The 71639-nt window shown below is 43.3% G+C and overlaps 2 protein-coding genes across 2 annotated transcripts; one reads left to right on the top strand and one right to left on the bottom strand.

The window, feature by feature from the left end:
* Positions 1-34633: 34633 nt before the first annotated feature.
* On the top strand, positions 34634-53433 carry GTPBP4 (GTP binding protein 4). The gene is made up of 17 exons (XM_004691205.2): positions 34634-34728; positions 36676-36846; positions 38767-38870; positions 38954-39090; positions 40269-40369; positions 41557-41649; positions 42223-42414; positions 42495-42560; positions 43472-43561; positions 44179-44289; positions 46338-46415; positions 46764-46815; positions 47591-47691; positions 48632-48829; positions 50150-50215; positions 51936-52079; positions 52760-53433. Exons 1-17 carry the CDS (start codon positions 34681-34683, stop codon positions 52910-52912), a joined length of 1905 nt encoding a protein of 634 aa, XP_004691262.1. The 5' UTR covers positions 34634-34680; the 3' UTR covers positions 52913-53433.
* A 3887-nt stretch (positions 53434-57320) lies between these two features.
* Positions 57321-59658, bottom strand: LOC101624364 (isopentenyl-diphosphate delta-isomerase 2-like). Its single transcript, XM_004691086.1, has 4 exons — positions 59517-59658; positions 58912-59004; positions 58217-58347; positions 57321-57641 (listed from the first exon to the last, which is right to left on the bottom strand). The coding sequence occupies exons 1-4, from the start codon at positions 59656-59658 to the stop codon at positions 57321-57323; spliced, it is 687 nt and encodes a 228-aa protein (XP_004691143.1).
* Between the last annotated feature and the right edge of the window lie 11981 nt (positions 59659-71639).

Consider the following 71639-nt stretch of genomic DNA (forward strand, 5'->3'; position numbering starts at 1 on the left):
TGGCACAAACTTGGGATCAGGCAGCTGTCCAGTTCTGGAGAGTCCGTTTCCTCACAAAGGAGCCATCCAGATTCCAGACCCCTGGGGGCAAGGCTGCACTAAGGCGGATCTTAGGACTTCAGCCCAGCAGGCTGGGGGTCAAGGCTAGATGCCAACCCTGGGCAGGAACCACAGCATTAGGCAAGAAACAGAGGAGCAGCTCTAATGCCCTGAGCACAGGCCAGTGTGGCAGAGAGGGGAATTAACTCCTGTCTGCCTCCCTTTCCACCATCTCCTCCTCCCTCACTTCTCTTTCTCCTTTCCTCCTCCTATTCTTCCTCCCTTTGCCCTGTCTCGCTCCCTTCTCTCTCTCCACTTTCCTTCTCCCTCTCCTCTGTCACATTCATAGTTACTTCAACAGTCTCATAACTCATCTGCTTTGACCCTGGACTTTCACTGAATCCGACTTTTGTATTCAGTTACCCACGTGACAGCTTCATCTGGATGTGTGATGTACTTCTCAATCTTATATCCTACACTGAGCTCCTGATATTTTCTTTAAACCAGCTTTACATGGTCATCTCAGATATTTGCAACACACCCTTCTGTTGGGGGCAGACTGAAGGAACCCCCAAGACACTGAAACTTGCAAATTCTAAATGGGTTCTGCCTCCTGCTTTATAAACACAAGGTATATTTTTAATGCATAAGACCTTTAATAGAATAGAATTAGTGTGCACAGACAGAGAAGAAAGGATAACAGTTTCCCAATAAAACACCCAATATTACCCATCTTCTCTTGGGTAAATGTCCATTCACATAGGGCTGCCCAAAGCGGGACTGGCAAGGCCTGGAAAATTGCCACAAGTCAGCCTCCCCATGGGTCTCTAATACATGTCTCTTCCAAATCTCTCTTCATGTCTCAGCTCCATGTACCTCCTTCCATGTCCCCCAAGTCCAAAGCCGAGAAGCAAGGGGACTAGTATTTGTCACATGCCTCTGTTCCACATGTCTCTCCAGCTCTTCTAGGCCCTCTTTTCCGACCCCTTTGCTAGCTTCCTCTCACTGCTCAGCCCCACCCTTCCTCAGGTGGCCCAGGGAACATGGAATCTCCCTTTTATATAGGTTTCACCTTATACTTCCCATTGTTCAGGGAAAGACCTGAGTCACCTTGACACCTCTTCTCAGATACCCCAACTCAACCCTCTTTCTGGTCAACTTCTAACTCTGCTCAGAGTTTCCCCACCCCCTCACCACCCTCTCTGCCACTGTAGTCTCTCCCCTTCTTCCAGGCCTCTGTTCTCAGCACTGGCATCAGAGCATCCTGTGGAAACCTCAGCTCCACCGTGCCTCCTCTACTCCCGCCCACACAGGTCACCCAAGTGAATCCAGTAAAAACCCTTGCTATGCAGTTCTTATTTCTTAGTTCTCAGGAAACACCTGCCATGGCCTGGATCCCCACCTGAAAAATCACATCATTGCTCTTTCTGAAATGCAAAGGATGCTTCGGTTCTTTCCTCCCAGTCTTTTCTGTGACCTATCTCTTGTCCCTTCTCCTGAAGTTTCTACTTCTGCCCTCTGTGAGCCGTTATAGAGTCCCGCTTCTTCTTCTTCTTATTTTTTTTTTAATAGGAGAATGCATGTATTAATTGGAAGATTTTTTTTATAACAGTTTATTTTTACATCATTTTGTACTTTTTTTTTTCCATCTCAATTGTAATCGTCGCGGGTTTCCCATCACCAAGTCACCCGTGTGCCATCACCATAATCCTGTGCACTTCTCTCCCCATCCCCCTGTTTTTGATCCCATTCCCCACTCCACCCCCCAAAATGTCTCTGGTATATGGTTGTTCATTATTTTTGTTATTTTCTTGCCTGGTCCATTATACTCCTGTTAGGAGTGAAACCATCCATTATTTTTCTTTCTTTTTCTGGCTTAAGAGTCCCGCTTCTTACTAATCAACATAGCCACACCATAAAATGGATTAATTTAAAAATAGGTAACAATTGCACAAATGAAGTCTCCCCAAAAGAAGACTGTATCAGTGCGATTTCTGCACTGGCGAAAGGCAGCTCTCCTGCCCACCTGGGACTGGTTTCTTTTCACAAATCTTTTTCCTGCGCAGAGCAGCGGCAGCAGCAGCTCTCCCAAGACCGCCCACCTGTGCCTGTTCAGGTGCCTCCCTGTTTCTTTCTCTTTTTCCTAAAACACCTGTGCTTTTAAAATGCATCTTCTGTCTCGAGGGTATACTAGCTGTGGACTGCTGAAAGGGAACTCTGCCAAAAGGTTTCTCACCTGAATCCCAACACCTTGTCAAAATGACATCAACATGTTGTTTAAATAAATTCTGGTAGAGCCATACACTACAGTACATACACATTCCCTGTAACAGAAGGAGCAGATTAATGCTAAAAGTTCAACTGTTTTGTGACAATGAGTAGAAAATTACCAGAGACCAGGACTTTGGGGTTTAAGTAGCCGCCCCCAGACTTTACAAGCTGCACAGAACATTGCTTATGGGAAAAGTTATACTTTTTTCACTAGGGACGTGTATTTCTTTTCATTTGAATTCAGTAAAGGCAAATTGTAGACTAATACTTTTACTTTTATTGATTCTAATAGCCTGAAAAGGAAACATGTAAATGAGAAAAAGACATAGTTTTTGTCTTTAAACTTTCCGAAGTTAAGATCTCAGAGTCAGAATATTTTCTAAATGGTCCCTATTTAGCTGATTGAGAGAATGCAAATTATTTCAAACATCATTCCTATAAAGAGTGAAAGAATGCCTTTTAGGACAGTTATTTAAATTAATCATTTACACTCAAAGAAAATAGATTTACATAAACTTCCAGAACAAAGTCATAATTGATATAACAACAGAAATTGGAGATAATTGGTCAAGGTCCTTATCTTGAAAAGTATTAGTATGTTTAGAATGTTAACCTATGGCTAAATAGATATAAAATTGTTGATTTTTTCAGTAATTGTGTCTTAATTCCCTTTCCAGTTTGAAATGCTTCTTTCTTTTTTTTTTTTAAGAGACAGTGGGAAGCAGAACAGACGGACTGAAGAAGTACACTGCAGAGGGGAGCAGCAGGCAGGTCAGAAGAGGTCTGCTGTGCCATGTGGATCACCTCCGGGCAGGGGATGGAACTCATGCTGAAGTGGCTCTTAAGCTTCTTAGTGCTGTGCTTTAACTTGCTGCACTACCAAGGAGAAATGGTTATTTTTAAAGGGCTACATTATCAGGAGCTCTAAGTTGGCAGTGGACACAGATTTGTGTTGACCATCTGGACAAAGCACAGTGTGCACTATCATTGAGCAAGAGATAGGTTGGAGCTGGAGGAAAGGTCCAAATCGCATTGTCAGAGATTTCAAACTGGCTTTACCATTAGTCTTGACTAGTTCCAAGCTGGCGGCTCTCCACCTTGAGGCTGCCCTGCCTGGCCTCTCCAGAATTTCTACCCTTACCTGCCATCTCCTGGGGTTTTTATCTCCCTTTTCCTTGGTTTTCCTTACCAGTCTGAGCCTAGAGTAAATCTTTCTATAAAGATCACATCATTCAAGCAATGCCCTTCTTTATCCTACCTCCCGTTTTCTCTCCTACACTCAATGAATTAACCCTGGCTGGATATGTGTGTAGGAGCGGTGTTGGGATGGTAGTGTGAGCAGAAAGCATAATCATAATGAACATGGGGCATGTTTGCTCTCAGGGACACATCTCTTGCAAGTGAACAGTGGGGCCTTGGGACCCACCTGTCATGGTGGCCTGTTTACTTCTGCAAGCATGTTGAGTGCCCTGTCCTCAGCATTCCCACAGCAAACTGCTGTTACAGCCAGGAAGCCATGCCCAGGAGCCATGCCAAGGCAGGGCCCAGGGCAGCTTGGGGCTGTTTGTCCAAGATCATGACCCACTTCATGACCATAAGGGTCTTCCAGGACAGGGAAGATTCTCTCTGATAACATCAGGACTGCCAAGTCACCTGGTAGACTCAGTCTGGGTGAGCACCTATTCATCCCTAATTCATTCATCCATACTCATTAGGGGATGGACAGGGCAATGGGTTTGAAATCTGGCTCTGCCTCTGATGAGCTGTGTGGCCACAGTCTGTGTCTATGGTCACATAGCTCTCTCGGTTCCTTCTTCTCCATTTGCAAAACAACTAATAATATCTATGTATAGGACTGCTATGAGGATTAAATTATTGGTAGTTTTTGAAGCAATGTCAGACACATAGAAATTGTTTATAAATGTAGTCAGACACATTCATTCACTTGACCAGCATTAATTAAGCCTGAATTATGGGCCAAGCTAGGTGCTGATGATATCATAGTCCAGTAAGCTATCCAGGTCAATGGTTGTGACTTCCAATGCAGAGTCCCCTTTGGACAAAGACCTCAGAGGTGATGACAGGTGGGCAGGTAGGAAGATGTCTACTGTTAGTGGGTTTTAGTCTTAAGAACTCCCTCAAAGTAGGAATCTCCTGACACATGTCCAGCTGGGAATAAGCTAAGAGACTGGGAATAAGGACTGAAGCAATATTAACCTACTAACTAAATTCCCAGTGCTGAATGTCTCCCTTTTAAGCTTAAAACTAGGCAGCTTTTATATTAATCTGCTTTCAGCAAAGCCATATTAATGATCTTTAAAATTGTTTTAGTTTATTTTTGTTTACAATAACCAGCTAACTAGTTAGCTCACCCCTGGGTTCAGAGAAGCATGTAGACTCCTATTAATAAGCAATGACAGTAAAAGTAATAGTAATAAACCAACAGCAAGCAGTCCCTAGTCTCCATGCTTGTTCAATATATCAGCAACTGACTGACAAAGTGAACTGGAAAGGTGAGTGGTTTCCAGTTGTCTAGCTATAGTCCATGTGCCCTAAAGACAAGGACTTTGGTTTTCATGTGGTCCCTTTGCAAACTTTGCAGTTCCACAGAACATTGCCCTTGGGGAATTTGCCTAAAGGCCTAACACTATCTGCTTGGTTTGCCTGATTGAGCCTGCTATCGGCTTTACTCTTGGATTTTTCCTACAGAAAGGCTAAAAGAATTCCCCAAGTTTAGACAATTGTTTATTGCTATATCATAAAATCTCAGTCATGGACGTGGCCTCTAAAGACTCCCTAAGATAAGACCATTTATATCTGGGAAGAGAATTTGCATACCACCCACAGGGGCTATTTGGAACTTTGTATAGTTGACCTTCCTCATTTGAAGTGGGGCACTGCTAGGCCCCCAGCTAGCTTTCAACTTCTCTTTTGCATTAATCATAAAATGGCTGTGACAATGGCAATATGGAAAAATAAAGAAATGAAAAAAGGAAATGAAAGAGAAGACCATGGCAAGTGTGATGGATAATTGTGTGTGTCAGCTCAACTATGCCTTAATGCCCAGATTTGGTCAAACATTATTTTGGATATTTGTGTGAGGGTATTTTTGCATGAGATGAACATTTAAATCAGTGGACTTTGAATAAAGCAGATCGTCTTCTCTAGTGTGGGTGGTCCTCATCCCATCAGTTGAAGGCATGGTTAGACTAGAGACTGACCTCTGCATACGAGGGAACTCTCCAGCAGACAGACAACCTTTGAACTCCGATTTTGGATTTGCCAGTCTCTGTAATCCCAGTTTCCTAAACTCGCCTCTCAATCTCTTGCTCTCTCACTTGTATATACACATCTTATTGGTGATATAACCCTGCCAAACACAGCTTTTGTTATCTGTCAGGCACGTGATGCTGTTTGGACAAATACAAAATCTATGGCAGTATCTTTGGCACTGGTGTTGGTAGAAGCTATAAGGGTGTTGAGAAGCCTGTGAGAAAAGCCTGGATTGCCTGGAAAGGGCTGCTGCTGCGAGTGTGGATGTTAAAGGCCTCAGGCAGAAATGAGGAACAGGCTATTGAACACTGGACGAGAGAAACCTGTGGCTCAAAGTGGCACAGCACTGGCTGAGTTGTCTCCGTGTTCTGTGCCAGTAGAAGTTGTGAGTGACAAACTTGGATAAGTAGTAGAGGAAATTTGCAGCTCGGTGAGAAAAAGCTGCCTCTTTCTCAAGTGTGAGAGGGAGGGAGCAAATGCAGAGGGATCTTCAAGCAGAAAGGACCAGACGTTGAGGATTTGGTAATACTTCAGCCATCCCATTAGAGCCCGCTGATGTGGCTGGGTCAGAGCTAGCAGGCAAATGGGGAGGCGGAAAGCTATGGAATCTGTGCTCCCATCTCTCACTTGGAATCTCATTAATACTGGCAGCAAGTCAGGGCCTACGCTTCCTGAATGTGGTGGAAGTGCTGCTGGGAACCAGAGGGGGACTGAGTGGCCATGTTCACCTTTAAAAGACTTGAAGACTGAGCTCTCCATGGTGGTGCAGCGGTTTAGGGCAGAGCACTGCAAGCTTCACCGCCACTTCAGTGTGAGTTCCATCATGGGCCCTGGAGGTGACCCACATGGTGCGGCAGACCTCTCCTGTCTCCCCCACTGTTCCCCTCAGCAGTGTATTTCATCAGTCTGCCTCTTCTGCTCCCCACTCTGCCTCTGGTGAATCCTCTCACTGCCCTTGAATCTCTAGCCTGTACCCCAGTTTTGTAAGCATAAATAAATCTTTATTTAAAAAAATACTTTAAAAAATACACAATAAATATGCTACAGAATACCATACAAAAAAAAAAAAAAGACTTGAAGACAGGCAGGCCTCTTTCTCTTGCTTTTTGGCTTTTGCACGCATGCTGGTTTTAGCTTAGACAGTGTTGCTGGTGGGATGAGTTGACCAATTAATCTTCTTTTCTCTGTTCTTCCTCATCTTACTCCCTTTGTAAATAAACCTTTTTAAAATTTCCGTGTGTCTGCTTTTGGTGCTTGTTCTACAAGTTCTTCAGCTCATGGGTGATAGCTCGTAACAGCATCCTTCTTTATTTTTGGATTTTCCCACTAACAGTGACTCCAAAACCCAGGAATAGACAGGATCATAACAGCAGATGTGGCTTCCAGGACTCAGGGGATAGAGATAGATTTCTTGCACATACAGGGTGGAATGAGGGTGTTAGCCAATGGCAATGCACATTATTTAAGAAAAGGCAAGAGAAGCCTTAAAGGACTCAGACCAGGGCTGCCACTCGCACTGGGCCAGGGCACAGAGGGGGGCCAGGTGAGGAGGAGGGCAGGCTGCATGTGCAAGCCCCTCTGAGGCCTCAGGAGAAAGCAGTCCTTCAGATTGTGACAATGAGTGGAGGCTGTTTAAGTTTCCCTTGCATCCCTCCGCCTCCCACCTGCCACATCTGGGGCATTTGTGATAGCGCATAAGCTGACTGACACAGTGGATCCACCAATGAGGTGGGATCTGCATTGTCACAGGAAGTTTGGAGCAAAGTGGTATTCAGCGCATACAGGAAGAAAGGGAAGTCCCTAGACAAGAAGCAGGATTTTGCTGAACCCACAATCTTGGGTTGAACAGAGCTGGTTGAAGGGATAGGGGTTGATTCCAGGTTAGGAACTAACTCCACGTGAAGATTGCATCCTTAACAAAGATTGCATCCTTAGCATGCTGCATCCTGGTGAATTTCTTGTGGGGGTAGGGAGCAGGTCTGAGAAGTCTCTTCCTGCAAATTTCCCAGGTGAGGCTGCTGCTGCAGGGCACATGGTCTGCCACAGAGGAGGAAAGTAGCAGCCTACAGGGACTTCAGGTAAGTTTGCACCTCCAAGAGGCAGGCTAAGTAAAGATAAATAGAAGTGATTGCAGACTCCTAGAGTAATAGTAGCAATTATAATGGTGGCTGCGCCCCGGTCACTCTCCCACCTGTGAACTTGTCCAGTGCACAGAAAATCCAGAGCACTATAAACCTGTCAAACAATTACATTTACATAAAATAGTAACATGATATGGGCTGTGGGTAGTAGGTGTTTGTAAGACTGTGAATGCCCCATTTGGCACTTGCCCTGTTGAAATAGGAGTCTATCTTTAAGTGACATTGGATAGCCAATTAGTGGTTAGATGCCAGTTACCTCCTTAAGAAGAGAAATTTCATCCAGCTAGGAACACCTGTGAATGGACACACCAGCGTCTCTACATTGATTTCTTTTAGCACCAGAAGGAACAAAGTCATAGAGAATCTAACTTCCTGCCATCTTGAGGTAGGTGGGAACAAAGAGTCCTTGGGACCTGGTGTTTATAGGAGGTAAGCAGAGCCTTCTCAAAGGGTCATTGAAAGGTCACCCAAGAGGCACATGGGTTCCTGGGAACCTAGGGAGGCAGAGAAGGAAGTCTCGAGACTTGACCTCGCGTTCATCTTCAACTGCACTGAGATGGCGGCACAGAACCAGACCTGTAGGAATCCAAAACAACTAGCAGCTGTCTCCCATCTTCTGCCCAACTGCACCCAGCTCCTACCTCCCACAGACCTGACCAAATCCCAGAAAGCCCTTAAAAATCCAGCGGGTTAAAGCACAGCACTAAGAAGCTAAAGCCACTTCCGCATGAGTTCGATTCCCGCCTGCCCCAGAGGTGACCACATGGCTGGCAGACCTCTCCTGACCTGCCCACTGCTCCCCTCAGCAGTGTGCTTTGTCAATCTGCCTGTTCTGCTCCCCACTCTGTCTCTGGTGAAGCCTCTCACCATCCCTGAGCGTCTGGCCTGTACCCCAGTTCTGTATGTACAAATAAAATCTTAAAAAAAAAAAAAAAAATCCCTGGCCTGGTTGTAAATTCTCTGGCCCGGTTGTAACATCTCTGGTCCTGAACATTGGGACTGTGAACCTCACTCAGGAGCACCCCAATAAAGGCTCCTTTGCTAGCCATTCTGAGTGCCTGCACTCCTTTCACTGGAAAGCCAGGTAACTCTCACACAGTGACCCCTCTCTAGTCTCAGGTAGACACTGCTGGAGACACACTGTGCTCGACCTTCACTTAGATACTAACAGTCTTACTTGGTGGTTATGTTACAGGGAGTAGGCCTGGGTTCTGCTGCCTGTCACCACCAAAAAGCCAATAAGCAGAGACATAAATTGAATCTATAAGCGCTTTTATTTTTCATATCACTGGTGATGGTGTCACACTGAGCTCATCTGTTGAACAGAAGGTTTTAATCAATCAGTTGAATGATGTCAATGAACCAGAAAGACTCCTCAGAAACCCAGGGCAAAAGTCCTTAATCAAAGAGAGGGTAAGCTTTCTTACTCACTGTTGTCCCCTCATCCCACACATGACGGTTCCCCTGCTTCAGGAGAGCATGGACACTACATTGAGAGGCATGGATTCTACTTGCATATTTCCCCAACTTAGCTGTGTGGCAGGCAATGTATCATCTCTGGGCTTTAAGTTTCTCCAATATAAAAGTGGTAGCAGGGCCTTCTTGGTGGCCTAGGGGTTAAGTTTCAGCACCACAACCCGACAGCCCAGAGCAGCTGATCATCCTGGCCAGGTGGCTGGCCTAAGTATGGCTCAGCAGACCTCTCCTGTCTCGTCCACGGCACCCTACAGTAGTGTATTTCAGTAGTTCTGCCTGTTCTGCTCCCCACTCTGGCTCTGGTGAATCCTCTCACCCCCTGAACCTCTGGCCTATATCCCAGTTCTTCTAGGAAAAATAAATACATTCTATAAAAATGGAAGTTGATAAATGATATTTAAATCAAAGGTTTAAAGTGTGACGGAGATTTACAGTAGAAAATTTGCGGCAGAGGTGTTATAGAAGTGAGAGGTGAAGGTAGAAATGATTACCATCAGTATTAAACCAGCTGTAGAAGTGAAAAATCCTTAAGTGAGACTGGGAGCTAGGGATATGGGAGTTGCTGCCATTCCAGAGGACTGCAGTAGGGATTATCTGTAGGCGCAGACCAGAGGTGGGGAAATGGGAACTGGGGGACACTACAGAGAAGCACAGGTGCTTACAAATGAACACAATTATGCCCTAGAAGTGATAAATTTTACAATGAATACAAACTTCACAAAGGAATGACCCCTCCCCCCAGTGCCAGAAAACCCCAGCCCAGCAAAATGCAACTCTCCTCTCAAGACTGCCTGCTGTGCCTACCTGGGCTTCTCTTAATAGACCCATCCCTTTCAAGTGCTGGGCAAAGTCTTATCCTTTTCTTTTTTCCTGATAAATCTGGCTTTTTTTTTTTTTAAGATTTTTAATTATTTATTTTTGTGTAGAAGAGCTGGGGTGTGGCCAGAGAGGCAGGGGCTGAGAGGATTGGCCAGAGACAGTGGGTAACAGAACAGGTGGATTTACTGAAACACACTGAGGGAAGCAGCAGGTGAGACAGGAGAGGTCTGCTGGACAGTATGTGGGTCAGCTCCCTGGTCGGTCTCAAACTCAGGCTGTGGTGGTAGACAGCACTGGGACATAATACCTACGCTACCCATGGAGTCCCCGAAACCTGCCTTTTTGAATTTAGACTTCACCTGTTTGTGTCTGTGGGAATGTCATCTTGTCGGCAAACTTGTCTCAGGCCACTGAAAAGGGAATTCTGCCAGAACTTTTCTCAGAAGTAACCCAGGATCCTACTCTCTGAACCCAACAACCTCATTGGAACCCCATTAAGATGAACATCACCATAGATTCTTTTCAACTTGGTTTTGGTGATGATGGGGTTCTCATGAGATGGGGTCCCTGGGTTACCTCTGAGAAAAGTTTCAGCAGAGCTCCCCTTTCAGTGGCATGTGGTGAATTTACCAAGGAAAGGATGTTTTCATAGACTCATGTAGGCAGAAGCCACATTTTATAAGGACAGGTTTATTAGGAAAAAGAGAAAGAAAAAAATAGGCAACTGTATAGATCAAGGCTGACAGTCTTGGGACAAGAACTGCATTTGCTGGAGTAGTTGTTCTTATACAGCGTTCTTTTGGGGATTCATTTCTTTATTGACAGACAATCTTCATTTCTAGAGCAGTCCATCCCTAAGATATTTTGTGCCTCAGGACTTCCTTCTTTAGCTGCTTTAATGACTATAATGATTAATTCTACCCCCACCTCCAGTTTCTGACCTCATGAATCCTCCATCCTAAAATTTTTCCTCTAAGCCTCCATCAATACCTTTGTTATCTGACTGCCTTTACTTCTGACAACTTTCACAGATGTTCTTGCATGGAATATAGCTGTTTGTTGGAAAGTGTTTGCTAATTTACGCACATTCAAGACCTTCACTTCTAGAGTAGCTGTAGTTGAGCTCCTATCACCACAACATCAGTACTGATTAATCAATTAATAGATTTGAGATCACTCATTAGGAGAAGAGTGCACTCATGGACAATGCAAACTTGGAGCAGAACTATGAGAGTTTGCCCTGGAGTGATTACCACCTAATGTGTTGCTCACAGCCTAGCCATAAACTCTTTAAAGCATCTGCTTTCTGGAAAGAGCAGTATTTACAGCCATGTACAAGGGGAATTATAGAGATGACTGTCTCAGCCTAAGGGTTATTATAGATTCCATTTAAGAACAGGAAATGTGGGGCCAGAGGAGTGGAAACAACTGAAAGTAACAGAAATAAGAGCTATATTGTTTCTCTTGAATTTTACTATTTCTACTGTTTCGAGAATCCTCACTGTTCAGTGTTATAGAGGCAATATTTATTTATGCATACAAGAACTGGTGTATAGGCCAGATGTGTTGGGGTGGGAGTGAGAGGTAGACAGTGGGGAGCAGAACAAGTAGATTGACTGAAATACGCTGCTGAGGGGAGCAGTGGGTCAGACAGGAGAGGTCTGCTGTGCCATGTGGGTCACCTCCCTGACCAAGATCAAACTTGTGCTATAGTGGCTGCAGACAGCTTTATAGTGTTGCACTTTAACCCCTTGTGCCACTAGGGAGGCCCAAGAGGCAATATTTTAGAACATTGTTTCCATTTCAATACTTCAAGCATATGAATAAGTCAAGCATATGAATAAGTCTTTGAATCACCAAAAAATTCTCCCTACCTATTATCTCTATCATTTGTCCTGAAGGTGAGTTGTATGTGAATCTGCTATATGACAACCTGTGTGGGTCCCCTTTACCTGCATTTGTGCAATCATGACCAAGTTGTGCTAGTGAAATAATTGAACATTGAATAAGCTTGAAGGGCAGTTGATTTTTCATTGTGTTTTACGTATCATTGACTACTTAAAAATTCTGATCTTATACAACATAGTTCTCAAACATCAATACTTAACTAGATGAAACCTCTGCTATTCTTAGAATTATAGCCAACTTTTTTATTATCAGTGGCATCTACAAAGAGAAAGAAGAGGAAAAGATATAGAGATTGAACTCTGAAGAAAGGACTGAAATTATAGACTAAAAGCTCACACAAATATCGCTAAACTTTATTTTAGGCTAATAGACAAACCATCCTGCCATCCTGCCACCCATCCATCTCCCCATCTATTCACCTTCTAATCCATCCATCTACCCATCCAAGCATGCCCATATCTACTTATCTACCATCCACCCACCTATCCATCTGTCTGTCCATTCATCTATTCACTTACCCACTCATTCTTCCATCCAGTCTTTTATCAAGCCACCCATCCACCTATATAAATAAAAAAATCACCAAATATAGTATATTTCATATTGCTGATATTTTAAATAACATCAGTAATAACTATCATATGAATAGTGATTCTCAATCATAGGTGATTTTGCCTGCCAGGGACAGCTGACAATGTCTGAAGACATTTTTGGCTGCCACTCCTGGGCAAGAAGGGTTATACTACTGGCATCTAGTGGGTGGAGGCCATGGACATTACTAAGCATCCTGAAATGCATAGGGCAGTGCCACAACAAGGAAGATTCCAGTTCCAAATGCCAGTAGTGCTGAGGTTGAGAAACCCAAGTGTATATGTGTGTGCTTTTAAAATGCTACTTACCAGGTATTCACACCTACTATGTGACTGATAAGGTAGAAGCAGAGGATGATGGAGAGAACCCATTCATACCAACTGTATAATTAAGAATGTGAATGGAGAGAATGATAAAGGGACACATTCATACCAACTGTGACAGGAGGCTGCAGAAGATGATGGAAAGTGTCCGTATATATTTATTGTATTGTGTGATGGAGGATAAAGTAGATGCAGAAGATAGTAGAAGGGACCCATTCACACGTACTCTGTGAATGATGAGTGCAGAGGATGATGGAAGAGACTCATTTATACCTACTGTGTGATTGTGAAAGTGCCTGCAGCGATTATCCAATTGGAGAGAGTTAGGAGGGATGTTGACACTCTTTCTGTATACGTGGAAATTCTAAATGGGATTGGCATCTGTACCTTCCACCCTTTTTGTGGCAACCCCATGTCAGAGGCAGTTTCCAAACCTGGGGCAAACTGGATTCCACCTGAGGAGCTTTACAAAACTGCCTAATCCACCCCAGAATGTGAGCCAGTTATGCTAGCATGTGGCCTGGGCATCAGGAGTTAGCATGCTCCTCCTGGTTCTTACATGCACCCCAGGGTGAGAGGTTCTGTTCACTGAGTCCACCGCCAGAAACAGTTTTGGGGAGTCCTCTCAGCACTCCCAGCAGAATCTCTTTTTCTGTAGAGATCCTTCCTGCTTAGACTGTCACTTCTTTGTTTATTATGTTTTCTAGTTTAGATTTATATAGACTTATATAGATTTATATATCTTGTCCCAAGAAACATTTTTGTTTTATTTTATTTCTTCCAATCATCTATCTTATTTTTTCAAACACATGTATTAGATGTACAAAAATAACCAGTGCTGAGGGTTTTCACCCTGTGGCCCAAATCTGATCTCTCTGGGGACATATAGAACAGTGTCGAATATTAGCGATAAGTGTGTTAACAGGTGCTTAATCAATACTGTTGTGGGCAAGGGCCCTCAATTCTCAGGGACTATTTGTCCATGGCTTTGCTACTGGGTCAACAAACAGGAAAGGTTAGGTGTACTTTGGCAGAGGTGTGAATTTCCGTCTTCCACTCTGCCTCCCTCATGCCCCTTTGCCATCATGAAAAGCATCTGTGAAAGGTGTAGCAGAATTTCTTCATTTTTAATTACAAAAAAAAATTTCTTTTGGCAGCAGAATTCCTTTAACCTTTCTGGATGGATGCCCAGGTTCTGGCACCATTTTCTTTCTCTTCAATTATGTGGTGTTCCACTCTCTAAAGAGGCGTGTTCCTCCAGCTGCACTGTGTCAACAGTTCCTCTCACTGGAGCAGGTAACATTCCAGGAACTTGGGTCAGAGCACCCTCACAGGTGCAGGAGCCCGCAGGGCACAGCAGCCTGATGCTTATGGCTCATGGACTTGGCATTCCCCTCCTCTGACCAGGCCCATACTGGCTCTAGTGATGGTGAAAATTATCTTGTAGAGAGAAACCTGGTTGGGGAGGTCAGATCAAATTTAACTCAGACTTAGCCCTATTCTACATGCTCTGAAGCACCCAGGGGGCTCCGACTTTGGTTTTTCAGCTACGAATACTGAATGGAATCATGAGACTGATGCAGAGTATCTGGAAGGCTTTTTGGGGACAGTGCTCTGAGTGCAGGTTAGGGGCTGCCAGCCTGAAGAGCAGCCTGTCTTCCTTGACTCCAGATTGCCTGCCAGCATTTCCCAGATGGTATTTCTGGAACAGTCCAAGGATGTCAAGAAACTTTGTTAAGTCAGAGTTCTATGTGGCTGGTAAAGGTCATGACAAGGATGCAAAAAAAAAAGACCACGAAAAGAACCAGCAAGTATTGCGGATCAGTTTGTTAACTGACAAGCTCTAGACTGATCTCTGGCTCTATATCCTGATGAATAGTCCCCCATATTCCTTCATATTTCAAAATTGGGAAAACATGACTGCTTGAAATAAGAAAATTTATAGGATACATTCCCATGGTGACAACTTGGATGTTTTCATCCTGGATTTCCTACTCCAGCAAAAAGTTTGAGGCAATTAAAAATGGCAGGAGCAGGGAGTTCAACCAAGACCACAGCAACAACCAAACTGGGAGAATTTCTCTTAATGGTACAGTTCGGCAGGCAACCATGGGCCCCAGGAATAGCTATGGCTGTTCACTCCCACCTCCCTGGACAAGTGAACGGCATTTGAAGCTCACTGTGCACCTGTCTTTTGCAATAAGAAGTTTGACCCCTTATTTTTTTTTTAAAGATTTATTTATTTATGCATACAAGAACTAGGGTACAGGCCAGAGGTACAGAGGTGAGAGGATTCACCAAAGACAGAATGGGGAGCAGAACAGGCAGCTTGACAGAAATACATTGCTGAGGGGAGCAGCAGAAGAGACAGAAGTACTCTGCTGCTGCTGTCCTGGGATAGAATTCATGCTGCAGTGGCTGTGGTTAGCTTCATAGTTCTGAGATTTGACCCTCTGTGCCACCAAGGAGGCCCTTATTTTAATTGTCAATGGTAATACAATTAACCTGCTGGGAAGAGGAACTCAATGTCACTGGCCTCTCTGCAAGAGAGAGGAAGGAGATGGAAACCTCAGCATCTGGCAGAAGGCAGCCCCAACTGCTCCAGCTCTAAGGGTAGACAAAGCCATGCTGAGGTCCCAACAGAGTTAACATGAAAAAGTAAAATCATACCCAAAAAAGACAATCCATAAGAAAAAATATACTTTACACTTTTGATGATATTTAGCTCTCCTTTCTGCTCAGACCACATGTATGGAAATATGATAGATTTTTACTTACTGGATAACAATTGATTGTTAATGTTTGTCTCTCCAGGTCAAGAGTCATGTCTTATTTTTTCTTTGACAAGATAAATAGATACTGACAGTTGGACTCAATGGATACAACAGCTGGTTTATTCACTTTCTATTGCTGTTGTAATACAAACTTGGTTTAAACCAACCAAATTCATTACCTTACATTTCTTCAAGTTGTAAATCTTGCTAACACCTGGTGTTAGTAGAGCTCTGTGCTGTTTTCAGAGGACTAAGGGAAGAAACTGTTTCCTTACAGTTTCCAGCCCTTGGCTCCTGGCCCCTTCTCCATTTTCAGAGTGGTGTAGCAAGTGCTTCTCTCCCAGAGAGGTCCTGATGTTAACCCTCTTCAACATGTAAGGATACTCATGATTTGCTCCCAACTAAAGCAGGATCATCTCCCTACCTTAAGGTCAGGCTGAGCAATTTTCCATCTGTCTTTGACTTTAATTCCCCTTGCCATATGCTAAGGTAACACAGCCACAGGTTCCAGGGAGTAAACATGGATGTCTTTGGGAACCATTATTCTTCCAACCACACCCCTCAATGTGCTTGGCACATTATAAGCAGGCGGTGCAGCTTCCATAGCAGAATAAACACATGTCTGTAATTCAAACAAACTTTTCCCACAACATTGTATTGTTAACAAGTGCGTCCTTTCCTATCTGCATCTAAGGTATGACTTTTTCTTCATCCTCTAAATCATTAAAATAGTTACGAAATTTCCAAAAATAATGTATCATGTGCAGTAGGAATTATTTTTCGTCAGTAGTAGCCTGGCAGAACAACAAAACAAGAGCAGTTAGTCTAAGCACAGAGGTTCAGGCCAAAGAAGGCTCATGACTCTGGCTTCCAGGGTTTTTCTCTCACTGAATGTGTAAGAAGACATCTGTTCTGCTATGCAATTGCAGCGGGGGTGGGGTGGGATGGGGGTGGGGGTGATTGTCATAGTCACTTATTCTGGTAGGGGAGCAACTTCTCAATGGGATCCGGAGAGACAGCAGACTTCCCAGGCCATGGCCTCATGATGAGGCTACATGTCAAATAATGTATATTTGAAAACTTTGGTAACTGTAGTAATGATTTTTTACACTGTGCACCTACTCAGAACATACTTTAAATGCAGTCTCTGTTGGAAATGCTAAAGCCACACCCCCCACCCTCACCCCCACCCCCCACCGCACAAAGGAGCTGCAAAAGACCTGCCACCAACCCCCTACCAAAGAGTGACAGTGTGGTAAAAGTGCAGAGAGAGAGCCCTCTCTGGTGGCGCAGTGGGTTAAGATGCAGCACTATGAAGCTATCTGCAGCCACTGCAGCATGAGTTAGATCCCAGGCCAGGGAGCTGATCCACATGGCATGGCAGACCTCTCCTGACCGGTCTCCCTGCTCCCCTCAGCAGCCTATTTCAGTCAATCTGCCTGTTCTACCCCCCACTGTGTATCTGGTAAATCCTCTCACAAACCCCATCCCCCACACCTCTGGCCTCAGTTGTTGTATACATAAATAAACCTTTTTTAAAAAAAAGTGCAGAGAGAACTTTCTCTGCACACAGTAAGAACCTGTTCAGGAGAGCAGCGTGTCCCACACAGGAGACAGGCCAGCTGGTGGTCACTGGAGAAAATGTGAAATCAATGTTGAGGTATAGTCTGCTCCACATAGTGTATTTCCTATGTGTCAGGAATTGTGCAGTATGGTTCTGGTTTATTCATTACTGTAAAAAGATGAGGAAACTAGTGCTCAGAGATTAAGTAATTTTTACCCCAGGCCACACAGCTGACATGACTTGGGAAATCTAACCACAACTCTGTTCTTTAGCAGCCACTTAGGGAAGAGAAATTAGAAATCAGCAGTAGAACTCAATCTATCAGTGTCATAGTGTCATTGATTGTTGAATAGACTCATCTCATTTAATTCTCTTGTAAACTGCTCCTGATTTTTTGGAGTCAACCCACCAAGTCTTTTTTTTTTTTTGGTTAAGATTTATTTATTTATGCTTACAGAACTGGGGTACGGGGCAGAAGGTGTGGTGGGTGAGAGGATTCATCAGAGACAGAGTGGGGAACAAAACAGGCAGATCTACTGAAATACACTGCTGAGGGGAGCAGCAGGTGGGTCAGGAGAGGTCTGTGCGCCATGTGGGTCAGCTCCCTGGCTGGGAATCAAACTTGTGTTGCAGTGGCTTCTGAGAGCTTCATAGTGTGGTGCTTTAACCTGTTGCACCACCAGGAAGAGCCCACCCAGCCAAGTCTTTTTTTTTTTTTTTTTTAAAGATTTATTTATTTATTCATCTAGAACTGGGGTAAGGCCAGAGAAGCAGAAGGTGAGAGGATTCACCAGAGACAGACGGGGAGCAGAACAGGCAGATTGACGAAGTACACTGCTGAGGGGAGCAGCAGGTGGGTCAGGAGAGATCTGCCCGCCATGTGGTCACCTCCGCCATGTGTCACCTCCGGGGCAGGCGGGAATTGAACTCATGTAGAAGTGGCTTAAGCTTCTTAGTGCTGTGTTTTAACCCACTGCGCCACCAGGAAGGGCCACCCAGCAAGTCTTAACTAAGCTCTCTAATAAGACCTGTGTTAAAGAATAGCTTCATTGTGTCTACGGATGGACAACTTCAGGTGAGCACCACCAATGATGGTGTACCTAGTCTGCTGGTCACCTGACAGTGCCCAGAGCACACAGCTCCAGTGGCTGTGCTTCCTACTGCTTGGGTTGTGATGGCATTCACTGCAGATTTGGTAAGGGGTGGACTTATACTCGCTTCGAGGAGGATTGTTTTCTAATTCAGGGGATCAGCATTTTAGAAACATAGTCAGCATTTCCTACTGTGTGCAGTTGGCCGAGAGTGCTGGTCATAGGGATGAGGAGGGGACGGTCACCATTGGTGTTAGCAGAAAAAAGACTCATTGGGAATGATTTGGGGATAAGTCAGCCTGGGCCTCTCACTTGCTCAGGCTCACTGCTCATGACTCTGAAGGCTGTGCTTTGCTCATACCAGGTATGCCCCCACCCCCAGCTCTGTGATTGGTGGGAGGGGCAACAGGAGTGGTTCAGTGTTGTGACCTCATACAGATAATGGTAATGGTACATATCACCACAGCAAGGGCACAGCCAGGGGAGGTGCGCAAGACAGAAATAAACACATTGAAGATTCCAGCTAACCAAGATAATGAACGGAAACTTTTAGTACTCGCTTCTCTAGTGCTGCACTGTTGACGTCCCCCGTTAAAACTTTCCTGTTGGGCCCTCCCTGGTGGCGCAGCGGGTTAAAGTGCAGCACTGCAGAGATGGCTGCAGCAGCCTTGCTGTGAGTTCGATCCCCGCCCTGGAGGTGACCCACATGGCACAGCAGACCTCTCCTGTCTCACCTGCTGCTCCCCTCAGCAGTGTACTTGTCCACCTGCCCATTCTGCTCCCCACTCTATGAATCTTCTCACTGCTCCTGTACCTCTGGCTTTACCCCAGTTTTGTATGCATAAATAAATAAATCTTTAAGAAAAACTTTCCTGTTGGCACCTACTTTTTCTTAAAGATTTATTTATTTATGCACACAAGAACTTTGTAGGCCAGAGGTGTGTGTGGGAGGAGGTGAGAGGATTGACCAGAGGTAGAGTGGGGAGCAGAATAGGCAGATTGGCTGAAATACACTGCTAAGGGGAGCAGCAGGCAAAACAGGAGAGGTCTGTGCGCCATGTGGTCAGCTCCCTGACTGGGGATTGTACTTGCATTTTAGTGGCTGCAGATAGCACTGCACTTTAAGCCCTTGCACTGCCAGGGAGGCCCCTGGCACCTACATTTTTCTACTCTGGTCCTCTTCTCTCTTCCTTCTCAATTTCCTTAGAGGTTCCCCTCCCCTGCGCATTCTTCATCCTTCCTTGTTTCCAGGGATCTCTGTTCTTCAAACTTTCACTCAAAAACTCCAAGTTACCACCAGCTGCTCTTGGCACTCAAGTCTACCTCTCTCCTTCTGAGCTTCACACCTGAACTGATTTTTTCCTTTTCTTGTTAAAAGATTTATTTATTTATGCATACAAGAACTGGGGTATAGGCCAGAAGTTTGGTGGGGGGGGGGGTTGAGAGGACTCACCAGAGACAGAGTGGGGAGCAGAACAGGCAGATCGACCAAGTACACTGCTGAGGGGAGCAACAGGCAGGGCAGGAGAGGTCACCGAGCCATGTGGGTCACCTCCCTGGCTGGGAATCAAACTCATGCTGCAGTGGCTATAGATAGCTTCATAGTGCTGAGGTTTAACCTGTTGCGCCACCAAGGGAGGGCCCCTGAACTGATTTCTTATGGGCTTTCCCATCCTGGTCTCTCCACAGATATTTCCAAATCAAATATTCAAATTCACAATTGTAAATCCATTTTCTGACCTGAGTTCCTTTGCTCAACCTTCCTCCCTAAGGGCCTCATTTCTAATCACAGAAGATCCTGCTGAGTGTTTTTTTCCTAAGAAGTTGCTCAATTTGCCCTCTTTCCCCTCTGCAATACCAACTCTTCCTCAAAGGCTCACGGTTGCTCTGGGATTACCATTGTAACCTCTGCACTGGCTGCCACTGTCATCATCCCTTCACGCCACCCTCTGTGTCTCCTCCACTCGCCCTGCCATGTTGGCAAGTTCCTCAGGCTTCCACTGTCCTTGCAGCCTTCTAAGCAGAGTAGGGCCCTGTCTCCTGGCCTCTCGCATTGTGCTCTGGCTTAGCTGCCTCTCTGGCCTGCTCTTCAAAGTCAGCCTGTCTGCACACCTGCCTAGGATGTCTGTTCCTTTGCTCTCCCACCTCCACGGTTTCCCAAGTTGGCTCTGCCAGGAGGGGCCTTCTGGACCAGAAGCCGGTCAGCTTCTCATCCTATCTGTGGAGCCTGATATGCCTGGAGGAGGGCACAGTGAGTTCCTGGTGTACAGAAACAGTCCTGAAGCAGGAATTGCATCTCAGCCACTTTCCAATCTGAGGCCGTGATAGCGTCCTGGGTGCCCGTGATGGGTGGTGGGTACATGGATGTGGTGCGTTTTGCTCTCTCTAAGGCTATGTGAAGGTGCTATGACACTTTCTATTCTATTGCAGTGTCTGACCACCAGCCCCTATTTGTCCCCCCCAGGTGTAGAACTGTCAAGAGGCTGAGAGTATCTTCCATCACTTCTTGCAGCCCTGAATGTCCCTCCGGCACATCAGCCTCACAGCATCTGAGAAAGGCCATTACTTGCTTTATGACAAATATCAAACTAGCAGAGTTTGAAGAAACTGTACACATAGTACTGTCTAAGCAGGCTGTGAAGAGCTTGGGGTCCTAGAGGCACAAAGATGTGGAATTTCATTTGTTTTGGGAAGGGGCGAATTGTGTGGAATCCATGAACTCAGTTCAGGTATGTGGGGCCCTGGCATAAGCAGGCCCCAAGTGCTGGTGATGTGGGTGAGCATGACTCCTGCCAGCTGGGGTCTTTAGAGATGTGACATTAACTGTGTAGTCTGGCTGAGTACCCAATTAAAATATGAAACAAGATGGTGGGTGTGATATGGTGATGTACATCTGCAGACATGTGAACCTACTGCCCTGAATCATATACAGTGCTGCAAACCAATGCTATCTTAATGCATATATATGAATACATTTTAACATTTTCCATGCTCTAGCCATAGCCACCCTAGCTTTCATTAGCTAAAATTTTTCTCATCAAGAAGGATATTTGCACACTATAATTAGGAGCTTCTGGAAACTTTGCACTGATAAGCTACACATTAATTCCTTTTATTTCAAGAAGGCAGAGGTACTGTGGGCTTAAAAAAACAATGCCATCCTGTGTGATTCAGGTCCCATTATTTACATTGGATTATTTCAAGTCCCCCCAAACTTTGATCTAAAGCTTGGTATTAGGTGGGATTCAACATTTAAAGGTTGTGTATTTTCTCTGAATAGTCCTTCAGTTGCCAGAAATATGCCTAGCTTCTGGTAGCCTGTGAAGCAGTACCAGCCTTCAAATCTCCATGTGCTCTCATCACACAAGTTCCCAACATCTCAAAGAGTTAAAAAGATGGGCACCAGCTGGTGCCACACAGTTATTGCCTTTTGTTTGAAGGTTTGGCCAAGATGGTTTGGAGCTTGAACCTCAGCTCCATGGCCACAGAGGGCCCAGCTCAGGGAGCACAGCTGGCTGGGTAGCCAGGAGTGACTCAACACAACACTTCCTATCCAGAGTGCAGCTCCTTCCAAACACCGGCCCTTCCAGGAGCAGACCCAGTTTGAAGAGCTTCTCTGTATCCGCATGTCTGTGGAAGGTACCTCTTGCCCTATTAACATCCCAGAGCATGCCAATTCTAAAACCACACCTTCCTGGGGAAGGAAGTATGAGGAAAATGACTCAGTTCCCGTGCCTGTGAACTGGGATGAAGAAAACCTCTCTTGAAGGCTGTAGTGAGGATTAGAAATAATGTGTATAAAGAAAACAGAGGCACATGCTCTCTGACACAGGATGGCTACTATCCTTATCCTCTGGTGAGAAACTGGAATGGGAGCAACTCACCAGTTAGCACTCCCACAGCCCCTACTAGGCCAGCCGTGCTCTGTCTTCTGTTTACAAAAGTACAGACTGTACAGTTACCTCAATTATAAAATGTCACATGCCTCCTTTGCCTTGTTGTAAGAATCACATGACTGACTTCAGCACGTGAGCAGCTCTGATGTCAGGCCCAGGGTCACTCAGGCATCTGTGGTGATGGTGTGTGCATGCATGGGGCTCCCCCCTGGTCCCTGCAGGGTTTGGGAAAGGCATTGAGGTATCTTTTGGGAAAACAGCCAAGGAGAGGTCAGGGTAGGGATTTGAGGGCTCAGGGTTCTGGAATCTTTTTGTGTTGAGGGATGAGTTTGAGTTCCAAATTTGTACCAACACTGTTCAAACCCTCTTGTGTCTGCTGGTGACCCTGTACACCAGAGGAAACCATTTTTGTTAAAATACTCCACACTGAAAGGAAGATGTATGATTTATTCTTATGGTCTTATAGGAGTCAGGGCAAAATAGCAAATTTATTCATTGAAAATGACTTGCAATACAATTGCTTGTTTGTAGTGGTATTTAAATGAAATCTCCAGGCTTAATTGAGTTATTAGCATCCACTTTTGGCTGCCACTTGCATATGTGCCCTGGAGTAGGAATGCTTTTATTTTATTTATCAATGTCTGTACCTGTTACACAGTTAGATTTTCATAAATATTTGAATTGAAGTGATGATGTACTAAATTTCCTGAATGTATGTCTAGAATTTCACAAGCCTGTCCCTGTAATCAAAGCCCCCCTCACTCCTTTTCAAGGCTGTCAGGCACAGATGCTTTGGATTTAAGGTGATGAAAGTGTTGCTTTTTTCCAGTATTTACTTAGGCGCTGACTTACCAAACAGAGTGTAACTACTGTAATTACAGTTCTTGGTGGTGGGAGTGATGAAATTAAAGCCAAGTATGAAGCAGGTGATGGACAAGCTCTTGGGAAGTGTCATCGTCAGGGAGGGGAATTTAGGCCTGTCAGTGACCGCCTCTCTGCAGAACTCATTTCTTTTCTGCAAAAAGATTCTTGAAGAATAGATGTTTGGTAAATGAACTTGGTCTACTGTTGACATTTAAGGTCAACATTCAATAGTTGGGAATGGTCTTAAAAGCCATTCCTAGATTGACTCATCAATGACAGGGTATTTTAATAACACTGAATTTATTTTTTCACAGTTGTATTGAGATATAATTGGCATTGTATAGGTTTAAAGTGTCCACAATGGTAATTTGATACATGAATAAGTTGTAAAAATTACCCTCACCAGGTAACATCAAGTCACATAATTACCATTTCCTTTTAATGTGAAAACACTTAAGATCTAGTCTCTTACAACTTTCAAGTACACAATACGGTGTTGTTAATTTTAGTTACAATGCTGGATATTAGATCCCTGCAGCATATTTATTGATATATAATATTGTGTAAGTTTAGAGTGTACAAGTGATGATTTGATACATAAATATCTTGTGAAATGCTTACCATAATAAACTAGGTTAATACATCATTCATATAATTGCCATTTTGTTGTTATTATGGTGAAAACATTGAAGCTGAACTCTTATAACAGCTTTCAAGTATACAATACACTATTGTTACCTACAGTCCTTAGTTGGACATTAGAGCTCCAGGAATTACTCATCTTGTAACTGGAAGCTTCCCCTTTGACCAACATCTCTCCATTCCCCTTCCCCCAGCCCCTAGCAGCCACTTTCCACTGCTAAAGTTTAACTGTTTTAGATTCCACATAAAAGTGAGATCATACAATATTTGCCCTTCTGTCTGATTTATTTCACTTAGCATAATGCTCTTAAAATCTGCTTACGTTGTTGCAAATGACAGTACTTCCTTCTTTCTCAAGGCTGAATAATATTCCTGTGTGTGTGTGTGTGTGTCTCTGTGTATCACATTTTTTCTATCCCTGTATCCACTCATCCTTTCATGGACACTTGATGGAGAATATGGGGGTGGAGAACATGGGAAGGAGACATCTCTTCAAGATATTTTTTTCAGAGAAATACCAGAGATAGCAATGCTGAATCATAATATAGCTCAAGTTTTAAACTGAGGAGCCTCCATAATGCTTTCTGTCATGTCTATGCTAACTTACATTCCCACCAAGAGTGCACAGTCTCCCCTTTGCCCCACAATCTTGCCAGTACTTGGTATCTACGGTCTTTTTGATGGAGGCGGTTCTGACAGGTGTGAGGTAGTATTTCACTGTGGCTTTGATTTGCATTTCCCTGATGACCAGTGAAGTTGAACATCTTATGTACTTGCTAGCTATCTGAATGTCTTCTTTGGAGAAATGCTTATTCACATCCTTGGCCCATTTTGTAATCAGTTTGCTCTTGAGTTTTGAGCATTTGAGTTGTTGAGTTTTGAGCATTCTTTATATAATTTGGATATTAACTACTTATCAGATACATCACTTGTAAATATCTTCTCCCATTCTATAGGTTTCCTTTTTATTTTATTGATGGTTTCCTCTACCATGTGAAACCTTTTAGTTTGATGGATGTATTCTCCTTTTCAACTCAAATGCTTTATCATGTGTTAAAGTATTTTAGTGATAAATCATAGTTATTTCTTTGCTTTTACTCTGCTTCTGTCCCAAGTACATTCTTTGGACTTGGCCCTCGAGAGAATTTGCTTATCGTAAGAATTCTCAGTTTTTCTTTGGTCCTTAACAGATATTTTCTCTGGGCATCAAATTCTAGTTTAGCAATATTGACTTTTCCCTGCACTCCCTATGCCATCATTCACCATCTTGTCTCTTCATGTCATCTGGCCAAGTGCCACTCTGCTAGGTTTGAAAGCTCTTCCTTATGGTAGCTGTGAATATATTTTTTCATTAGTATTTTTAAGTTTGACTATGATAATCTTATGATTTAACCTCCTGGTATTTGGTTTTCTTGAGTGTGTGGTTTGTCATATTTTGCTGGCTCTGGAAAAATCTTAGTTCTATGTTTTCAAATATTGTCTCCTTCCCTGTTCCTTCTCACAACCTCTAGAACTCTTCCTAAACAGGTATGTGTTCTTCTCCACCCTACATACCTCAATCTGTCTCCTGTTAGTTTTCCATTTGCTCAGACCCATTCTGTGTCCAAGGAAGTGAGCCCTGCTCTGGGTCACCTTGTTTTCTTCCATTGGGTCAAAGGGGAAAGCAGCAGAGGTGAGAGGAGAGGCTCACTTGAGCCTTTATTTCCCTCCCCCACCCACTCGAGTCAAAGGTTTAGAATCACCACATTGCTCTGTGGCTGATGTCCCCACCTGAGGGCCCTTGCACCAGGACTTACTACTTGGGGGCTCTGACCTCTCTTCTCTTTCATTACTGAGGGTTTTTCCAGTTAACCTGTCTTTCACACCTTTGTTGGGTCTTTTGAAATTCTATCCATTTAAAGACTATTTTCTGTCTGAAATAGGAACTTTAATAGATCTATCTTTATATTTCCCCCACATTGGAAGGAACTTTTTTTCATTTTAAAATATATCATGTGTATAACAGGTAAGATTTGAACTTGCCTGGGTCTCTCGTTTTTTTTTTTTTTTAAGATTGATTTATTTATGCATACAGAACTGGGGTACAGGCCAGAGGTGCCAGACCAGTGAAAGGATTCACAAGAGACAGATTGGGGAGCAGAACAGGCAGACCGAAGAAGTACATGGGTGAGGGGAGCAGCAGGCAAGACAGGAGAAGTCTGCTGAGCCATGTGGGTCACCTCCCTAGTCCGGGGATTGAAGTGAAGCAGCATGGTGAAGCAGCTGCAACTAGCTTTGTAGTGATGCACTTTAACTCACTGGGCCACCAGGGAGGGCCGCCTGGATATCTTTTAACAGCAGGTAAGCCTTAATTTAGTATATGAGTTAGCTAAAGCTATCCTAGATCTGCTATTTTTTCAATCTTTATCTTTTAATTTTATTATTTTTTTTCTTTCAGATTTCAAAAAGGAGGCATTAAAGACTCATGCCATACAACCATATCTAGTAGGCTGAGTTCAAGAGTTTCTCAGAGACTGTTAGTTATCATAATTAGTAATCCCTCTTATTTTCCACTGAAATAGCAAATTCTTCCCTGGCCCCTCCTCACAAAGACATCTATGCGTCACAGGAGTTACGAACCTCCAGATGCTCCAACTCCAAATAGTGCCCATGAAAGTGCTGTGAAAGAGGGCCCTCCCTGGTGGCACAGCAGGTTAAAGCACAGTGCTAAGAAGCTAAAGCCACTTCAGCATGAGTTTGATCCCCGGCCAGGGAGCTGACCCACATGGCGTGGCAGACCTCTCCTGACCCGCACGCTGCTCCCTGCAGCAGTGTACTTTGTCAATTTGCCTAATCTGCTCCCCACTCTGCTTCTGGTGAATCCTCTCACTGCTTCTGTACCCCAGCTCTGCATGCATAAGTAAATAAATCTTAAAAAAAAAAAAAAGGAAAGAAAGTGCAGTAAAAGATGCCACAACTGGAGGTGAAGGACACCTTAGCAAGTCCCCCTTTTTTCATGACCTTAATTTTAAGTACTTTGTACATTACATTACCATACTAGCAGAGTGGGACAATCAATAAGAAGGGGAAGGAGAACAGAAAAAAAAATGGGAATATGGCCCTTTCTGGTTAAAGCACAGAACTGTGAAGCTGGCCACAGCCACTGCAGCAGGAGGTTGATTCCTGTCCCCTGCCCCCACCCAAGTTGACCTACATGGCACAGCAGACCTCTCCTGTCTCCTGTCTCACCAGCTGCTCCCCTCAGCAGTATACTTCATTAATTTGCCTGTTCTGATCCCCACTCTGTCTCTCATGAATCCTCTCATCGAACCTGTACCCTGGCCTGTACCCCAGTTCTGTATGCATGAATAAATATTTTTTTTTAAATGAGAATACTATCTGGGTGAAGCCATGTGGACTAGGAAGAAGAGACTGCCTAACAGGTCAAATCATGGTGTCTTTGCTGTGTGTTTTTACTTTCCAGATTTATTACTTAAAGTTATTAAAAATCTCTATCATGTGGTCACTCTGGTATTTTCTATTTTAAATATTTTTAAATTGCTTAGTGTATTTGACATGGAACTCTGTCGAAAAAATGCTGAAAATGAAAATAGCTTAATAAAATAAAATTAAATTAAAATCTGAATTAATCCTAATGGAAATGAGTTCTTAAGATTAATATCAATAAAAATTAATTAGAGATAATGGGGGTGGGAGGATCCTAACACACCAGGTGGGTGTTAGTCACATAACTGCTCAAGGCTGCCAAAGAACTAGCAATGTGACGTTGTCAGCTCCGTGAGATGGTGATAAATTTGTGAAGTTTTTTAAAGAATAAATATTTATGAAGGTTTGTACCTGATTAGCCAGTATGCTTATGAGACTGGGGTGGTAAATAGAAAAAGATTTAATGCCTCTCCCTTAACACATTTGGTTGTAAGTTCAAAGTTCCTGGTTAAACATTAGAATCTTATCTTTTGTTTGTTTGTTTTGGGTTTTGGTCATTTTTTAATATTTTTTGTGTTTTATCTTATGTTTACAATATTTGAGTTATTCACTGGATATATACCTATAGAGCAGTTGCGGTAGACACCAGTATGGTGAGCAGCAGGTAACAGTTTCCCACCCTTCTTGAACACCCTATCCTATATGAGTATTTCTGGTCAATGACCTGAGACTGAATCATGTAATGTGCCCCAGTGTAGTAGATGGCAACCTTTGCTCTGCCAGCTAGGACAGAGTGACCTCTCACTGATGGAGGGCACAGAACACAAGGGAAAAGAACATGATGTTGAGACTTAGGGACTCTCTGTTACCTCAGCATATTTTAGACTATACAAACTGATTTATCCTTAAAAGTGAATATTATGTTTTTAATTAAAAAGAAAGACTGGTGAGGTACTGGATTTGCCATAACTACAATCGTTGGTGCCAGGGTTGGGATTAAATCTTCAACTTCCTCTGTCTGGAAAATTGAGATGGCTAAAATATCACACTTCCCTCATGCCAGACTCATAACCAATAATTAAACTTGTGGCAATAACATTACATCACCTAAATTGATATTCTTGCTATTCTATCCCGAGGGGCAGGCAGTAAGCAGCTTTCACAAACACCAGGAATTTAGATGTCTGCTGCAACATGGATCTTGTCATTACTTATCTTGAGTCCTTTTTTTGGCATTACACAGACTGTTAATCTTAAGAAATTCTAAAATAAAAAAGAGAAGAAATTCTGCCTGGAGATATTTAGAATTGATCATTCAAACAGAAGTACACAGATTACAAACCTTTCCTATCACAAATCTCTTAGAAAAGAGGTTGCAATGTTTTCATCAAGCCTCCAGGTGCTTTAGGGCACTGTGAAATGTAAAGACTGGTTTCAACAGTATGCTGCTAAAACAGAATGATTCACATGCTGGTGTTGTAATTAACGCATGGAAACAGCCTTATCAGCAGCTGCCAACCTGCACAAGGGCGTTAGTTCATCAGCACAAGCAGCAACAGTCCCGCCTGCCTGTCGTGTTCTGATGACAGTAGGAACACATTTTCATAGCAGAAACCCTGCCCACATGAAAACAAGTTAATGTCTCAGTCAAACTCCCATGTCATGAGATCCTTACAGCATGTCACTCCAAGTACCTTCTATCATGTGCCTCCCTCTGAAAACCAAAAATGGTAAGAAATCTAAAGATGTGGAGAAATATTACTCTTAAGGAGGGTTGTAACAGGAAGGGGGCTTTGGAGCTCAAGGACCCTGGACTCCATTTCTCGCAATGCTATTCTCTAGTCACATGACAGCAAGCAAACTACCTAACCTCCCCACAATTCATGTATCTGAGCAATAGGAATCACACCTGTCTTACTGAGCCTTGTGATAGATGACACCAGTATTGCAATGTTTATATAAAGTTCAATGAGACTTTAATGAATAGAACAAAAAGTGAAGAAATATTATTGTATAGCATTTACTAACTACATAGATAATAGTACTACGAATGTTTCTTTTTTTAAAGATTTATTTATTCATGCATTCAAGGACTATGGTGTAAGCCAGAGGTGCAGGGGGTGAAAGGATTCACCAGAGACAGAGTGAGGAGCAAAACAGGGCGATCTACTGAAATACATTGCTGAGGGGAGCAGCGTACAAGACAGGAGAGGTCTGCTCTGCCATGTGGATCAGCTCACTGGCTGGAGATCAAACTTGTGCTGCAGTGGGGGGCCTGATAGCGCAGTGTCTTTAACCCTCATGCCACGAGGCAGACCCAGTACTACTAATGATTAATAATATTCTTTCTGCATATTTACTAGTGACCAGGTACTATAACAAGTACTATATACTTGCTATCTTAGTTTAACACTAACCTTATACAAAAGGCATTATTATTGCCTGCAACTTATAGGTGAAGAAATTCTGACTTAGTAGAGGAATTTGCCCAGGATCCCATGGGAACTATTCTCAAAAAATGGCACCCACTCACTTAAACCATTATGCATCTCCGAAAAGAATATTAGCTCACTCCTTTTGAGTGATCCCTGCCATATCTGCAGAACAAGGACATACACCTATTAGATTCATACCTGTGTAGGTAAAAGAACATCTGCCACTTTTAAAATTCAACAAGACTCACAGATGTGACAGTCACTGTATAAATCTAGTGGTTACATTGACAAAAGCCACTTGCTAAACATTATGGAGTGACTGTTGGTTTCCCTCACCCTTCCTCGCCTCAAAATGTGTATGTTGAAGCCCAATCCTCAATGTGCTATTAAAGGTGAGGTCTTTGGGATTCCATTAGCAGTAATTGAGGGTGGAGCCTCCATAATGGGATTATGTGCCCATATGGAAAGGGGAGGAGACACCAAAAAGTCTCTATACCAAGGAAGAACAAGAAGCTGCAACCTGCAGCAGCTCTCATCAAGCAGCAGCTCTGTGACACCTAATTTCAGACTCCCTGACTCTACTCTTGAGAGAAATAAACTTCTGTTGTTTAAGTTCCTGGTTTGTGGTGTTTAGTTACGGAGGCTCAAGTCGACTAAGATACCCAGTCATGTCATGAAAATGGAATCCCTTCTCTTGAGATTTTAGTGTCATATTTTAAGAGTATGAAAGTATGAGAGTAGAACCTCATCTGTATCTTCAGTGAGTTCTTTGCCTAAGCAAACACTTCAGCTCTGATCAACACTCATATATAAAAACTGTCATCGTCTGGGCTTCTGTTGCCCTGGTCCCACATGCAGTGCATTGCCTCCTGCCCAGAGGCCACAGGTGTACAGACCAGGCGCCTGTAGTCAGGAGCAATGCTGACAGGTGGTGCAGCATCATCCTGCCTGGCTGTGGGCTCCTCTGTGGTTTTCACTTATATACATATGAAGTAGGGAGATCAGCAAAGGGCTTGCTGTTGGCAGGATCCTTTGGGGAGGATTTGCTTCAGGCACAGCCCAGCCTCTGTCTCTCATCACTCCAGGTGACAGAAGCCCCAGGCTCTATCATTGTCACTAAACTAGAATCAGTGCAGCAGGCATGTGGTCAGCAGGATCATCTGAGCAGAACCTATGCCAGGTTTCAAATGTCACCATCCCCACCCTAGCAGGAATCTACTTAAGCCAACTTTCAGTCAGGTTACACACTGGTCTTTCATAGAAGTTCAGGTCAGTCTGGTTGCTGTGAGGAATGGCAAGAGAGTAAAATATCACCCCTGCGCTGGAAGAGCTGACTGTCCATCTGGGAATGAAGATGGGCTTAGGGAACATCTAGACAATAGCTCAAGCTGGACATAATCCAGACTAAAGGAGTCAGCCAGAACCAGTTTGGGGGAACCCAGGCCAATGGTATACATACTCACTGGAGCAGCCCTAAATTCCAGGACAGCTAAAAGGGGATAGCTACCATATGGCCTAGCCACTCATACCCACAAAGAATCCTTTCAAGTAAGAAGTTACGTCACATGTCCTTGACACAGATTGAGCTGCAGGATATATTTTCCATCAATCAGAATTATATTAACAAAAAGGTAAAATAGGAGACCAATTCCACAAAATAGTCTGAAAACTGCATATGCTCTGTGAAGCTCTAAGTGCCCTGCAGTGTTCTCCAGTCCTGTTCCACAGACAGGTGTGCGTCCCTCCATCTACTGTGCATACTCTTGGGAGGCCTAGTGATCACCTCAGTAGCAGAGCTGGTGATCTGCCTTCTGCTACAACTTTTTCCAATTCTCCTCAAAAAAGTCCCCAGGGGAGACCAAATATGTATGGATAAACTCGGCTTGCTTTTACTAGAGTGGTACATATACCTGCCCTGGAAGCCACCCATCAGGGCAAGTATAGAAAAAGAAGGATACCCAGGTACCTCAATATGCAATGGGTGGGGGCCAGTGCTCCTTCATGCGAGCATGGTACTGGTCTGTGATAAATGGTGGTGCCAGTGCACTTGCAGACAGGCTGAGCAATGAGAAGGGGCTCGGTGGGTGGTCTTGTCCCATGCCGTCCGCCATTCCAGCTTGATAGCCACAGGTGCACAGTGAGAAGAGGGTGTCTGTCTCTTCTGATCATGTGCTAGGTCTTACTGCTTGATAAGCTAGCAAGTCACTCAGGTTCTGCACAGCCACTCTAAGGAATGGTTTTATCACGCCTGGGGACTGAGAATTCTTAAAGATAGCATGTAATACACTTTATGGCTATACTCAGGTAGTGATCTTGTTACTCAATAAAGTCTTCATATAAAATTGCATTGATAGTCACGACATTAACATCTTTTATTCCTTATACTTTCCCACACGTCTTAACTCAGCTCCAGAAGCACTCCTCTGGAAGTGGGCCTGACTACCTGGTTTTGTACAGGATGGGCAGGATGCTGCAGCGGTAGCATGTGAACTCCAGGCTTTTGATGCTTCTCTGTGGCAAATGTTTATTAAGTGTCATAGGCAAACATTATTTAAAATTCTTCAGAAAATACTAAAAATACCAAAGAACTGTCAGTTTTTCGTTGAGTTGTAGTCACTCATATTTATTCTGACACTGCCACTTTCTCTTTTTGGCTCCTTTTAATAATTCTTCTATATGAACAAGTAGACTTCCATTTTTCTTCATAAAATACGTGTTACCATTTGATAGTTATAATTTAAAGAAAGTTCTACCCCACCCCCAGATATTTCCTACTTGAATGATGTTTTCAGGGAAGCTGACGTGATACTGGTCCTTAGCTGATGTAATTTTGTGGGCGACTCAAAGAGCTGTGTAACCTCAGGGAGAAGCAAGCCTCGTGTACCAGTTTAGCACCACTGAAGAAAGTTGTAGTTATTATTATTAAGATACTAAATAATAAAAGTAGTTTGTAGCTGTTAAAAGTCCTACACAGATTTAAGAAGTTGTTTAATTATTGCCTAGAGTTAAGAGCTAGTGAAAGGATAGTTGTCTCTGCAGCAGAGAATACCAAGGCTCATCTCTCTAAATACTGGCATAAAATAAGGAGGGAAGGGGGTTGAGGGAATGTTCAGTTACCTGAAAAAAAGAGGGGTGAGGGGCAGCATTGTTTACAACTTTGGAAGTGGTGTGCAGAGCTGCCTGTAGTCTAGTCAATGATGTGGCAGTGAATTCTGATGATCCCTGGTAGAAGAGCCACATACTGGTAGAAATATGCCTATCTAACTACACCCCACAAAACGGGGATACACTTCATAAGAGACAGGGATAATCAAGAAATAACAATCATTGGAATGTTGGGAGCATATAAGACATCTTCATTTAAGGATAAGCCTAGTTAAACGGACTTGTGAAAATGAAGGGGATTCAAGATTGTTGAGAAGCAGAATAGCTGCTGACTTACAGCACAGCCACTGAGCCAGGTCCCCTATGTTCAACTCAGCTCTGCCACCAAGTGATTGTGTGACCATGAGCCAGTGGAGTTGTGTCTAGTTCACAGGGGTGTTGTGGGAATGAAATGAATCTATCTGTGGTTAGCTACTTGGCTATTGCCCGACACACACATAAGGTTTACCCTGGGAGACGTTCGTCACTCCTTTAGAGAAAAGAGAATAGCAAGTCTCCAAATGCTCCTCCCTGTCAGCTACTCCTCATGCAGACACCACAGGCCACGTCCTCAGCTCTCCTAATACACCCATTGTTTTACAGCAGGCCTCTCCTCTTGCCCTTTGTTCACAGAATTAACTGTCTTTTGGAAGTCTTCTCTGGCTTCACCCCACCTATGCTCTTTGACACTGTTCTAGAAGCTCACTTCTCAGGGTTGGGCTGTTCTCTGACACAGAGTGGTGAGGATGGATTTACTTGCAGTGGGTGGAAAGATCTGCATTTTCAGAAATGCTGGGTTTGACGAATCTGGAGTCATGCAGCATTTCACAACTGATTGGAAAAGTCCATTTCATTATAGTCACCCAAAAAGACTTAAGAAGGGCAGCAAAGAAAAGGCAAACTCAGGAGGACTAGCTCATTATAGACAGCCAGGAAGTGCGTCAGCATACACCTCCAAATCATAGGTATCAAGAGCCAGAATCGCTGACATCACTGAAACAGAGGAGGGTTTAAGAGGTAGAAAGAACTGAAGGTCACAGGTCAGGGCCCGGAGTAGTTTTGGCAGCAAGTCAACAAGGATAGAGAGGCCAGATGGGCGGAGTTCGCAGGTTTTCTAGCACTTCCCCCGTTTTACTGAGGTTTCACCGGATTGGCTAGCGAGCCACCAGCCAACACAGAACCACGCGCAGGCGCACGACCCAAGGACCCCCCCTCTCCCGAGTCCCGAAAACACCAGCCAGAGAGACCCTAGTCCCTCAACACCCTACTTCCTGAATCCTCCAACTCCCGAATACCCCTGTTCTCCCAAACCTCGAACCGCAATTATCCTGAGGTCCTGGATCCCCCCCAGGACCTTTGAGATCCCTTGCTCACTCAAACTCCCAACTTCCAGCACGCCCTCCCCGAGAAGCCCCAATCTAGGGAATTCTGTAAACCCCTAAGATCCCCAACCTCACGGATTCCCCGAGACACAGTCCTGATGTCCCCCCAAAACGTCCGACAAAAGAGCCGGGAACCCCCAGCTCCCAGATCTTCCGGGTTCTCCAGCTATACCCCCAGGTCCCGAGACACCCATCCCTCTAAATATCAAGACCCTTGGCCCTCTCAACTCCCGGAATTCTCGGGTTCCCAGAACCCCCGACCCCTCACATCACTCAATCCCAGGATTCCGCCGGGTGAGGGGTCTCGAGCGGCAGGGGCGGACCCGGGTGACCATCACGGGTGCACAGAGCTCCATAGTGGCCTGGTGGGTCTCGGAGGGCCGGTCTTTAGCTGGTGGGGATGCAGCGCTCGCGCCTCCCGCTCGCGACCGTCCTCCCTCACCCTGAGCGCCCCGTTCCTGGGGACCTCCAAGCCGCGCGGGGGCGCTGCGGGCGGTGTTGCCGTGCCGGGGAACGCAGGGGACGTACAGAAGTGACGCCCCAGCGGCGGAAGTCCCGCCGGCTCCGCGGAAGTCTCGCTCACGCCTTCTCGTGTGCTGTCCCTCGTGTCTGGCCGCCAGCATGGCGCACTACAACTTCAAAAAGATCACTGTGGTGCCCTCCGCCAAGGTACGTGCTTCTGATGGCGCCTTTTCTTTGGCGTGGTCGCTGAGGGGCCTGCGACTCTTGACTGGGAGAGAATGACCCTGCCAGGCCCACTTCCTAGGCCATGTTCTCGAAATTAGGGCCCGGTGTCCTCCCAGCGAGGATGGCAAGTGTCACCTCAGAGCAGCTGTTACCCCAGAAAGTAAGGTCTCTCTGGGAATAGGGGCCCTCCCCAGAAAGGAGAGTACCTGGAGGGTCAGGGGTGCTCCCCTCCACCTTCCTCCACCTCCCCCCCACCAAGGGGAGGGTGCCCCCAGAGAGGAGGGTGGCGCCCGAGATTAAGAGCTCTTTCCTCAGAGATCAGGGCCGGGATCCTGCCTCCCTTCAGTAGTCCGGAGTCACTTCTTAGGTCAGGTCCCCCCCCCCCCCGCCCTAGGTTTCCCCAAGAAGGCCCCTTCCCTGGTTCCACTCCAGGAGGCAGAAGGGAGGTGCTGAGTGCTTTCTGCACCACCACTTCTCTCCGTCCCCCCGCTGCGTAGCAAAGTTTGGTTGGTTCTCTGCTTTCAGTGTCTGGATTTTTAAATCATTTCCTCTCTCTCATGGACTTGGAAACGCACTTTTTCCTGACCTTACAAGGCCAGCCTGAACTTGAATAGTGGTATTCAGATTAGCAAGAGTGAGTTCCAAAATGCTGCAAGACTGACAAAAAGCAGAGGTTTGCTTGGCCGATGCTTGGGTGGATCCGAATCTCTAGGAAGACAAGTGACACCGAGGGTTGTCTTCTCTTGCTTTCTGTCCCAGAAACAGCCAACCTGTTGCACAGTTTTGCTTAGTATCAATATTATAGGTTTATCATGCAGAATCACCTTTTTCCTGTTCTTTCTCATTCCCTCTTATGTCGTTTCTGACAGGCCACGCTAGTTTGTGCTATTTGTGACCTAGTGATCATTTTTATTTGTATCTTTGATGCTCATGATATTCCCCAACTCTGAAATTTGTTGAGTGAATTCTTTTTAGAATGCCCTATGCGCAAAGTTTTTGTTTTATCAAAAGTAGAGCTCTTCTAAGAAATCATTGGTAGTGTGGCACTCATCAGCGAGGTCTGTTTTCTATAGACAGGTGAACATGGGTAATGGTAGTCCTTCAGTGAATGAAAGCTTTAAAAATATATGATAAGGAAAGTATGGGATTTGATTCATTATGGAAGGTATTTCGTCAAAGTCTTATGTGCTAGGGACTGCCCTGTCAAGAATGCAAAAGAACCAATTTTTTTTTTTTTGGAAAACCATTTTGTTGAGTTTGGATGGAACCACTGTCACCACACTAGAAACACCAGAAGTGTGTAATGAAAGAATTCTGTGGATTTCCTGCATGGCAAAGAACAGTTACCTATGGATAGGGGAGAGTCAGTGAAACTATGAAGGAGGTAATTTTTGAGCTGGACCCTTAGAGGTTCGTAGAATTTACTAGAAAGAAGTATTATGCTACATGTGCCCTTCCTAGTACTGACAGGTCATAGACACCTGTCTGCTGGTCTCAGCATTGAAGAATTCATGTAGAAATCTTCGGCTAGTCATTTTAGCATACCTTAGGAACTTATAAGTGATGGATTTAGTTTTACGCCCTTTTTTTGTACTTTCTGAGTCAGAGATGTGTATTTAAACTGTAGAGGTTTCTTTTTCAGTGACTTTTGATTGATGCTTGAGTTATCTGAGTTTCAAAGTTTCTTAGGAATTTGGAAATTATGAAGACACCAAAATATGGAATACAGTTTATTTCAGCAGCCATTACTAAGCATTTCGTCAAAGCCAGAAACTATGAAAGATGAATATGGTTGTACATGAGAGATGAAATATTTAGTTAGAAAAAGTACATGTAATTTAAAACATTTTTTAGTTATTAGTTTAAAAAAAAGTTTCAAGTAAGTGGGTAAAAAGTATGTCTTTGGTGTAACTGTCTTATTTTTTGTAGGACTTTATTGATCTGACATTATCGAAGACTCAACGAAAGACTCCAACAGTTATTCATAAACATTACCAAATTCATCGCATTAGGCATTTTTACATGAGAAAAGTTAAATTTACTCAACAGAATTACCATGATAGACTTTCTCAGATTCTGACCGATTTCCCTAAATTGGATGTAAGTATCTGTGGAGGTATATAAAGTTATGGAAATTAAGCCTTCAGATAATCTGTTTGAGGGGTTTGGTTTATTTCTTTGGCAGTGATCAAAGGAAACAAAGTAATTTGATTGGTCGTGATGTACTCAGTAAGTTAGTGATTCCTTGGGATACTTCCTTGCCAGCCTCCCTTGCAGAGTCTGATCCTTCTCCTTGGGTTCTCATTAACTATAAGAGCCAGAGGGGACACTGCTTGTGAAGTTCCTGTGTGGGTCATGTAGTTGCAAGGCTGTAAGTTCAGGACAAGGGTGTGGACCGTGATACAGTGTGAGGACCTAGATTTCTTCCTGCCCTGAGTAGTCTGAGAATGTAGGTTAAGGCAAAGAGAAAGGTTGGTTTTGTATACAAATGTTTCTCTTATGTTAAAAAAAAGTCAATGGCTTGTTTAAAAAATACAGAAATGTTTGAAAAGTAAAATTTTCTCTAGTAGGTGCATCCTGGGAAAAGATGGGGACTGTAGGAGAGGGCAAAGGATGCAAGATGAGATGATTCTGAACTGAGACTGTGAATTTCAGCAAACTATGATCTAATTATCTAATCAGTGCCAGGCTTTTTGGTAAATTGCTAAGGTTTTTGTTTTTCATCCTTGTCTTTTTTTTTTTTTTAATGCAGTAAGGGTTCAAATTTATGAGCATTTTATTCCTGTTTTTTTACTTTATATTTGGCACGTGAGGACAACTCAGATTGTTAGAGAAAGTTACTATTTGTTAAATAATATGTCTCAGGTATTGTTGACACTAGGAATACAGCAGTGAGAAAGGTCCCATCCTTCTAATGGGGGGAAAACAGGAATCGCAAACTAGTGTGTGGGTTGGGTAATAAGCAGGGGTTGCAGCAATATCTGAGGCACATGAAGGGGGACCCAAGCAGCAGCCTTGGGGAAGAGCACTGTGGACAAGAAGCAGCACCTGTAAGGCCCTGAGGTCCAGAATATGTACTTGAGCATGGGAAATGTTTGCTTGACCTGACCTTGAGAGGTGGCTGGCCTATGGGAGAGAGATGTCTCAGAGGTTAACACTGCCACTTATATACATGGTGCAGGAGTTGAGAAGTGTCCTTAGAAGGAGGAACTGATGGATTTACTCCCAGAACAGAGCAGGCCTGGGTCTGTGGGCAGTGGAGATGGGGAGGGGAGTAGTTTGCACACTAATAGTAAGCTGTGGGTAGTGTCCAAGAAGTACCAAACAGCTTGGGGCTCCCAAGAAGGCTTTCCAGATTTCCATGCACTCACCAAGGGAGTGAGTAGGACTAGGCTTGCAATGTTACAGCTCTGCTAGGAGGATGATGGCAGTAGAGTCTGCAAAGTGGCCTGTTAGGAGCCTGTTGTCCTAGGCTAGAGGTCAGTGCATCCTCACACGAACCAGGACTGAAGGCTGTGGGCTGGGGGAAGGCTAAGAAGAGAATGACATTGGTGGTCTGTGGAGACAAAACCCTAACTGGATTAGGTTAGTGGGGGATGGAGAACATAGGTTTCCTGGGGATCAAATAATTGGGAAGTGAGTTAACGGGGGGTTTTAAACTTCTATACAATGTGGGGAGTAGCCATGTGTTTGTGGGCTGATGGGAATGGCTAGGGAGCTGAGGGGAGGATTTCCGGAACTGGATCTTGAGTTTTGAAGGAATGGGTCTGATGCAGAGGGAGGCTTGGCCTCTCTGGGCCTGTGGACACCTCTCCTACAGCAGCAGAGATTAAGTGGGTGGGTGGGCCATTGGAGAAGTGATTGCTGGGTTGGTTTCCTGTTGATAGCTGCTGTTTTCCAGAAAACTCTCCAGGAGAGAAGAAGTGATAGATACCCTAGTAAATTATTCTTCAGGGGTTGTTGATTTACAAGGATGAGAAACTCTTGCTAGAAATGATGGCTTTGTTTTTCTTATTATAGGACATCCATCCATTTTATGCTGATCTGATGAATATTCTCTATGACAAGGATCATTACAAGTTGGCTCTAGGACAAATAAATATTGCTAAAAATTTAGTGGACAAGTAAGGTATTTTCTTCATATAGTACCTTTCGAATTATTGTCAAAAGTGGGAAAGATTTTATATATTTCTCTTATTTTTTTCAGTGTTGCTAAAGATTACGTGCGGCTTATGAAATATGGTGACTCTCTCTACCGCTGTAAGCAGCTTAAGCGTGCTGCCCTTGGTCGAATGTGTACTATTATCAAAAGACAGAAGCAGAGTTTGGAATATTTGGAACAAGGTACTTGTTAGGCATAAGTAATATAGTCCTAGTGTTCTCTTAAAGCACTTAAGTGTCATCAAGAATTTACTTTTGAATATTTTATTTTAAAAAGGTCAAAATATTTTTCCCAACCCAATCTAAAAATTTTCACTTGAAAAGGCAAGCTAGCACCTGCAATCCTTACAGGTTAACATTAGGGGCCTTCCCTGTTGGTGCAGTGAGGTAAAGCGCAGCACTATGAAGCTGTCACAGCCACTATAGCACAAGTTCATTCCCTGGCCAGGGAGGTGACCCACATGGCATGGCAGACCTCTCCTGACCCACCCGCTGCTCCCCTCAGCTGTGTATTTCAGTCAGTCTACTTGTTCTGCTCCCCCCCCCCCCCCGTCTCTGGTGAATCCTTCCCCTGCTCCCTTGAAAAGTCTGATGTATACCCCAGTTCTGTATAAGTAAATAAATAAATTTAAAAAAAAAAATCAAATTAATGACATTATTATACAACTTTTGTGTATCTGTTTGTAATATATGTTAGCATTTGCTGCTCCATTTTTACTAATCGGTGGTTTTATTTGTAGGATAATTTCTGAACTAATGTAGGATTCTTATTGAAACAGTTATTTGCTTTCTTACATGCATATTTTTACACTGCAAATTTTTTTAGATTCATTTGGTTTTGCTCTCCCTCCCCCGCATCTTGCACGTAATCTGGAACAAGATTATAATACTTGACTGCTTTGACAGATTCCAGCAATCTGTCTGATCGTCAGAATTGCTCAGTGGTTTCCTGGGAACTGAGTGTTTACAGATGTGCTCTGAGGATTAATCACTATAGGGAAACAGCTCACTGTCAGCCAGGAAATGAGGGCATACACACTTTCCTCAGTACTACCTTACAAATATCATCTCACTCCATCATTACGTTTCTGGGCATTTCTTGGACATGTTTCTTTAACCCCACCTGTGATAGGAATACCAAGATAGTACAGCCTGGTAATAGGATTCTTGGTTCAGTAGAGATGAGACTAGTGTTCTGTACACCATGGTATTCTTGTGTGGCTAGCATTTTTTGTTTGTTTTCTGTTTTCTCTGTCATGTATTAAAAGTATTGAGATGAAGTTAATACAGGTCAGTACACTGACATGGAATAAAACTAAGCCAAGACAGATCTTAAATATTGCATTTCTTACTCCTCACAGTGCGTCAGCATCTGTCCCGTCTACCAACTATTGATCCGAATACGAGGACCCTGCTTCTGTGTGGCTACCCAAATGTTGGCAAGTCCAGCTTCATCAATAAGGTTGGTCGGTCTTTGGTGATAATGCAGGCATTTGGGTCTGGCCCAGAGTGCTTCATGTCCTGCTGTGGGATAGAGGCCGGCCAGCCAGTGGGGAATTTGGTCCATATGCCCTAGACTTAAAACACCCACCAAGGGAGGATTGATTCTGTCTGAACTCGGACTGATACTGCTATCACAGAAGTCATCTTGTTCTTTGATTCTGAGGTCTCCTATACTTTTCTATGGGGTTTAAGACATTCAAGGATACTGGATTAATATACTGAGAGCTTCTCCCAGGAGGTGTTGTCTCCATGTACTATGCGAATGATAGGGCCAGGATGTTAACTGCTTACTCTGGGCAGTTGTACCTCCCAGGCTCTGCAGGTATTTCTTGGAGGTGTTTTTCCACACTCAGCCTGCTGTGTCAGCTTTCACATAAACTCATCCATGCATTGAGAAATGGCTGAGTTGCTTTTGCGTGAATAAGCTTATTAATTGGACCTCCAGAGGTACTGTTCAAGTAATTCAGTAACTTGGAGATTCAGGGCAGTTGAACTGAGCTCAAGGGACCTGAAAAGACCCGAAACTGTTGAAAATGTGACTTTTACGAAAAGCAACAACATCTGAGGTACAAAAAAACAATTGTTAAGTTGGGGCCACCTGCTCCCAAGAACACTTGTGACTTTCAGCTGATTTGTAGGTTTTTATTTTGCTACAAAATAAAAGCAGTTGCTATGATTATGACAGAGCTCCACAATGTCCTAAGAGATGTTTCTTGGCACTGATCAGCCAGTGTTGTAAGATTGAGATACTGGCCATGTGTAGCTGTTTAAGGTTTAAATTAATTAGAGCTAAACAAAATTAGACATTAAGTTATGACCACATTTCAAGGACCCATATGCAGTGTGTGCCACGTTGGATGGTACACATTAGACCGCTTCCATTTCCACAGAAAGTTCTGTTTGTGCTAGGGTTGGAGGGCAGTGAGCAGAGCGAGTGGGTGTCTTCTAAAGGCTGGACCTTCTTGCCTGCTAGTATCTGACACATGGTCCTGTCCTACCGGCTGTCCATCTGCCCTCGGCAGTCTCATCTCGTGAGGTCTCTTGTTTTCCCTACCAAATTAGTTTCAGTAACATACTAGTGCTGTTTACAATGAACAAAAATAAGTCAGAGAACTTCTGATGGTAGATTTTTTCATTTCATTTTAGGTGACAAGAGCAGATGTGGATGTGCAGCCATATGCATTTACAACCAAGTCTCTGTTTGTTGGGCACATGGATTATAAGTATCTGCGCTGGCAGGTGAGAATTCTAGAACAGCTTAGTGGTTTTGTTGATGGAATTGTATTTTGATGTTGTCTAAAGTATTGGAGTGTCCACTTCTCAGTACACTTAGATCAGGGAAGACTGAGGAGCTGGGAAATGCTCCTCAAATCTTTATAGGAGCCTCCCTATAAAGAAAATGATTTGGGTCTTAGGTTATCTTTGGGTAGTTCATACACATTTGCTAGAATGGGAGGCAGCCAGTTTGGATTTCCATAGTCTCTTTTACACTGATTCTGACCCTGTCATCAGAAGAGGCATGTAGTATTTAAAAGCATGAAGTGATGGTTTTATAAATGAAGTAATTCTTAACACTGAGGATACCCAGTTCTGTTTAGGATCTCACAAATGAAAAAAGGAGTCATCCTCTTAGGGTCATGGGCTGGTTCCTTTAATTACTTTTGCAGGGTCGTTCCCCCCTTCTCCTGTTTTTACTATTTAAAGAAAAAAACTTTTTCTTACATCTTTATCACAGTCAATTGGGAGACTGACCTCTATTTTGTTTATGTGAGGGAAATTGGAATAATGTGTCATAACTAATGTGACCATCAGGTTGTAGATACTCCTGGGATTTTGGATCACCCTTTGGAGGATCGGAATACTATTGAAATGCAGGCCATCACGGCCTTGGCCCACCTGCGCTCCACCATTCTCTATGTGATGGACCTGTCTGAGCAGTGTGGGCACGGCTTGAAGGAGCAAATGGAGCTCTTCCAAAACATCAGGCCACTCTTTATCAATAAGGTCAGTGTGGAGGCCAGTGCCTTAGCTTATCACCTGCAGTGTGAAGGTAATCATTTCATCCCTTTTCTTCTTTCCTCTAGCCTCTGATAGTTGTAGCAAATAAATGTGATGTGAGGAGAATAGCTGAACTTCCTGAAGATGATCAGGTAAATCACCTTAATATTTTACTATTTTTCTACAGGTTCTGAATAGACAGCCAAAGTTTAGAGGAAATTATAGGAAGACAGTTCAGTTTGTGATTATAATTTGAGGTACTGGCCCTAGTAGTTTAATTGACATCACATTATAAAAATCTAATTAGTAGCAAACTGAAAGTAGGTTGTTTGCACATGCTGTTAACTGGAGGAGTTAATGAAATGGAACACAGGTAGGTGGTGTGGCTGCCACAAGGATATTACTGTTATTTTTGTGCTGCTTCCTGTGGTTTTTGCTCTCAGGTTTGTAGTACAGGTCACTGCTGCCTTTCCCGTGACAGCTGACGTAGCTGAGTGTCTTTTCAGGTCACATGGTAGACAGTGGTGGCACTGGCTCTCCAAGATTCCTCTTTCTGGAGGGCAACATCTAACTGGCTAGTTGAGTGCTGTAATAGTTGATCATGTTCACAAAAGTGAATGTCATGGGGCTGGGTAGCACGTCTGAGGTCAGTCTCAGCATGGTGGTGGTGGAGGGACGCACACATGGAGTCCATCTTAAAGGAGGTGATCTATAAGTAACTAGATTCACTAGCATTTTGTGCTATTTTCTAAGGAGTTCACTTAGGTTGTGAAGGTTAAATATTCTTTAAAGAGTAATATTGAAAACATTAAAAAAAATCTGCATCTTGGGCTTGCTGAGTTTCTGTTTGGAAGGTGCGGGCTCAGACTTCTTGCTGTAGTCTGGTTTGATTTCTCCTTTTAAAGTCTAAGTATTTTGGGGAGATGAATGTTCTTCAGGAGAGTCACAAAACAGACCAGAGAGGTGATGGTTCCTTTATAGCCCCCATTGGAGGGATGGTAGAAGATATAATCTTAGGGAACTGCAAATAAACAATATGTCTCCTCTCCCTTTTTATTCCCAGAAAATATTTACAGATTTGCAGGCAGAAGGTTTCCCTGTGGTGGAGACCAGCACCCTGACTGAGGAAGGTGTGATGAAGGTGAAAACAGAGGTCAGTGCTTCCTTAGAAGCAGGTGTCAGTTTCTCTTTCTCTTATTTTAGAAAAGTCAGGCTTGAGGAACTTTTCTCTCTAGCTTTCTCCCAGCTGGACTGGAGAGGTGGGTCATTACCTGGCCAAAACCCAGGTTCCCCGCCTTGTCAGTGTGGGAAATGAAGAGGCACTTTGTACTTAGCCCACTGTAAGAAAGTTCAGTTCAGCTCCCTATTTGCTACTGGACCTACCATGAGTTCTGTGGCGGCTCAAGTGGAAAATGCTTCCATGGAAACTTCAGAAGTAGAAAAAAAATCAGTAATTTGAAAAAGTAGAGCTGCTTGAGGAAGCCGTTTCCCGCGAGATTTCATGGGCAGTTCTTGTTGCCTTTACTTTGTTGTCATTTTTATCTGAACTAAGGACAATCTGATCCTATTGATTTTATTCAGGCTTAGCTGCTGCAGCTGGAGTCCTGCAGTGAATGTGCTTGGGAGCACGTGGAGGGTCAGAGGGGGCAGCATCTGCCTTAGACCTCCCCTGGGCCAGGAGGCGCATGGGCTTGCTGTGGGGTGCTGAGTCTCAGCTTGGTCAGCAGATTTCTGCCATTTGTGACTCTGCCTATTTTCTGACTTTCTTAGGCTTGCGACAGGCTTTTGGCTCATCGAGTTGAAACCAAAATGAAAGGTAACAAAGTGAATGAGGTGCTGAACAGACTTCATCTGGCTGTGCCAAACAAGCGAGATGACAAGGTGGGTACCTCCCAGACAGCATTTGGGACGCTGCGTGCCTGTCCCTTTATGCAGTTGTCATACATGATGCTCAGGTAGCTTTCATCAGTGGTCTAGATTTTCTGACCCAGCATAAAGCTTATGCCAGTTTATCATCAGGAACTGAAAAGCTGAAAAAGAAAACAAGCTTAAAGCCTGTTTCTTCACCAGGGGCAGTTATGATCAACGCAGGCTTGTTTATCTTCCCAGGAATGTTTTCAGTATAAGAGCATATTTAAAAAAATTTATAAACCAGACATGGATCCCATCCCTTAAAATGTTCAAATTTTTGGTGCTATAAACAATGCCAGCGTGCTGTTGTGTTTACTTGTGTGTGTGAAGGGTGCGTTCTTAAATACACGAAGAGTCAGCTGGTGATGTGTGAAACCTAGCTGTCCTCCAGCTCCTTCCTCGTTGCTTCTCCACCAGCAAGGTGAGAGCACAAGCTGGCATCGCTCCTTGGTTAGCTGGGTGTGGGCTTCTGTGCATCTCATGGAGCTGGCTGCAGAGGGCCGGAGGCTGCGCTGTGTGTCAGAACGGTTCGTGCTGTAGGATCGTTGATACACTCATGGACCTCTCAGCTCTCAGTCTGTTGTTTACTCATTAACTTTTATTTTTTATATTAAGGAAATTAGATTGTTGTGTGTTCTGTATTTTTTTGTTTTTGTTATTTACTTGTCGATTTTGAAGATTCCTTTTAAAAAAAAATAATATGATTTATTTTTACATCATTTTGTGCCTTTTTCCATCTCTTGTAATCCCGTGGGCTTCCCATCACCAAATCACCTGTGTGCCATCACCATAGAGAAGTTTGATTTTTTTTTTAAAGATTTATTTATTTATGCATACAGAACTGGGATATAGGCCAGAGGTGCAGGGGCAGTGAGAGGATTCACCAGAGACAGAGTGGGGAGCAGACCAGGCCGGCAGACTAAGCACACTGCTGAGGGGAGCAGCGGGAGGGTCAGGAGAGGTCTGGCACGCCGTGTGGATCACCAGCGGGGTGCGGATTGAACTCATACTGAAGTGGCTTTAGCTTCTCAGTGCTGTGCTTTAACCCGCCGTGCCACCAGGGAGGGCCTGAGAAGATTGACTTTTAACCTCAGAGCTTACACATTTTTAAACTTTTAAGCAAGTACTTATTAACCCTTTTATTTTATTTTAAGATTTATTTATTTGTGCATACAGAACTGGGGTACAGGCCAGAGGCTCAGGGGCGGCGAGAGGCTTTATCAGAGACAGAGTGGGGTTCAGAATAGGCGGCGAGAGGCTTTATCAGAGACAGAGTGGGGAGCAAAACAGGCAGATCAACGAAGTACACTGCTGAGGGGAGCAGCGGGCGGGTCAGGAGAGGTCTGCCACACCATGTGGTCACCTCCGGGGCAGGCGGGATCGAACTCATGTGGAAGTGGCTTTAGCTTCTTAGTGCTGTGCTTTAACCCGCTGCACCACCAGGGAGGGCCTAACCCTTTTATTTTAATGACTGCTAGGTCTTGTGTCATATATAGGGCCTACCATCTGTCCAAAAGTACAGTTTTCTTTTCCTGAAATTGGATAGTTGGTTTTTATTTTAGTTTTACTTTGGGTGGAAGTCTTCAGTCTTGAATTTATTTTGTTCATAGGAAGTAGGTGGAGGTAGTTACTCAGCTGCTTACAACTGACTTGCCATTTTCTCAATACTAATTAACCCGATAATTTATCATCCCATTGAGTTCTTCTCATATGTACTTTGGTTTATGTCTCCATTCCTTTCTCTCAGTTATTGATTTGCTTTATTTCTACTGTATCACTTGCATCACTTCTTGACATCCTGGTATTCATTTTTGAAAGCAGATTTTAGATTAAACTTGTAGTCTTGCTGGCTTCCTTGCTTGAACTGGTCCTACACTTTCTGTCCCCCAATCACCTGTGGTTTTGGACCTGTCTGGCTGTGGTTTGTGTTTGTCTTGCAGACTGAGAGCTTATCTCTAGTTTTCACTTCACATTCAACCTGGCATTTCACATAAATATTTCTGATATTGTCTACTTAGGAGAGGCCCCCTTTTATACCAGAAGGAGTGGTGGCACGGAAGAAGAGAATGGAAGTTGAAGAGCCCAAAAGAAAAAAGGTAGGTTACTGTAACTTAACTGCCATTTCTTCTAAAGGTGTAGGAGGTCTGTCCTCAAGGGATGAGATAGCATGGAGCAGCCTCGGGGGGCCTGCAGCCAGGTAGGGCACTTGGCGGGAGGTTGCTGTGAACAGAATGTGCCTATGAAAGATGTGCTGCACCAGGTGGCAAAAGGCTGCTTTTTTTCCATCAGAAATAGGCATGGAGATGCAGAGATGTTGAAAGGGCTTGGGTCTTAGAATGGAGCAAAGGTGATTTTATAGTGACTGAGGCTTAGTGTCTGCAAGGCCCTGTGCCCTGCAAGTCAAGTAGAGTCAAGGATTATGCTTAATTTTATTTTTCTTGCAGGAGCGAGATATTGAGCTGGAAATGGGAGATGATTACATTTTGGATCTTCAAAGTAAGGAATCAAGTACAATAGTTACTTTAAAGTGCCAGGTGCATGTAAAGTGTCTCAGAAAAATGTGAAAAGCCTCCATTCAGTGAAAGTCTTCCAGCATAGAAGATAATTTTAATATCTTAAAGGTGGAAAGTTGTATCAGGCGCTGAGTTTCCTTCAGGTAGTTTCCTGTTGTTTTAGGATGAGGGGAGATTATCTTTATAGCTTTTAGAGCCTATAAATGTTGAACCAGGTTGGGATTGCTAGTGATCTGTTTTCTTTTTGAAACAGTTGTTTATGCATACAAGAACTGGGGTACAGGCCAGTGGTGGGAGGGTGGGGGCGCTGAGAGGATTCACCAGCAACAGTGTGGGGAGAAGGACAGGCAGATCTACTGAAATACACTGCTGAGGGGAGCAGTTGGTGAAGCAGGAGAGGTCTGCTGCACCATGTGGTTCAGCTCCCCAGCCAGGGATGGAACTCGGGCTGCAGTAGCTGCAGATAGCTTCACGGAGCTGCACTTTATAACCCCTTGGTCCACCAGGAAGGACCCCTGTTCTCATACTTTTTATTTCCCTTTGAGTATCATATCCTGTTTTTCTTTTCATTTTCTGTTTACCCAGCACCCCACGTTGCTGGTAAACTTTGAGAGATGCTTGGTATTAACTCTTTGTAGTGTCGCCTTGCTTATGTTGTCTTCACACAATGGCCTGACTTAGCATAAGTGGTAACTCATTTTGGACACATAGCTGAAGCTATTGAAACTTATTAATGTAACCTTTCTTAAAACTTTTAGAGTACTGGAATATAATGAATTCACATGAAAAGTATGATAAGATACCTGAGATCTGGGAAGGACACAATGTAGCTGATTATATTGATCCTGACATCATGAAGGTTAGTGTCACTTGTTAAAGTATGTAACTTCTTCCCTTTTATTATGGTCACTGGAAGATACAGCACAACTGCAGACTCTCCTGTATCAGTTGACTTCATTCCTTTTTGACCTTGAGTCTCTCCTTCCTCCACCACTAGGATCTTCCTGTTTCTGACCCCAGGGCTCAGCCCTGTGACTTCCCTTGCCTGGAGGCTGTTACGGACTCCCCACCCTTCTCCAGCTCCAGCTGTACCTCCTCTGCCTGTGTCAGTGGGGCCTCCCTTAATGAGAGAGACGAGTCTGTGTATTGTGAGGCCCCTGTCCTGGCTTTGTCCTGATCTCTGGCCTCTGGGTGCATCTTGTTTCTGATCTCATCCTTCCTTCACTTTCCGGAGCTTTGCTTCCTCACCCACCTCCCTTTCTGAAACTTTGTACCCTGCATTGGTAGTTACCCTGTGTCTTTCTCAAACTGTTAGCAAAAATACTTCATAAAATATTTGCAGTCTACATTTCTTTCCTTTCCACTCCCAAGTTTCAGTGCTGTCCTTAATTTGCCATCTCAGTTTCATTGTCATGGTCCACATAAGCCCCTCACACTGATATTTTAAGCTCATCCCTGCATTAGAAGTTGTGGTTGATGACATCCTCATGTGCTTTAGTAACTAAGGAATGAGCCTCTTGCCCATTTCTGTTCCTGTTTACTGCATGCTCACTGCCTTTGCTTTTGTTAATTCTTCTTGTTCTCCCAGTCTCCTCCTCCTTCCTTTCTGCTGTTCATACTCCCACAGGTCAGAAAGCACATCTTTAAACTCCTCAGTCGTGCCTCACACTTTTCATCTCTCAGCTGTTCCATTCATTGCATCCTGACTTAGGGGAAGCCTAGCTCATGGAAATGTTGCTACACTTTCTCTTTAGAATTTTTCCATTGTTAATTTTGTTTGATTGTGATTCCTTTTAAAGAAATTGGAAGAGTTAGAAAAAGAGGAAGAGCTAAGAACAGCTGCTGGAGAGTATGACAGTGAGTCTGAAAGTGAAGATGAAGAAATGGCAGAAATTCGACAGCTGGCACAACAAATCAGAGAGAAAAAGAAATTGAAAATTCTGCAGTCCAAAGAGAAGAATACACAGGGACCCAGAATGCCTCGAACTGCTAAGAAGGCAAGTTTTGTGTTTTCAAAGAGGCATGATCTGTTTCCTTGCACGTTGGATTCTTATAAGAATCATTGCTAAATAAAACATTTTAGGAGTATATGTGACCACAAAATCATGCAAGCTGTTTGTTAGTTTATACTGGCTTCCCAAGTGGTTTGAGTTTTGAGCTTTTGTTCTGATTATTTTGCCATTTCTTGGTGACTTTCAACTTCAGCACACTAGGGTTCATCCATTTTGTAGTTGTGAAAATTAAGGTATCATTTGTGATTTGTAGATATAAAGCCATCAATTAACATTTCTTATTTGATTTTTAAAATTAGGATTCTTTTGAAATTTATACAAATCTAACCCAATCTATTCAAATCCAAAGGGCAATTTATTGGCTCCTATGATTGGCTAAGGTGGGGCGAGTCATACTTTAGGCACAAGTGCATCTTAGGAGGCCAGGCAGGAGTCTTTCCCACCTTAAGCCCTGTCTCCTGACAGGCTTCTTTCTCTCTCCATACTCTCGTCAGGGTGTCCAGACAGGACCTGAGTTTTCCCTCTCTCCTCCTTAGCAGGGATGTGTGCAGAAATGTAGGGGCAGCGCCCAAGGAGAGAGACAGTGTGCCAGACAGTGGAAATAGAATGTGAGGGGAGGGAAACAGCGATCCTGGGTGCAACTCAGTCGATGTTTGTATTTGGAAATTTGTTTCCATGTGGGTGGTGCTCAGAGATGTGGGAAGAGGTGTTGTCCTGTAGTCTTTCTTTGGGTATATTGCCAGATTCTCCCTGCACTGTGTGTATGGGAACTTCCTGAGTGGTTGTGGAAAAGACAGGGACATGATGTAAATGTATGTCTTACACAGAGCAGTTTGCCCAGGAAGTGTTAGTTTTCCTCCTTTTTTTTTTTTAAAGATTTATTTATTTATGCATACAGAACTGGGGTACAGTCCAGAGATGCAGGAAGGTGAGAGGGTTCACCAGAGACAGATTTGGGAGCCGAACAGGCATATGTACTGAAATACACTGCTGAGGGGCACAGCAGGCAGGTCAGCAGAGGTCTGTGCCATGTGGGTCACTTCCCTGGCCGGGGATCAAACTTGCGCTGCAGTGGCTGTGGTAGCCTCATAGTGCTGTGCGTTAGCATGTTGCATCACCAGGGAGGGCCAAGTGTTACTTTTCATGGGATTTAATAAACATCATGAACTTGAGTCCAAATTAAAGGTGCAATTTCTAAAAGAAATATGTCATAGATGATTATAAAAGGTACATTTTTCCTTGAAATTTTTAAAAATTTTATCAGACTCAATTTACTTCAAACAAATAACCCTCTCCCCCTTTCAGGTTCAGCGGAATGATTTGGAGAATGAGATGCGCAGTCTGGGAGTTGACATGGATAACAAAGACAATGTGAGTGTGTCAGAAGTTCAGTGCGTGTGTGGTTGGGCACAGCTTTGTTTTCAAAGCCTGTAATTTACAGGTTGATTAAGATAGAGATGAGAACTTTCAGTATTTCTCCTGAGGAGCTTCTTTGACATTAGCTGTTGATTTAAGTGTCTGGGTGAGAACTGAATGTGTCTGTCCTACTTGCCCTTTTCCTTCTCAGTGAGTCAAAGGCCTCTGCTGTTGTTACAGATCAGCCACCATTTGGGAAATGACCAGAGGTTCACACCCTGTCCTTTGGGTGGGCGAACCCCTGTGTGCTGTTCTCAGGTTCTCTAGTTTTAAGTGTCAGTTATGTCAGGTGGTCCTGGTGTATTTTCTTACTTTTTGTCAGATTTTTTAAAAATACATATTCCATTTCCATTTTAATGGAAGATAACAAAAGCTAGAAAGAGAAAACAATGGCTTGTGTTTATAGTGCAAAAAACTAGGTTGACATGTGGTAGAACTCTTTTTTTAATCCAGTGGTCTTTCATTTTTGTTTCTTACTTAAAAATAAGTATGATCACATTCCACATACTGTTGCATCTATGTTTCATTGTGACAAACATTTTTTCATTTCAGGAAAATTTCTCATATCTTTGAGTCAGAAGGCTTGATCTCTTTGTTTTGGGGTTGCTTGAAGCTTAAAAAGAAATGTAAAGTGTGAAATATCCACATGAGTGAAAGTACAAATTGTAATAGACTCTCAGCTGGAATGAAATTACAGAATTATATTTTCCTGCTCAAATATTTACTCAAACTATGACTGATTTTGGTTATCAAATATGAAGTGTCTCTCATATCTGATATGAGAAGATATCTCAACGAGAGGATTTAGGCTCTAAATAGTTTAAAATATTGTCCTAGAACTCAGAAATTAGAAGGCATGTCAAGCATTTGTTAGAATTCAATTATTAATGTGATGAATTATGTCAGAGTATATACATCTTTAAAAAAAACAACTTTTTTGTATTCTGAATTATAGTCTCCACATAGATTCCTGGAAGTGGAACTGCCCAGATAAAGAGATAGCATTGTGTAAAGTTCCTTTCCAAAGGGTTAGGCTGCTATTTATTTATCCCAGTGTGTGAACATGCCAGTTTGCCTTGTCCTGCTGGTACCTGGTATTAGTTTAATGTGTATTTACAGATTCTGACTTTCGATTGTTGACTCAGTGCTGGACCCACAACCTGTTTGCCTTTCAAGGTAGTTGTGTGTCCTTGTCTCCGGATGGGCATCAGGTCAAACGAGGCACCCACAATTACAGGGGGCCAGGCTACAGGGTCTGCCCATGGCCTTCTGCACATCTTCATTTAACCTCAAGGCTGAGCTTTCTGTTGGCTGTCACTCTTGAGATAAATAATCCAAAAATGGTGGAGTGAGGGAGAACATTTAATGTCTGAAATACAAGGTGTAAAACTACCCAGGGGAAGGGAAAATATTTTGAATGGGTAGCTCTAACTTAATTTTTTCAGATGGTGTTCAAGTCAGCCTTGTAACATAAAATGTCTGTGTTAAGTGGAAAAGAATATTAACCAATAATTGATATAAAATTAATTCTGTGTTTTATGCCTCTTTAGCTTATTTGATAATGGCTCTAAAAGCTCCTCACCGTCTTCTCTCCTGACTGCGTTTGTCATTAAGCCACAAGGCCTGTCTGGGTCCTGAGCACTGAAATTTGAAGTTTGCCTGTTGTGCTTTTTAGGCCCATTATGCTGTCCAGGCCAGACGTTCTCGCAGTGTCACTAGGAAAAGGAAGCGGGAAGATTCTGTTGCACCTTCTTCTGTGACTCGAAGTCGCAGTTGCTCTCGAACTCCCCGAGATGTTTCTGGTCTTCGGGATGTCAAGGTCAGTTTCAGAAATGTGTAATCAATAAAATGGTAATCTTGGCTGTTGATGACATGAGGGTACAGGGCAAACACCTGCACAGTCCTGTGGAGTAGCAGGGACTCCACGCATGCTTAACACCAGCAAGCCCTTGCAGAGAACCAGCCTGGAGGGAGCAGTTTTGATCAGTCTTTTGGGAAAGATACTTGTTTATACACACCCTTTTGCTGAAGCATTTTTTATTAAAAAGTGTGAAAATTATTAGCTTAGCACTTTGAAAATGTCATTATAGGAAAATATATATGTGCCACTTTATTTTATAGAATCTGAGTTTTCCATTCTTACCATCTCTTTGTAGAAATCTGGGTTCTAATATTGGCATTACCACTTGACCGTGTAATATGAGTATAGTTTCTTGAGCCAGAATCTTAGTTTCTTCCTTTGTCCAAAAGGAAATTAGAACAGATAGGCTCTAACCGAGGTCTGAAATACATCTTACACAGTTTAGATAAGACTTTCACTCTGTTTTGATGCCCAGGTATCAAGGTTCTGCAGGTGCTGAGGAGGTTGTACGAGAGGAGGATGGGGTGGGGTGGGGGCGCGCTAAGGTTAGCTTACCTCACAGAACAGACTTCACCAGGTAGAGAAAATTTATACATGGAAATTGGTTTTAGAGGCTAACATTGTCTTTGCCTTCATAGATGGTGAAGAAAGCCAAAACTATGATGAAGAATGCCCAGAAGAAGATGAATCGTTTGGGGAAGAAAGGCGAAGCAGACAGACATGTATTTGATATGAAGCCTAAGCACTTATTGTCTGGAAAGAGGAAGTCGGGTAAAAAGGACAGGAGATAGTGTCCATTGCTGTGAGTCGGTTTGGCCGGACTGTTTCTCGCTTTGGTGTGGTTTTCCAGAGCGCAGTCATGACTGTAACTGAAAACTACGGTGACATAATTAAAGCATTTGTTGCTTTGCTGAAACTGTCGTTAACCCTTCGCTCTATAGGTATGGGAAATATTTGTAACTCCATAGTATTACAACTATTTTATTACACATATTTTTGGGTAGATTGTGGTTTCTGCATTTAATGAATTTTTATTATATCACATTTGCAGAAGTGCAGCGATGTATTGGTGTGACTGTGTTTTTGATGGAGAAAAATTAATTTTTTTCTGCAAGAGGGATTATTCACTGTATCTGAATAGCCTTTTGGGGGGAAAAAGATGACTCCACTTGTGATTGTATGCAGGAGGCTACCAGCCTTCTCGTCAGCTTTATTGTATGTGAATTTATGGGGCTGAACTAAATTATTTTATTTTTTTTGGTATGATGTGCCATGGTAATCAGTCTCCAACTATTTTATCCAAAATAAACTTGTAAAAGAAAGTAGCTTTAATAGATTCTTTGATTCTTTACTTGGGGGGCTGTTTAGTTACGAATTACTCAGTTTGATCAAATGAAAAGGGAAAAATATAGATGACTATTTTTTTGTTTGTTTTCAAAGAATTCCGCTTGTTTTGTGGACAAAAATGTTGTCTAAGGCATTAAAGCAACTTAAATGTGCTATAGTACATTGCTGAAAATTACATGTGTTAATGAAACAAACATTTACAAATACTGCCCCAAAAGTATTTCCTGGGTGCCTGTTTTCCAGTTATTTTATTTATTCATTTATTTACTTATGCTTACAAAAACTGGAGTATAAGCCAGAAGTGCAGGGGTGAGAGGATTCACCAGAGACAGAGTGGGGACCAGAACAGGTGGAATGACTGAAATACACTGCTGAGGGGAGCAGCAGGCGGGACAGGAGAGGTCTGCTGTGCCATGTGGGTCACCTCTTTGGCTGGGGATCGAACTCATGGTGCAATTACTGCCGATAGCTTTGCAGTGCTATGCTTTAACCCCTTTTACCACCAGGGAAGTCCCCTATTTCCATTTATTTTAAGTGAAGATAATTGTGAGATACATGTCATCTCAGTACCCGCACACATGTCATCTTAGTATCTCCACACAGAATGTAGCAAACTAGCATGTTAACCTGATGTTCTTAAGCATCTCTTGAGCACAGAAGATACCATTACTACCACTTACATTCTGTGCACTTTCACATGAAGATGCCTCTCCTTCACAAGGCTCCTTTACTGACTGGTAACACTTTAAAAGTACATCTGTATGTGTCTGTCTTTTAGTGTTTTGCAACGTGATTTGAAGCTTTCCTTTTTACACGTGTGTTTAAAAAGTTGTGTTGCATTTGGAATATAAAACAATATTTATATATATTTTGGAAAAGTTGTCTTAGGAGAAATTTACACTTGAATGATGTCAGGAAGATGGTAGAATGGGAAGCACCAGGAATCCATCTTTACCTAGATTTCAATTCCCTGGCAATGGGTCTGCTGTAGCTATTAAGAACTCTGAAGTCTCTTTGAAGGCCTGCATCTGCCAGGGAAGGGCGTGACTGGTAGTCACAATTAGTTCTGGTCAGTTTTAGCCCTGTGTGTTGGCTTCTACTAGCCCCAGCCCCAAGCCCTGAGCAGTTACTGTGCCTGCATTCCTGGAGCCATTTGTGGGAACTTGTTTTCCAAATATTGCGGTTGCGTGATTTGTTGCTTCTCTTGGCAGAATGTAGATAGTGGGTCCTTACGTGCCAAATCAGATTCCAGGAAATTAGAAGGCCAGTGCTGTTTTATTTTCTGTTGTATCTTTTCTTTTTTCACCCTGTGGGTGACTAGACATTTAAGGATTAAGATTTTTAAAGTAACTGGAAGGAGTTGGAAGTCAGCACACAAGCCTAGTGGAAGACTCAGAACTGAGGTGATACCTGGTGTTTACTACAGACTGATCTCTGAGAGAGACTCTACAACAATCCAAAATTTAAAAAATACAGCAACCTTCAGGGAAGGGGGTGACCTGAATTCCTAGGTTCATGTACAAACTCATGAATGTCCCATTTTTAGCAAGAGAAGACATACAAAGATACAGGAAATGTTCAAAGGGGAAGACCAGAGACAGATTTAAGAAATTTCAAAACAACTATATATATATATATATATATATATATATATATATATATATTTGCAAATATATGTATAATGGAGTCATAGTATATAAGGTTAAACTAGAACAAAAAAGTAGGCAAAAGACTTGAATAGACAGTTCTCCACAGAAAATATACAAGTGAAAGATGATGAACATTATTAATGAGACGAAAATAAAAACTACAACAAGTTCATCCCTTCACATGGCCATTATCAAAGGAACAGAAACAAATGTGTTTGTTAGGATGTGGAAAAATTGGAACCTTTGTGAAGGTAAAGTAGTATAGTCATAGAAAATGGTGTAGAGGTGTCTTTAAACTTTAAAAATAGGCTTCCTATGTTATCCAGCCTTTCCAGTTATAGGTATATAGCCAAAAAGATTTGAAGCAGGGCCACAAGGGGTAAACAACCCACATGTCCATGGGTAGATGACTGGACAAAGAAAAGGTGTTAATGGCACACAATGGAATATTTGTGCAGCCTTTAAAAAAAATGCATGTGTCGTGAAATGGATGAAGCTTGAGGGAAACAAGGCAGTCCACAGAAGGACAAAGTGGTGCCTGATTCCACTCTGAAGTGTCTAGAGTAGTCAAAATAATAGAAACTCAAAATAATAGAAACTCAAAGTGATTGCCAAGAGCTAGGGAGTGGTGGAATTGGTGTTTGATAGTATATGATTGTTTTGTAAGATGAAATATTTTAGGCTTCATTGTGCACCACTGCACACTTTGGCTTGGACTACAGGACACTGACTTTATCTGGGGTAGGGCAGCTGGTCATTTGTGGCCTTAGAAACTTTTTTCTTTTTTCCCTGTTACCTCTTTGTTAATAAGCCCCATTGTTGCTGTGCCCTGAGCCTGAGTGGTATATTGAAATTGTTAGCACAAGAATGACAACCCACAAATGGTGACCTGTCCCCAGGCCTTTGCACGGTTTTCAGTTCTTCCCCAGAATCCATTAGGATAAAGCTCATCTGTTTAATTATTCCAACAGAACAGACAAAAAACTGATGTGACCCTGCTGGCATCCAACCATCCTAAGTAGAGAACTCTCTGAAACTCTACCCTGTGAGTTCATTTCTAGAATAATAACTCCTAGACGTCCAACCAGGAAATCCTCAAAGAAGGATTAAACCATTTCCATCAGATTTTTATTTGTTTTCAGAAGAATGATCTCATAGGTTTACAAGTAGCAAAGAATTTAACAAGCATTGAAATCAAAAGTAGTTTTCTCATTCAGGATTTACACAGGACATCAAAGAATTAAGTTACTCTCCAAGTTTCCTGATTATTCAATTTTTGCATTAATGCATTTCAATAATGGCTATGCATATAGGTCTTACGAACAGTAAACATTTTAATTAGATTCATTTCTTAACCTTAAAGCATTGTATTTTCAAAATTATTTTGTATTGGTACACTAATAGGTATGTATTTCTTTTAGTAAATACTGGCTTAAAATGGAAATGAAGCAAGAAGTTAATTTTTTTTGTTTAACTCATTGCATAACAAAGTAATATTTTCCTGAGATTTATTTGCCCAATTAATACTAATGGCATTTTCTGCGTATGTCATCATCATAGAGCATATTACCCCCTAAAGGCTGAGCTTCCCCAACAGCCATGCTGACAGTTTGTGGGTGTGTGGGGTGAGGTCATGGAAGCTATGTACCTGTGTCTGGGAGCTCAGGAAGGTTTGGTGGATGAAGGAGGTCATTGCGAAACAAGAACCCCATTTCTTCATCCTGACTGTCTAGACATTTATTTCCCTTCACTCCAGATGGGGGAATGGCAGCCCAGAAGCAGGTATACACAAGCTTGGGTGGGTTTTTGTACATCTCTCCAGGGGGTGGACTAGCCCTTCTGATCTTCAAATGTCTTTGGAGCTGAGAGGAAACAGGGATCTTTCACTCTTGACAGAGTTTTTACAAAACACTCAACCTCACAGCCCAAGAGGAAACTGCTGAGGGATAAAAGGCTCTTGTAGGGCAAGTTTTAGGAGAAAAACAGTATTTTTCTGTAGAGAGCAGTTGAAACTTGGAGAGATGGAAGAAAATACACAGCACTCGGGGGAAAGTGAAGCAGATTCGCAGCTAAATCTACGTGATTGAAGAAATTCCATGCTAAATTCCTGTGATTCACATTAGTAAGCATGCCACTTTAACCTGAAATTGGAGCCAAGGTCCTGCGGTTGGTGACACCTGACTCTGAATGTACCTCCCCCTCCTCACGGTCTGTGGATTGTGTCAGGCTCCACAAACTGGGACACATCCTGTAGCTTCTTCCCCCACCACTTGAACACAAAGCCCTCCATGATGGTCCTGAACCATGGGGTGACTTTCTCCAGTCCCTGGGCTGCCCGATCTAAGACATCCCCCAGCTCCTCCCTGGTCATGTAGCGGTAACTTTTGACCTCCCTGGAGTCTGGGTTCAGCGTGAGAGCTTTCTTCACCAACAGAAGATAGCCCACTTCGTGGTCTCCCCAGGTGTCGTCTGATGGACTATTGTGGTAAATTCGAGTCACAAAAATTATATCTTCTATGGAAATCTGTGAGAAAAGTTGAGTATTAATTCAAACAAAAGAACAACACTTTAGAGAGACAAGTCAAAAGTTTTCTTTAGTTCATTTGGAGAAGACTGAGGTGTCCTAGCTGCCAATCACTCATTTTGCACGGGGGAAACAAAATTAAATCATAGTCTCTGTCTGCCTTGATCACGTGATTTCACTTACCCTTCATGGAATAATTATGTGAACAAAACTGAAGTAAAAGAAGGAGTACAAGGAAATCATGGAGAATTCTATGGAGTACATCAATCAATTTTATAAGTCATTTCATCTGTAAAAACCGTATCTTTAGAGGTATTTGTTTTGTTGTAGAACCTCTGTAAACTGGGTTGTTTTTGATTTTCATCTCTTCAGCAGCACTTACCAAGTAACAAATCAGATTCTTAACTTTCATCTACTTCCATGTGCTAAAAACCAAGAATGAATAGTTGAAAACCACACATAGTTGAAATACGTCATGTCACCCTAACGTTTGTTTTATCCCCAAAGCCTTGATTGAGGATAAGATTTTAAATCATCAACAAAAAGATATCAAAGGAAAGGCTCAGAGGGCGTACCTGCTCGGGGGGAATGCCCAGCTCGGCCTGCAGGCGCCTGTGGGCCGCGCGCCTCACTCCCAGGGCGTCTTTCTCCTCCAGCTCTGCAGGATTGCTCAGGGGGTGACTGGAGCAGGAGTCAGTGAGATGCCCTGGAAGGTGGGTAGAGTGACTGATTTAGGGAGGGCCTTCTTTAATTAAGGAGGCACTGTCCTAGGTATGATTTAGTGGATAACAGATTTGATTATGAGTTAATCACTCACCATCAGTTCAACTTTTCAATTCTTTGTCAAATGTTATCCATACAAAGTCCTCCTTTTTAAAAGATTTATTCATTTGTGCATACAGAAATAGGGCACCGGCAGAGGTGCAGGGGCAGCGAGAGGATTCACCAGAGACAGTGGGGAGCAGAACAGGCAGATCAACAAAGTACACTGCTGAGGGGAGCAGCAGGTGAGACAGGAGAGGTCTGCCGGCCATGTGGGTCACCTCCGGGGCAGGGATTGAACTCCCACTGAAGCAGCCACAGCTCGGCTGAGCTTTGGTACAGCACTCTAACCCGCTGCACCATCAGGAGGGCCCACATGCTCCTTTCTTTTAAACTAAAAAGCCTTTCACTGCCTCCAAATTCACAAGTATAAGGCAAGTGACTCCTCTGTGGAGCTCTCTCGTTCCAGCACAGTTGATGCTTGCAGGGTTCTTTCGAGAAGACTCACCAGGAAATGTGTACTTGGCATCTGATCGCTGCTGCACCAGGAGCTCATCTTGCATGTTGAACAGGACAACACTGAAGCCACGGTGTAAAAGGCCTGCCAAAGGGGTGTGCTGGTTAAACACAGCCCATTGGATGCATGTCTGTTTCCCTCTTCTGTCCTCCCATCCAGGTCAAGGTCTGTGGTTATCTCAGGAGCTGCCCTGTGCTGGGCATCATGTACCAGATTGTGACCTCTTCTTCAGAGGGTCCCCTGAGCCCCTGACATTGTTCTCCCTCCTCTCTGTTTGGGCCACAGGATGAAGAAATGTGGTGTTCATACAAGTCATACAGGCCTAGGGTCTGACCCAGCCAACCTCATGCCTCTGACCTACAACTGCTGCTGTCCCAGCTGAGGGTGGGCACAGGCAAGCCTGAGGGCTTCTCTAGCTCCCAGCTGTGGATAAACTGGCCCTGAGCAAGGATCATGTGAGGCCTGATGGCTCCTGAACCAAAGGGGGATCCTGGCCTGTTTGAGTAGCCTGTTCTCAGTGACATTTTTTCAAACACACTCTGCTGTGCCCAGCAGGTGTGGGGACAGTTTGCCCACATGAGGCTCTCCTTCCTCACCCTTTTCGATGTTTTCCTTCAAGTGGCAATTCTTCTTTGTCTCAGCCCCAATAACCCGATCGTTCTCATCAACCACGATGCACATCTCCTCCAGCCGCTGCACCTGCAGCTCGTCCAGGTGGCCTAGTCTTATCTGAGACATACCTGTAAAGGAGGACAAATTGAGAAGGGGCCTTGTCCCACAAGGATGCAGGAAAATGCAGAAAACAGAGCATGTAGCCAAATCCTCGCCTGCCAACAAAATGATTACATGAAAAGATAAGCACAGTAATTACAGAGTGGGTGAATGTTTAAAAAAATTGGCACTTAGTTACAAAAGAAAAAGCTTCATGGTTTCCATTGTCCTACAGAGTTCTGGAAATCCCTGGTACAAATCATGTCTGCAGAAATGAAGCCCGAAGAGGAAACTTACCATGAGGACGTGTACTCATTATTCCTGTCAGGAACTTCTTTATTTTTTTCATACTTTTTCTATTTAAGCTTGCCTTGTTCCAAAACAGATTTTCAAACTATGCATAAGTAACAGAATCAAAGTTTCCAGTGATCTTCAATATAAATTAGCCTCTTCCAGAAACATTTGTTGGTTGGAAATTGGAAGACCATTAAATAAAGCAGTGATAGAAAAGACACCAGTGTCACCCACTGTAAGGGCCAAGAGTGTGTACTAACCTCCTCTGAAGTCGAGTCACTGCACACACGTCCTGGGACCTGGTGTGACATGAGCAGTGTCATTTCATTCCCCTATTTATGGGGGGTTGCAGCTGTGGGTGTGTAACAGTTTCCCACCTATCTGCAATCCTTTTTACAGGAAGCTTTCCAAAGACACGTTGATTAAGAAAACTACAGACTTTGCTGTAATCCACTAAGGGTGTGATAGAATGTATTGTTCATTGGGTTTTAAGGTATTAATAGCCTTATTTTTCTATTTGTGATGAAATGTAGAGTTATCATATGGCTTAGTATAAAATGAAGAAGATGACAAACTTGGGTTATAATGCTGTTTGACATATTTAATATCTATTATTGATGATCTTCCATGAAACTTTGGACCTAAGTGTAGCAGCAGAGAGTTGTCAGGAAGAGCATATTCTTCCTCTACATTAATAACAAAACAGACCACTCCCTCAAAAGAAACACTTTAAAACCACACTGAAAGACTGAGTATACAGGAACAAGGAGGTTCAAAAAAAAAAAAAAAAAAGACATATCAGTAATAAGCCAACAGAAAGACAGTGTGGTGATACAGATGATCAGAATGAAAAGTATTCAATCTGATAGGCTATGAAGTTCAATTTAATAGGAATTCAATGAGGTTTAAAAATAGATGAAATAGCAGTTACATGCATCTAGATAGGAGAAATAGGAAAAATACCACTATTATGGTGGGATGCATTCATCATATCAAAAATAATAACCAGAACAAATACAAAAAGTAAAGCTATTAATACCTTAAAACCTAATGAATGCAAATAACAATTATCTATATCAACTTCCTTGGGACTTATCCAAAGGAAATTTCAATAGGTTCTATAAACAGTCACCCTATGTGTTAGGCAAGCTTCTCACCGTTACACTGAAACACAGAGATTCAACAGCATAAAGAAACCTATTTTCTATCCAATTGGAAATTAATCAGTATCCATAGGTCAAAGATTTAAAAATGGAATGATGGGCCTCCTTGATGGCATAAGGGGTTAAAACATAGCACTATGAAGCTATCCACAGCCACTGCAGCATGAGTTCAATCCCCCATCAAGGAGTGACCCACATGGTGCAGCAGATCTCTCCTGTCTCAGCCACTGCTCCCCTCAGCAGTGTAGTCCAGTCAGTCTGCCTATTCTGTTCCCCACTCTGTCTCTAGTGAATCTTTTCACTCCCCATCCAGTTCTTGTATGCGTAAGTACATCTTAAAAAAAAAAAAATATATATATATATAGCAATGATGCAAAACTGGTGACCACAGCCCAACCACAATGAACATTGGGGTGCATAGGCATTTACTGAAAGTCATGTGAAATGCATTGAGCTGCAAGCATACAGGAAAATTAATATAAAGAAAGTTCATGATTTCATTATAGTGAGAGATTAATTTCTTTCAGAGATATACAAATCACAGAGTAAAAAAAAAAAGACTACCGGGCCCTCCCTGGTGGCGCAGCGGGTTAAAGCACTGCACTGAGAAACTAAAGCCACTTCCTCATGAGTTCGATCCCCGCCTGCCCTGGAGGTGACCACATGGCGTGGCAGACCTCTCCTGACCCGCCCACTGCTCCCCTCAGCAGTGTACCTCGTTGATCTGCCTATTCTGCTCCCCACTCTGTCTCTGGTGAATCCTCTCACCCTCCGCATCTCTGGCCTGTACCCCAGTTCTGTATGAATAAATAAATAAATCTTTAAAAAAAAAAAAAAAAAAAAGACTACCAAGAATTTGAATAACAATGTTTAACTAAATATATGGATTTATATGATAAAGAGAAAAATATTATTATAGAAATTCAGAGAAAGCTGACAAATTCAGCTCAGTTTGGGTCACAAAGAATTAGGTTAACAACTCAGTAGCTAAAAAACTAATAATATCATTTTAAAAATGGATAGAAGATCTGAATGGACATTTCCCAAAGATGTTATACAGATAACATAAACAGCAGCACATAAAAAGGACATATTGGTCATCTTGATGAGGACATCTTGATTATACAGAAACACAAAACAAAGCCACAATGAGATATTCCCCACATCTGTGACTATCACAAAATAAACACTAGATTACATGCTGATGCGGATGTGAAGAAAAGGGAACCCTAGTGCATTGTTAAAAGTAGACAGAGACATTCTATGTGGGTGGAGAGGAGAGTAGGGTCAAAACTGGGGTGGGAAGAGCACACGGGACTATGATGATGGCACATGGGTGAACTGGTGGTGGGAAGTCCACGGAGATTACAACTGGAATGGAAAATTGTACAAAATGAAGAATGATGTAAAAATAAACAAATAACTTCAAATTAAAAAAAACATATATAGGCCCTCCCTGGTGGCACAATAGGTTAGAACCCAGCACTGCAACATGGCCGCAGCTACTTCAGTGCGAGTTCAATATCCGCCCCAGAAGTGATCCACATGGCACAGCAGATCTCTCCTGGCCCGCCCGCTGCTCCCCTCAGCAGTGTACTTCTACGATCTGCCTGTTCTGCTCCCCATTCTGACTCTGGTGAATCCTGTCACTGCCCCTGCACCTCTGGCCTGTACCCCAGCTCTGTATGCATAAATAAATAAATCTTTAAAAAAAATATATATATATGTGTGTGTGTATATATATACATATATATAAGTGTGACTTTTGTAACCAATTGTGTGCAAGGGACTGGCATTAACTAGATTTATTGTGGTGAACATTTCACAGTATCAACAAACACAGGTTGTAAACTTGAAGCCAATATAATGTTTGTAGCAATTATAGCATAATAAAACTGGACAAACAAACAAGAAATGCTGCTAGGCAGGAGGGTCTCCCTCATGCCAAGGTGCTACCTGGGGCTGAATGGGCAGTGGAATCAAGTGCAAGTGAGGCGAAAGGTGAGACCACAGAGGTGGGTGCTGCGGGCCAGGATGCTGGGTCACTTCCAGGAGAGGCCCAGGCCTGTAGAAACAGGGTGGGCAGGGAGTCTGGCCTGCTATGCAGGAGTGGATGGGTTTGAGGCAATACGTGACTGAGAATGCATCCTCCAGTCACATGACTTCTCCCCCTGATGCAGCTTCACATCTGCAGGGACTCCCAGAGAAGGTCTGAGGCAGTTGCAAATACCACTCTCACTTTGTCCCTTGGACATACTGGAAAATGCCCCAAGGAGCTTAATCCCCTCCCACTAAGCGTGAACTAAAGGGGTCTCCTAGTGCCCCAGAGTCCAGCTGCATCAGGATGAACTGAAGAGGTATCACTGGATTTGATTCTGACAGCCTGGGTCAGGTGGCTTCGTTGTGTCAAACCAACACTTTCACGCCTGGATCCTTCTCTGGAGTATAAAGGGGTTTCGCTCTACTGTCTTTGGGCCTCAGCCAAACCAGGACAAGGCCAAATTTAATCTCCTTTTAAATTTTTCCATCAATGCATTCACAACCCATCCCACTCCATTCTCCCTTTCAAACCTATTTTAATTAACTCCTGTTGCATCACCAAAAAAATAAAAAGAAGAAAGAATGCCAACTCTCTCTTCTAAGCCTTAATCAACACTTTACCCTAATCTTCCCCAACCAACACTAACCCTGAACAAAATCAACAACCCAGAACTAGCTAACACCCTGTGACCGCACAACTCCTCCCACTCCTGCAAGACTGGCTCTAGGAAGAAGAAGAGATGCTGCTTGCTCCAGCCCAAGGCTCTGGAAGAGAGTCCTGGCGCCTGCCACAGTGCCCTTGTTCTTGTTCACTATCTATTCACGCAGAACATCAATGTCCCTCCCATAAGAGCAACACGACAGCAGGAAAGTCCACTGGAGGACAGCTTTTATGTCTGACACTGTCTCCCCAACAGCAACACACATCACCTGGCGAGATTGTGGTGATTGAACCAGCACGGTCACCTGGAAACATGTTGGAGATGCAGGTGCTTTCCCCCACCTCCCACCTCACCCGTGGTCCTGAAACTCTGTGCTCCTCCTGCAATTGGGGAAAGGTGATAGGGCAGCTGGAGAAGGGGGTTATCTGGGCTGACCTGAGGCTCCCAGGGGAGAGGTACAACTGTTCACCTGAGTGTTTTGGGATAATATGGGTTGGACTGAGGTTTCTGACAGGGTATGAGGGCCTTGAGACTTAGGGCATGGAATTTGCGCCATCTGAGAGCTTCACCAGCTGACCTGAGGGGTCTGGAGGCTCAGTAGCATTCATGAACTAGCTCTTTAGAAGTTAATTAAACAGGGCCCTACCTGGTGGCACAGCGAGTTAAAGAACTAAGAAGCTAAAGCCACTTCAGCATGAGATCGATCCCCGCCTGCCCCGGAGGTGACCACATGGTGCGGCAGACCTCTCCTGACCCACCTGCTGCTCCCCTCAGCAGTCTACCTTGTTGATCTGTCTGTTCTGCTCCCCACTCTGTCTTTGCTAAAGCCTCTCACAGCCCCTGCACCTCTGGCCTGTACCTCAGTTCTGTATGCATAAATAAATCTTTAAAAAAAAAAAGAATTAAACAAACTTGTATGAGTCTACAAAAACCTCTTCACTCAACAAAGCTGCAACTGTGTGAACTTAACCCACAGTGATGTTGAACCTAACTTCAAAGCTGATAACTGTGGCTCCAAGTTGCCAACACCAAATCAGATCCCTACTCCCTGGCCAGAACGCTTCAGGAAGTGTAATGGGAGTCCTGACCGTTGGACATCATTCCAATCCTCAAGTGGCTCCCACATGGGGTGAATGTTGCCAGTTGAGCCAGGCAGGACCCAGCTGTAGGACCCCTCTCTTAGAAAGTAGCCTATGGTTATGTAGCGCCTGGTCTTGTTACTTACAAATCCTCACCTGTTCTCCCTTTTTAATGGCTTTGAATATACAACTTTGACCCAAAGCCAATTTAATCTAAATTAAATTGTCTTTGAAGGGAAGTAGCAAAGATTTGGAGCAGAATGCTGTACAGATGGGAAAACAGGGCTGAAGATCACCCTGCAAAAAGGGAGAGCAAAGATCTTAGCTGGTCCCTGAGCTGCAGACCCCTCCCTAAGTGTTTCCCACTAAGTGTGGAAGTTTTGGAGTCTGTCCATTGAGGAGAAGCCTGGGCAGGCTCTGATCAGTCCCCCTTGATCAGTTCCCCAGCACTTTGACCCTGCGGCTAGAAGTGAGGCAATCAGGAACAACTATTCTTTCTTTCCAGGGTAGAGACCAGAGCTATCTGTCCTCTGATGACAAGAGGACCTAGGGGCTGCTGACCACCCTGACACCACCCAATCCCTGTGCTGGAGCTCACAGCCCTGAGGCTTCACCAGGAAGATAACATTGTGCAGGGCTTCAGGGAGCCACTGTGTGTAATTGTGTGTAACTGTTGCTGTGGACTATTTGGGGACTTGGGCCATGCTTCTGGGAAAGTCAAATGATATGAGATTGGAGCAGTTTGGACAGGGAGTGGATACCAAACAGGGTTTGCTCAGGAAAAGCCTGTAATCGGGACGGTATCTATGATGGATATGGATGGATAATTGGTAGATATTAAAAAGATGGATACATTGATTGGTTGTAGACATATGGGCAGATGATAATTGATAGGAGGTAGATAACTTAGGACAGACAGATAGAAAGATAGATGGATGACAGTTGGGTAGAAGTAGATGATTATGATTGATAGGTAGAATGGATGTTGTTTAGGATTTATGTGAGGAGGATTCTGGAGTATGTTTTTTTTTTTTTAAAGATTTATTTATTTATTCATACAGAACTGGGGTACAGGCCAAAGATGCAGAGGGTGAGAGGATTCACCAGGAACAGAGTGGGGAGCAGAACAGGCAGATTGACAAAGTACACTGCTGAAGGGAGCAGCGGGTGGGTCAGGAGAGGTCTGCCAAGCCATGTGGTCACCTCCGGGGCAGGTGGGGATCGAACTCATGCAGAAGTGGCTTAAGCTTCTTAGTGCTGTGCTTTAACCCGCTGCACACCAGGGAGGGCCCTGGAGTATGTTTTTTTAATCTGGAAAAGTGGCCATTTTTTCAGGTACCAGAATACTTCCATGAATAAAATCCCCAAAGCAATAAGTATTCTTCACCTCGGATACCAAAGTCCATATTAATTTTTACGGTTTCAATAACAAAGTGCCACAAATTGTGGCTCTTGGAATAATTGCTTTTCACCATCATCTAGTACTGGAGATGTAAGTCCAAGATCACTACCACACAGGGGGTGTGAGACTTTGCCAGGGCTCTAGGGAGCGTGTGCTGTTGAAATTCCCATTTCTGGAGCTGTCATTTAGCGTTCTCCCTGTGTGTGTGCAGGAGCTCTCTAAATTTTGTTCAAACTGTTCATTAGCTTGCTCCTATAGGCTTCATAACTCTTCCCCCTTTTTTTAAATAACATAATAGTTTATTTTTGCATCATTTTGTGCCTTTTTCCATCTCAGTTGCAATCCCCGTGGGTTTCCCATCACCAAATCACCCGTGTGCCATCACCATAGTCCAGTGCATTTCCCTCCCCCCACTGTTTTTTGACCCCATTCCCCCTCCACCCCCATAAAATGTCTCTGGTATATAGCTATTCATTATTAGTGCATAACTCTCCCCTTTTAAAAATCCACGCAGTCTGGAAAAGGCATGGATGTGCCCTCTGAACAAATGAATTTGGTGAAATGTCCCTTCATTCACGTATTCAATTAATGAAGCTGTGACATTGTCACTTCTAAGTAGATAACTCTGAGAATAAGGAGCAAGTGGGAGATATTAATCTATTCCTGTAGGGCAGGGTCAGGGAGCTTAATTTGAGAGTTTGAAGATCTTGTCAAATATCAGGTTTTGAGAGCAGAGTGCTGGGCTGGGCCCATCAAGAAGACAGGAAGACAAGGAGAAGAAGACAACGAGACAGGAAGCCCATGTCAGAGTCAGCCTGAAGGCGATCACGCAACATTAAGCTACTACTAGGGAGATTTTCTTCTCTTCTTTTTTCCTCTATTTAAATCAGAAACTTTAAAATATTTCTTTTTTTGTTTATTTGTTATAAGAATAGTTTATTGCAGGAAAAATAAATGCTGGATTTAAGGACTATGGGACATAAAAGAAGAGACAATTTCAAGGAGACTGAAGTCATAGATATTTATTTTTTATTATTTAAATATATTTAGCATCTTTTTTCATTTTTTTAAACAATGTTTGCTTTCTTTTCTTGTAGTCTCCATAGAATTTCCACCAGCAGCTCACCCATTCACAATCACTATAGTCACTTGTGCTCTTCCCTCCCTTTTTAAAAATAATATATTTATTTTTTACATCACTCTTCAATTTGTGCATTTTTTTTCATCTTGATTGTAATCCCTGTGGACTTTTCACCACCAGTTCACCCATGTACCTTCACCATAGTGCTATGGTGCTCCTTCCATCCCACTTTTGATCCTATTCTCTTCTCCACCCCATAAAATGGCTCTGGTTTATAGTTGTTCATTGTTTTTTGTTTTTACTCTATTACAATTGCTTCCCCACCCCCCATCTCTTATGCTTCTGCTATGAGTGCAACCATCCAATATTTTTCTTTTTTCTTTCTGGCTTATTTAACTAAGCATGATCCCTTCCAGCTCCATCCACATTGCTGCAAAAGGCATGAGTTTATTTTTTTTATTGCTGAGTAATATTCCATTCTGTATTGTGCTACATCTTTTTAATCCAGTCATCTATTTTTGGGCATTTTGGTTGATCCACATCTTCCCTATTGTAAATAGAGCAGCAGTGAGCATAGGGGTATAGGTGTCCTTTTGAATCAATGTTTTTGTGTCCTGTGGGTAGATACCTAGGAATGGGATTACTGGGTCATATGGAAGCTCCATTTTTAGCAGTTGAGAAACCTCCAAACAGTTTTCCATAGTGGTTGTACTAGTTTGCATTCCCACCAGCAATGTAGGAGTGTTCCTTTTTTTCCACATCCTTGCCAACATTTGTTCTTGTTAGTTGTTTTTAATATGTGCCATTTTCATTGGTGTGAGATGGTATCTCATTTTGGTTTTGATTTGCATCTCTCTTATTGTAAGTGATGCTGATCATGTTTTCATATACCTGTTGGCCGTCTGCATTTCCTCTTTGGAGAAGTGTCTTTTTTAGCTCTTCTGCCATTTTTTAAATGGGGTATTCAGAAACTTACAAATATTTCAGGATAGTTTTAAATGTATAGAAAATTTGGGAAGCTAGAACATAGCATTTCCATATACCCAGCACCCGTTTTTTCACTATTATTCCCATCTAACATTACTGAGTTACATTTCTCACAACAAACTAGCCAATATCAATTCATTGTTAGTTACTGAAGTTGATATTATTCATAGTGTCTACCTAACACTTTTTTTCTACTCCAGGACAGGCCATGACATGTTATTTTCTTAGAGCCAATGGGCATTGCTGTCCCACGTTGGCTATTTTCAATACTCTTGTTTCGTTTGTGGAGCCTTGTGAGGTGCTTTGTAGCAACCCCTCGGTTATTATCCCATGGCTGAACTGTGGTTGTGGGCTTGGGAGGAAGATGCTATATGAAGTTCTTCTCCCTACATTATGTCAAGTGCCCATGTTCTCATCATAACTTGTCTTGACGGTGTTGACTTTGCTCTCCTGACTGGCTTGTGTCAGTCAGGCTTCGTCACTGTCAAAACTCTTCCCTTTCCTTCTATTGTTGATCCTATCTTGGACCTCAGCTTTCTGGGTTGGTTGCTACAGAGGCACCAAGCAACTACTTCCAAGTGGAAAGACCCTCTGATATTTTCATTTTTAAAGATTTATTTATTTATGCATACAAGAGCTGGGGTGTAGGCCAGAGGTACAGGGGTTGAGAAGATTCACCAGAGTCAGAGTGGGAAACTGAGTAGGTTGACTGACTGAAATACACTGCTGAGAGGAGCAGTGGGTGAGACAGGAGAGCTCTGCTGTGTCATGTGGGTCAGCTTCCTCGGCAGCTGAGAATCAAACTCATATTGCAGTGGCTGCTGATTGCTTCATAGTGCTGAGACTCAACCCTTTGCACCACCAGGGAGGCTCCCTCTGGTACTTTTCTAACTCCTTCTGGAGCAAAAGAATTTGAGGTGTTTGTTCATCATGACATTACTCTAATTGCAGTGAGCTCAGTATAAAGTCTCCTCTCTCTGAGGTAGAAATATCCAACAGTATTTTGTGAACTGTTAGCAGGAGATTTCACTCAGGAATTTTGGCAAAGTTATATCATCCCTTTTCTATAGTCAGTAAGTTTGGTGATTTTACATGGGTCATGGGGAGAGTGGAATAATGTAGCTATTCCATGTTTCCTATGTGACAGGAAAACAGTGTTTTAAAGTATCTGATGAATTATAAGGGAGTTTAACTGAAAACATCTAAAAAAGAGCGGGAAGAGAAGTAGTGATTAAGATAGGGTGCCTTGGATTATTGTTTGGAAAAACTATGTGCAGGGACCCCTGGAAGTTTCTAGGGAATAAGATAGGGTGGCTAATCCAGATATCTACGTGGCTTCCATTGCTAAAAAGTGGTGTCAGAGATGAGTTTGAGCAGATAGGATGGGAGATTTTGTTATCTTAAAGGGTTAGGCATTAGAGAGCATTAAAGGATTTTTAGGTGAGAAAGAAATAATGAAAGTCAAAGTTGTATTTTAAGAGAGTCCTTTTGTGGGGTGGAGGATAAACTGGAGGGGCTGAGATAGGAGGCAGGAGGCAAGCAGATCTATTGAAATCATCAAGCGTGACATGGCAGAGATTAAACCAGAGGGAGAAGCAAAGGTGGAGAAGGGGAAGGATTGAGGCTAATTCTGGGGATAGGCTCATAGGTCTGGTGATTTGGGTCACAGGTAGGGGCTAAGGGAGTGTTTCAGGCAGGGGTGACTGCTGCTGAAACCCACCAGAGGGGTAGGCTTGAGGGTGCCTTGGGTTGCAGGATGGGCAGCAAGCGGGGTTGATGGGAGATTCCATGGCCAGAATGGTGCTGGAGGCACCCCCAAGACAAATACAGATGTGACAGTCCTCCAGTCCCCCACAGGTGTCCAGGGCAAGGGGCAGATGACGCCCGGGAGGTTTAGGCTGGAGCCCCAGGAACAGCACTGCTGAGGCCATGACTCAGAGCATGGGGAGAACTTTTGGACTCTGGGAGCCCTTACCCCCCAGTCTGGGGAAACAGCCAAGGCCTGTGGCCCTTGTCAGATGCCCCAGATATCTGCAGGTGGCTGGAGCATGCAATGAACCTCTAGCTGCCCCTGCCTGGCCCTCTCAGGGCTTTCTGGATGCTCACCTCTGACACTGGTCATGTGAATAGACACCCTGTGCTGTCTCTGCAGCTGATTCTAAATGAGCTGGGATTAAGAGATTTCTCTGCTCTTTTGAAGCTCACTGGTGAATGACTTAGAAGGAACCTAATTCCAGAAACATGCAGAGATGACAGGGACGCCCAGGTGGCTTGCTTCAATCCCTACCTCATCATCATTTCGTAGAAATGGGAGTATTTTAAAATGTGCAAATCCGAGGCAGAAACATTCCCAACACTTGCAGGATCTTATTCATTGTTTTCATTACACCTTGTATTTAAAAAACACCCAGCAACACAGATACTTGAAATGAATTATCCTCTTAGTAATTGTCACTATACGGGTTGGGGGTGGGGAAATGCATTTGGTTACAGATGAAGTAGCATAGGAGATTTCCAATAAACAACACAATTTACCAAGCAAGTTTGAGAGAAAAACTTTGGCGAACAATAAATTGTCAGATCTGACCTCAGCTCCAGAGTCAGATCAAGCACTTCTGCCTCTGGCAGCCACAGACTGTCTAAGCGAGCACTGCAGGAGAGAGGGAGCCACAGCTCTGGAAACTGCCTTTCTCCTAAAAATTCACCCTCACACTCTCAGGCATTGATTTTGTTAGTTACATGTATTATAGTTAATATTCAAGCATAAACTTATCTATTAAATTATATTCATTTTTTAATTACTCTGGTACTAACTCCTCTTTCCCTCTTCACTTTAAGTTCAAATTACGTTATCTGCTTTGAAATCAGGGAAAGAGACAAGAAAATTTTACTGTCTATTGGGCAAAGGGTAAAGTAAGATAAAACATGTAAGAAGGACTCATCATCCTACTGTTTTATTATAGAATACAGAAAATCCTGGAAATGAAATTATCAAAGACATAGTAGAAGAAACTGCAAAGAATTGGGGAAAAAAAAAAAAAACAACACTGGTGTTGAAATAGCCAAAGATGCCCAACCATGCTGGCAAATCAACATGACATTTCAGAATGTCAAGTAATGTTAGAATATTAAAGGGAAAGCAGGAAGACATCAGTGTCAAGAAAAGAAGATAACCCTAAACTTTTCAAGGAGAAAAAACAAGTCTTCTATGTACAATGAGAATCACTGAGGCACCTCATCATGTAGATATTATACAGAAGTTATCTTTGATTCACAAGTCACATATTATTATGTTCCAAG

This window comes from Condylura cristata, unplaced genomic scaffold (assembly GCF_000260355.1).
Source record: "Condylura cristata isolate star-nosed mole 26May11 unplaced genomic scaffold, ConCri1.0 scaffold00030, whole genome shotgun sequence".
Taxonomy (NCBI): Eukaryota; Metazoa; Chordata; class Mammalia; order Eulipotyphla; family Talpidae; genus Condylura; species Condylura cristata.

Coding starts and splice junctions, on each gene's coding strand:
- LOC101624364 (XM_004691086.1), bottom strand. CDS start 59,658: ATGTCTCAGATAAGACTAGGCCACCTGGACGAGCTGCAGGTGCAGCGG. Junction 58,348..58,911: donor TGCCAAGTACACATTTCCTG/GTGAGTCTTCTC, acceptor CCCACCTTCCAG/GGCATCTCACTGACTCCTGC. Junction 57,642..58,216: donor TGGGCATTCCCCCCGAGCAG/GTACGCCCTCTG, acceptor CTTTTCTCACAG/ATTTCCATAGAAGATATAAT.
- GTPBP4 (XM_004691205.2), top strand. CDS start 34,681: ATGGCGCACTACAACTTCAAAAAGATCACTGTGGTGCCCTCCGCCAAG. Junction 42,561..43,471: donor AACTTCCTGAAGATGATCAG/GTAAATCACCTT, acceptor TTTTATTCCCAG/AAAATATTTACAGATTTGCA. Junction 46,816..47,590: donor TTACATTTTGGATCTTCAAA/GTAAGGAATCAA, acceptor TAAAACTTTTAG/AGTACTGGAATATAATGAAT.